Below are 72,089 nucleotides of genomic sequence, written 5' to 3'. Positions count from 1 at the left end.
AAGGGGTATTTTTTAATTGAGGAGTCATTCTAGACTTTTGCAATAAATGTATTTGAACATAATCACATCTATGTGTTTTGGGATGAGAATTTGTATACAATTATCTCAGCCAAATCCTAAAAGAAAAATGGGTTGTGTTACACTTCACTTACTGATAGGCTTTCTTAGTGTTGGTACTCCTTAAATAAGAACACTGTTGATGGTAATACTGTGTGTAATGTGATTGCTTTTCAGTTAAAACAGCATATGGAAGCAGCATATGGAAGCCAGTACTACTGTCAAATAAATCATATCATCTCCTCCATTGAAGCTGAGAAAAAATTGAAATATTGGATCTAGTATAATTTTTAATATAGTTAAAACAACAAAAAAAATAATACTCCTAGAGAGTGCTCTATTGACAGGTTCACGGAATTTACTTTACACTAGAGAAATATTTGAATACTCTAAATATCCCAAAATAGTATAGCATCTGAACTCTGGCATGCTCAATGGATTAGTATACAGACATAAACAAAATGATAACATCCTGTCTGATAATGGAATATAACTGTAGTATGACTGTACTTGTTGAAGAACACATGTATGCGTTAGAAAAATAAAGCAAAGGAAATCAAACTTTAAAATTTTGATTGACCTATTTAATCACCATGGTCTATTAGACTTTATGCTGTGATTACCTGCATTAACACAACCTAGCTATTACTACCATGAATTGGGATGGCCTGTGTCAACATGACTTAGTCATCTGGTCCAGGCAAACTTTTCCTGGGAAGGACAAAAGTGGAAACCAATAAATAACTTTACTGTTTGCCTCAGGAATTTCATGTACATCAGTTATCTGATCTAGCCATCTCCTTGTAGAGTACTGTTCACTTAAGAAGCAACAGTTTAATTTTCATGACTAACTTCAACAACCTTACCTTGCTGTGTGTGCCAATGTGAAACTATCACATCAGCAATTTTGTCCAGTCCCCATTAATTCCTCTCTCTACTTTAAATCACCGAGTCCAGATATCAAATCCTATAATTATTCACTTTGACTCCCTACTTCTTAGATACCACTGAGTGTCTTTCACTCTGCCAAGGTGGTATTCCCCCCTAATAGCAGCAAGTTCTAACAAATTCAGTTCTGCTTTACCAGTATGTTGTATGTTGAGGAGATTAATACAATTGTTTTGTTTGTTTTTGGAGATCAATTAAAAATTTATTCTATTTCAATTTTGAGGTATAATTTACAAAAATTGAACATACTTAACATTTGTAATGTGTTGATTTGAGACATTGTGAAATGTGAAATGATGACCAACATACATGATACATGGCATATATATCATAATACATGATATATACATCATTGTGAAATGATTACCAGCATACGTCATAATACATAGATATACATCACTTCAAATAGTTACTTTTGTGTGTATGAGAGAACATATAATCTATTCTCTTAGCAAATTTTAAATATACAGTATAATGTCGTTAACTGTGGTCACCATGTTGTATAGTAGATCTCCAGAAATAATTTATATTATAACTGAAACTTTGCACCCTTTGACTAATACCCCCATTTTCCCCACTCTCTCAGTCCTTAGCAGTCCCTATTCTACTCTGCTTCTATGAGTTCACCATATTTAGATTCCATATATGAGTGAGATCATACAGTTATTGTCTTTGTGTGTCTGGTTTGTTTCACTTAGCGCGTCTTCCAGATTCATCCATATTGTCACAAACAACAGAATGTCATTCTTTTTTTATGAATGAATATTATATATATAATATATATACACATTTATACATATATGTTTCATATTTTCCTTAACCATTCATTTGTTTTTGGACACTTAGGTTGTTTTTCCATATCTTGGTGCTATGAACAATGCTGCAATGAACATGGGAATGCAGGTGTCTCTTTAAGATACCAATTTCAGGAGCACCTGGGTGGCTCAGCCAGTTAAGCATCTACCTTTGGCTCAGGTCATGATGGAGCTCCTCATCAGGCTTCCTGCTCAGCAGAGTCGGCTTCTCCTTCTCCCTCTGCCTGTGGCTCCCTCATTTGTGCTGTCTCTGTCAAATAAATAAATAAAATCTTTAAAAAAAGGATACCGGTTTCATTTCCTTTTAATATATACTCAAAGATGTGATTACTGGATCATATGAAAGTTCTATTTTTTTATTTTTTGAGGAACTGCTATATCGTTTTTCATAATGACTGTACCAATTTATAATCCCATCAACAGTGTATCAAGATTCCTTTTACTCCATATCCATGTCAATACTTATTATCTCTTATCTTTTTTAATACTAGACATTCTAATATATGTGATGTAATATTTCATTGTGGATTGGGTAGTTTTTTTTGTTGTTGTTGTTGTTGTTTTAGATTTTGTTTATTTATTCATGAGAGACACAGAGAGAGGCAGAGACATAGGCAGAGGGAGAAGCAAGCTCCATGCAGGGAGCCCGATGTGGGACTCCATCCCGGGACTCAGGATCAGGATCCTCAGCTCAGGATCATGCCCTGAGCTGAAGGCAGATACTCAACCGCTGAGTCACCCAGGCCTCTGCTCATTGTGGTTTTGATTTGCATATCTCTGATAACAACTGATGCTGAGTACCTTTTAATTTACCTGTTGGCAATTTATGTGTCTTTTTTTTTTAAATGTCTTTTTTTTAATATGTCTATTCAGACACTTTACTCGTTTTAAATCAGATTTTATTTATTTATTCATACATTCATGCATGTATATGCTATTGAGTTGTTTATTTTGGATAATAACCCATATCTGATATATTGTTTTCACATATTTTCTTGCAGGTTACCTTCTATAGGTTACCTTTTCATTTTGTTGATGGTTTCCATGATATGCAGAGGCATTTTAGTTTGATGTAGTCCCATTTGTTTGTTTGCTTGTTTTTTGCTTTTGGTCTTTCCCAGAAAGTTATTGCCAAGACCAATATCAAACAATTTTTCTCTATTTTCTTCTAGGAATTGTATGATTTCAGTTCTTATGTTTAAGTCTTCAATTCATTTTGAATTAATTTTTGTGCATGATGTAAGATCAAGCTCCAATATCCTTCTATTGCATGTTGATATCCAGTTTTCCCAATACCATTTATTGAAGAGACTGTTCATTTCTCATTTGTAATCTCGGCATTCTTGACATAGATTATATATGTTATTGATTGTATAAGTGTGACTTTATTTCTGGGCTCTCTGCTCTGTGCCACTGCTCTATGTGTTTGTTTTTATGTCACTACTGCTATTTTTTATAGTTTGGTAATATAATTTGAAATCAGGAAGAGTGATGCCTCCAACATTATTTTTCTTGCTCAAGACTGCTTTGACTATTTGTGGTTGCATATGAATCTTACAATTGTTTTTTTTTCTATTTCTTTGAAAAATGCCATTGTAATTTTGATAGGCATTGCATTGAATTGGTAGATAGCTTTGGGTACTTTATACATTTTAAAAGTATTACTTGTTCCAATCCATGAATACAAGATATATTTCTATTTATTTACCTTTTTCAATTTCTTTCATCAATTTCTTAGAGTTTTCTGTGGATGGATTTTTTACTTCCGCGGTTAAGTTTATTGTTGTTTTATTATTTTTAATGCTTTTATCAATGGGATTGGTTTTTTATTTAAATTTTTAAAGGATTTTATTTATTTATTCATGAGAGACCCAGAGAGAGAGAGGCCCATAGGCAGAGAGAGAAGCAGGCTCTCTCCCATTGGGGAGCCTGATGTAGGACTTGATCCCAGGATCATGACCTGAGCCAAAGGCAGATAGATGCTCAACCACTGAGTCACCCAGGTGCCTCCGGGATTTTTTTTTTTTTATTTTATTTCCTTTTCAAATAATTCTTTGTTAGTATGTTGAAACACAACTATTTTTGTAACTTTATTTTGTTTCCTGCAACTTTACTAAGTTCCTTTATTCTAACAGTTTTTTGGTGAAATTTTTGCATATATTTTTATATATAACTTCATGTCACCTGCAAATCAAGATAGTTTCACGTCTTCCTTTCTGATGTGGATGCCTTCTATTTCTTTTTCTTGCAAAATTGTTTTATCTAGGATTTCTAGTACTATACTGAATAGAAGTAGCAGGAGTGGATATCTTTGTCTTGTTCAGATTTAAGAGGAAAGACTTTCATCTTTTCACTGTTGAATATGGTATTAGCTGTGGGCTTGTCATATATGGCAAGGTATTATGTTGAGGTACATTATCTCCATACTTTATTTGTTAAGTTTTTATCATGAAAGGATGTTGAATTTTGTCAAATACTTTTTCTGCCTCTATTGAGATAATGATATGGCGTTTATTCTTCATTCCCTGGTCATGGTGTGTTACATTTACTGATTTGTATGTGTTGAACCAACTTTGAGTCTCAAGGATAAACCCCAGTTGATCACATTATATGATCCTTTTAATATGCTGCTGAATTTGTTTTGTTAGTATTTCGTTTAGGAATTTTTAATATTTTTGTTTAGAATGTTTAAAAAAGATTTTATTTATTTGAGAGAGAGAGAAGAAAGGAGAACGAGCTAGGAGAGAGGCAGAGAGGGAGAGAGAAGCAGGCTTCCTGCTGAGTGGGGAACCTAATGTGGGGCTCGATTCCAGGATTCAGGGACCATAACCTGAGCTGAAGGCAGATGCCTAACTGACTGAGCCACCCTGGCACCCTTAGGAATTTTTAATATTTAGGTATCGGGGATATTGGACTTTCATTTTATTTTCCTATAGTGTCCTTATCTGATTTTAGTAAAAAGGTATTACTGGTCTCATAAAATGAATTTGGAAGTATTGCTTCCTCTTCATTTTTGGAAGATTTTTGAGAAGAGTTGACATTAATTCTTCAGTAAATGGATGTCAGAATTCACCCTCTGGGCCTAGACTTTTCTTTTTTTTTTTTTTTTTTTTTTTTTTTTTGAGGTTTGTGGTTATTGTCTTCTTATTCATTATTCTGTTTACATTTTCTATTTCTTCATCATTTAGTCTTGTTAGGTTGTGTATTTCTAAGAATTTTTCCATTTCCTTAGTTTATCCAATCTGTTGGTGTATGTTGTTCATAGGAATCTCATGATTTTTTTTTTTGTATTTCTGTGGTATCTGTTGTAATGTCTTCTCTTCCACTAATAATTTCAATTATTTTAGCACTCTCATTTTTTCCCAATTAGTCCCAGTAAATTTTTTTTCTCATTGTTTTTCTCTTTTCAAAAATATTGTTATTTTTCTTGATTTTCCTATTTTTTCTATTCTTTAAAAAAAAAACATTTTATTTATTTATTCATGAGAAACACACACACACACACAGAGAGAGAGAGAGAGAGAGGTAGAGACCTAGGTAGAGGGAGAAGCAGGCTCCAGGCAGGGAGCCCGACATGGGACTCGATCCCAGGTCCCCAGGATCATGCCGTGGGCCGAAGGCAGATGCTCAGGTGCTGAGCCACCCAGGAGTTCCTATTTTTTTCTATTCTTGAGTTCATTTACCTTTGCTCTAGTCTTCATTTCTTTCCTTCTACTAACTTTGGGCTTAATTTGCTCTTTTTCTAGTTTCAAGTAATTTAATCTGATTGATTCCAAATTAGTTTGTTATATTTGAGATCCTTCTTTTTCTTATTTTTTTCCTTCTTTTTCTTAACATAGGCATTTGTGCCTATAAAATTCCCAGTTATGACTTATTTGGGTATATCCTATAAGTTTTGGTATCTGTGTTTTCATTTTCATCTGTCTCAAGATACTTTCTGATTTTCCTTTTGATTTATTTTTTGATCCATTGGTTGTTCAGGAATGTGTTGCTAAATTTCCACTTATCTGCAAATTTTTCAATTTTCATTCTTTGTTAATTTCTAGTTTGATACAGTTATGGTCAGAAATGATATTTCAAATGATTTTAATCTCATTTAATTTGTGCACACTTAGTTTGTGGCCTAATACAGATTTATCCTGGCAAATACTATGCATACCCTTGAGAAGAATGTATATTCTATTGCTATCATATGGGATGTTCTATATATGTCTGTTAGGTTCATTTGGTCCATGGGTTTATTCAAGTACAATGTAACTTTGATTTTTTAGGTCTATACCTAAGACCATAGTCAGTGAGCTTGCCACTTGTGCATGGGACTGTCTTCTCAAAAGAGTTATCCTCCAGTTGGGTTCCAACAGGGTATCACAACTTCTTAACTATTTCACAAAGCCACTCTGTGAATGGCTGCCAAATGATTGCTGCCATAGGATATGACAAATAGCAAACTCCTATTCCTCCATCTTGCTGATATAAGCTGAATGTTGAAAATTAATCTGCATCCACTATCTGACTTTTAAAGCGTTTTTGTAAGTAGACTTCATCCGCAGTTGGGGCCTTGAACTCACAACCCCAAGATTAATAATCACATGCTCTATGAAGCAAGCCAACCAGGCACCCTTGGCCTTTAAAGCACTTGATCAAGATATCAACCCAATTCCCTCACACCTTCCAAACTTTCCTGACATGCATTCATTAGATTTTTTTGTGTCCTTGATCCTAACTCTTTGCGCTATATACAAAGTCAATCTCTAATTTTGGTCCCAAATAGATTTAATGTTCAGTTTGATTATTCACCTATCATATATTTTTTCTCTTCCACATATATCTTTTCAAGGCTCATTCCTCTGGTCTCTGCAATTTTCATTGTTTTTGATGAAATCTAATTATAATCACACCTTTGGATCCAAATTCCATTACAACATGATTTTTTTTTTTCTGGTTTGTCCCTGCCACACATTTTGCTTAAGGAAATATTGCATACAGTTTTTACTAAAGTAAATATTGACAAATTAGAAATATATTTCAGATAATTAATTGCATCTCTCAAAATTAATTTCTCCATGGATTAAGTAACTCTCACTTTTTGCATGTTTCAGCCATCACAGTGTCATTATCCTTGTAAACAACACAAATTTCTGCACGGTTTAGATAATGAACTTGATTCTATGATTTGGTGACAAGTTTTTGCATATTATTACTCCATAGTGCCTTAGTTTCATTACTGTTTAAAAGATTGGATTATTCTTCCTTCTTGTCTCTCACCTTCAGTTCTCTTGATTGAACCCTTAAGTTCAATCAAATCTGACTGTTTTTCTGGACAATTTTATTGGGGAAAAGGAAAAAAATAACTGGAATAATTAATGCTTGTCATAACCTTACATTCAAAATAAAAGGTTTTTGAATGATGTCAGAATGATGTTTTATTATGTCCCGACTTTCCCAAAATAAACCACCTGTTAAATCCAATGCCTGATGTATAAGGAACTGAGCAAGCAGCATAACTCATATGCAGTTATAACACAGTGGAAAAATACTGAGAACATTCAGAAGCAGCTTTTTCATGACTGCTTCTAATTTTATTCTTCACTCCACAAGCTTCAAATGGAAGTTCCCTGAATAAAAGAGAATGAAACTCACTGTATCTCTTCAGTGTAGCTGCCTTCCTTCCACCTTGACCTTGTCACAGAAACTTTCATCCAAGTACTTCCAATTTTTCATGGAGATTAATTAGTCCTCAAATCACTGTGGTAGGACTGGTAATACAATGCAGATATGTGTAAAACAGTAAGATGAGACATTAATTCACAATGCTTGACCTAATATAAAAAGAGCCAGAAATCTCACTTTACCCTCCTGATTTTAAGTGATTACCCTCACCCCCTGTTTTTCTGGACAGGTCCTCAATTATTTGTATGCTTAGGAATTAGTATAGTGTTCTCCAGAGAGAAGAATGTTGAAGAAAATTCTTAATGGTTGGCATAAAAGCAAACAGAAACCAGCCGGAACTATTTTTTGTCCATTGATTTCTGTAGTATAATTTTGGAGCTAAACCGTGTTTTAGGTTAGGAAATTGAACAATGTACAAAGCTCTTTGTTTTCAAATTTCATTTAAAACTGAACCCAGTATAGATCACTGGGCAAGTCAGAAAATTTGTCTCCCCTCTAACAAGTTTGAAATAAAACTTGGTAAAATAATTAGTCCTTATTTTAAATTTCAGTGAAATAAGTTTTGGAAAAGGCGTTATTTTTTGTGATTTTATGAACTCATATTTTGTTTTAGTTATAGTTCGAGTTCAGATTTGAGAAAATGCACTGCCAACCGACTATGGAGAAAATGGAAATGAAAAGAAAAATGTAGGGCCATCTCTGGATATTTTGTACAAAGATTATCTGCTTAGTAGAGTTCCACAAGTAGATTTATAGTTTAAAGTCAAGACTACCTGCATGAACAACATTTGTTGTAGGTTCAGAGATTATAAAACATTTTTTAAGACTTTATTTATTTATTCATGAGAGACACAGAGAGAGAAGAAGGCAGAGATAGAGGCAGAGGGAGAAGGAGGCCCCATTCAGGGAGCCCGATGGGGGACTCGATCCTGGGACTGTGGGATCACACCCTAAGTCAAAGGCAGATGCTCAACTGCTGAGCCACCCAGGAGTCCCATAAAACAATTTTAATATTAAACTTCACCAAATAGAAAGATGGAAATGACCTGATAGTTACCAAGAAGAGATAGAATAAAAACAACTTATGTTATGATTTAATACATGCATTTATATGCATTGTAATCCCCATAAAACCTAGTGAGGTGGGTATCCCTTTTACTATGGCTATTGTCTCTAAAATTAATTTACATGATGAGAGAACATTGCTTTCTATATACATAAAATAAAATTTATGTCCAAGTAACTCTATTTCTCTGAAACACCTCTTTTCTTCAGTGCCAGTTGGACCTAAAACAAAATTTCTGTAGATCTGGACTGTACTTAAATATGAGTTACAAAATACAGTAATGTATAACTGTAAACCCTTACACATGGTTTAGCTTTATTCTAGATTTTTAAATGCTGACTGTAGCACTCCTCCATCCTGAGCAGTTAAAGACTGTAATCCTTGTATCTCCAGAAATACCTTCAGGCATATATCTTATATATATATTTGATGTTTCACAGATTTCATGACTGAGATTTGTTAAGTCCTTCACTTTATTTCAGACCTACTAAAACTGGAGTCTGTTCTTCACCATAATCTAATTATCTGAGTTCTTAGATGGGAATATTCATCATTCCAACAAGGGTATATCCAATATTTACTTCTGTCAGTAGAGGTTCATATCTATGATTAAGATGCTGCAGTAGTTCAAACCCCATTCACTTCTACCTTGATTGTTGACTACATAGCAGTTCTAAAGCAATACTACATTGTAATAGTATGTACTGAAGTTTACTTCTTTATTTTAAGATTTTATTTATTCATTCATGAGAGACAGAGAGAGAGAGAGAGAGGCAGAGACACAGGCAGAAACACAAGCAGAGGGAGAAGCAGGCTCCATACAGGGAGCCTGACGAGGGACTCGATCCTGGGTCTCCAGGATCATGCCCTGGGCTGAAGGCGGTGCTAAACCACTGAGCCACTTGGGCTGCCCTACTTCTCCAGAAGAAATAAAAGGTCACCTTGATCTGGTTAAAGTCGATAAACTGATGCAAGTATAGGAATTGCTAGAAATAGACTTTTTTTAAACAAGAAAGGGATACCTCAAAGAAGATGGCATTCTTGGGCAATTCTGTCTGATTATTCTAGCAGGACATTTAGGGCAAATATAGGAATTAAATTCCTGAGTGAGGTGTGGCTGAATTAAATGAAATATTTATTATCCTATGAGTTGCATGACAAGTAAATATGCACACCTTCCAGTGGTTGCTTGATTAAGGATGGGATCCCTCAACCCAACAGGGATGGGACCATACACATGTAATTAAATAATAATTATAGAGCTAAAACTGGCCATTCATAATGACCAGCCAGAGAAAAGTCAGTACCCAGATAAGAAAGCCTGGCATTATGGAATTGTTGACTTTATTCTAAAATCATGTTAAAATCCAAGTGATCTTAATCAGTCCAGAAAAAAACAAACAAACAAACAAACAAACAAAAAAACAAAAAACCTGTGCTAGTAGAAACTAGTTGGGAGAAATATCTGCAACATAGCAGCATAAGATGTCCCTTCTTGTTGTTTTCCATTTTTAATTAATGACTAATTAGACACCCATCAACAAAGGAAAGTGCTTCCTGGGGAGTTGTAGGATCCAGCACCATACCCCAAGGGACACAGGAGGAATCCTTCCCACCTGTGTATGTGGTAATAAGCAGACAGACCAGAAGGAGCTGTGAACATGCCCTAACCCTTCCTGGCTGTGACTGAGGAAAATCTAGAGAGGGTCGACTTGGGAAGATACCACAGATGAAAGAGAGTTTGTAAAAATCTAGCCTTCCTGAGTGGAAGTATGCTGTTGGAGCATGTCATTCATATCTATCTATCTGACTTCCCTGTACCCCTCCCCAGAGCTGGACTAAATAAATAGGAATTTGGTTTCATGCCTGAGGCACTTAGACACTTCAGAAGGTGACATAATCTGTCTCACTTGGACTGCAGGGGCTGGCTCCAGTTCAAAGGGCTCTTTTACCTCATTGTATCCAGGTTCCCTACCAGAGGAGCCACCAGTTCTCTTGGATGGTACTCACTTTCTTCTCTCCAGCTGACTTAACTTTTTTTTTTCTGTACCAGTTAATTTTTCCAACTACTAATAGAATAACAGCAGTTTTCTAAACTTCCTGTAAAAAACACATATATACATTTATACTAATATAAATATAATTCCCAAGATGACACTGCATGGAGCTGAATTAGCAGGTGTCAACCTATCCCGTTGAGTAAGGGGAGAGCAGTAAGTGAGTGCTTGGCTACCCCAGCTGTGTAGGATACTTCTGGAGAAAAATGTTTCTTTCTAGCAGCACCCATAGTACTATCATGGGCCACCATGATTGGCTGGAAGAAGAAAATAAAGAAAGAGGCAGATGGGCAGCCCAGGTGGCTCAGCAGTTTAGGACCGCCTTCAGCCCAGGGCATGATCCTGGAGACCCCAGATCAAGTCCCATGTCAGGCTCCCTGCATGGAGCCTGCTTCTCCCTCTGCCTGTGGCTCTGCCTTTCTCTCTCTCTGTCTGTCTCTCTCTCTCTGTCTCTCATGAATAAATAAATAAAATCTTTAAAAAACGACGCTGATAATAATATCAAAGAGCATCAAAGGAATATGGCTCCTCCTGATTGCACCTAGGATTTCATCAAGAAGTCTACCAGCCTCTGGGAGAATGTCACCCAAGGATTTCCTCACTGGGACCATTCCCAACACCCCAAGTTCTAAACCCACTTCCTCTCACTCTGTAGCTAGCTTCATGTATGCACTCTTGAGTGTGATAACAAGAACAAACTCCAGTAAACAGGGAGTTTCCATAGAAAACAGGCCAGAGTCTTTAGGAAAGGGGGAAATTACAAACTTACGCTGTAATGCCACCTTCTGCAAGACAAAAAAGAGATTTCAAGTAACCAGTAAGAGATTTGTAAGAACCAAAGATTTAATAGCATAAGAATTCTGCTATAAGAGGGAGCAAAAAGTGAGGCGTGAGGAGCAAGTATAATCATAAAAGTTGGGAAAAACCTCAGATATAACAGGACAAATGAATAGTATATCCCACATGAAGGCAACTAGGAAAGATTTGAGGAGGTATCTGCTCCTACAAATGTGAAAGCAGCAATGCAAAATGCCTAAGAGCATGAAAAATCAAAGAAACATGTCATCACTAAAATATAACAATAATCTTCTAATAACCAAACTCAAGGCATGGAGTTTTGTTGCCTAGATGATGCTGAATTCAAAATAGCTGTTTTGAGAAATTCAACAGCGATAAGAAAGAAAGAAAAATCAAGAAAACAATACAGGAATACAATGAAGAATTTAAGAAGGCATAAAAATCATAAAAAAGAACCAAGCAGAACTCTTGAGCTGAAAAATTCAATGAATTAAATTTTTAAAATGTAGTAGAGAACATCTATAATAGAATAGCTCAGTAGAAGAGAGAATAAGTGAGCTAGAAGATAGGAAATTTGAAACAACCTAATCTTAGGAGAATAAATGTTAGTAAATTGAACACCAATAAAAAAATAAATTAAAAAAATAAATTAAAAAAAAAAAAAGAAAAAGGAATGTTCTCCCAATCTTAGGAGAACAAAGAAAAGGAGTGAATAAAGCCTAAATAATTTGTGGAATTCCATCAAACATGCAAATATTGGAATAATTGGGATTCCAGAAGGAAGAAAGAAGGAGAGAAAGTTTAGATAAGGAAATAGCTGGAGATTTCCCAAACCTGGAGAGAGACTCACATCCACTTTGAGGAAGCTAATAGATCACCCTATTACATTAATGCAAAAAGAGTTTTTTTCAAGACATATTATAATGAAACTTATAAAAAATAAAGAGAAATTTAAAAGCAGCCAAGTGAGGGGGAAGATTATAACCTACAAGGGAAGGCTATCACTAGGCTATCACTGATTTCCCAGCAGAAACCCTACTGTAGAAAGTAGAATGACATAATTCAATCTGTCAAAATTAAAAATTACCAACTGATAACACTCTATCCAACACAGTTATCTTTTAGGTAGGTTTCCAAGAAAACAAAAGGTGAAGTGGTTCATCACCACTAGACTGACCTTGCAAGAAATAATGAAAGGAGTTCCTCAAACTGAAATGAAAAAATGCAAATTAGTGACTTGAAAACGTATAAAAATATAAAACACATTGGTATATATAAATATACAACCAGATTTAGAAAACTCTAATTCTGTAATAAGATGGTGTGCCAACTACTTAAACAATAGTATAGTGGTAAAAAAAAAAATAAAAGTTTTAAAAATGACTATAGCTACTATAACTTCTTAATGAATAAACAATAAAAAAGGTAAATTGTGACATCAAAAAACATGAAAAAAGGGAGTAAAAGGTGGAGCATATGTATTTATTAAAGTTAAGTTTATATCAGCCTAAAATTGACTATTTTATTTATAAGATCTTGTATGTAAATCTCATGTTAAGCACAAAGTGAAAACATAGAATAGATACAACAAAGATAAAGAGGAAAAGAGTGTACCATCATGGAAAATGACCAGTTTACAAAAGTAAGCAGAAACAAAGGGAAGAGGAAACAATGGAAATACAAAATGGCCAGAAAAGAATTAATAATTAAGCATAAGTATGTCCTTATATATTAGTAATTATTCTAATTTCTTAAAGTATTTTATTTATTTATTCATGAGAGGCAGAGAGACATAGGCAGAGGGAGAAAAAGGCTCACTGCATGGAGCCTGATGTGGATAGAATTTCATCCCAGGACCCCAAGATAATGATCTAAGCCAAGGATTGAGTGTCTACTCAACCACTGAGCCACCCGGATGCCCGATAATTACTTTAAATTTAAGTGAATTAAATTTAAGTTTTAAATCTAAAGGCAAGAATGGCAAAATAAATTAAAAAACAAAACCAAGACCAACTATACCCTGTTTATAAGATACTTCAGATATCAGCTCGAAGTGATGGAATAGAAAAAAATATTCCATACAAGTAGAAACCAAAAGAAAGTACAGTGGCTATAGTTATATCAGGTAAAGACTAAGCCAAAAATGGGCAAAAGAGAAAAAGAAGGTCATTATATATTAGAAGTCAATTCATCAAGATATGACAATCATATGCTATATACAGAAAATCATAGACTATACCAAAAAAAACTATTAGAACTAATAAATGAATTCAGTAAAGTTTCAGAATATAAAATCAATAAACATAAATCGGTTGCATTTCTATACACTAATAATGAATATTCCATAGGGAAAATTAAGAAACAATACCATTTAAAATTGCATCAAAAAGAATAAAATACCTAGGAATAAATAAAACCAAGGAGGTTGCAGACATATATTCTCAAAAGGAAAATATTTAAGAAATAAATGGAAGATGATACAAATAAATGGAAAAACATACCTTGCTCATGGATTGGAAGAATTAATGTAGTATGGACATTGTTAAAATGTCCATACTACCAAAGGCATGTACAAACTCAATGTAAACCCTATGAAAATATCAACAGCATTTTTCATAGAACTGGAACAAGTAATCCTAAGATTTATATAAAACCATGAAAGTTCCCAAATTGCCAAAACAATCTTGAGAAAGGACAAAGCTGAAGGTATCACACATACTGATTTCAAACTATACCACAAAACTATAATAATCAAAGCACTATGGCACCAATACAAAAAACAGAAAAGTAGAGAAATGGAACACAATAGAGTCCAGAAATTAACCCATGTTTATATCTTTTTTGTTGTTTTGTATTAAACTTTGAAAAAGGAGGCAGAAACATACAATCGAAGAAAAGACAATTGCTTCAATAAATGGTGGTGGGAATAATACATTCAACAGAATGAAACTGGACCACTTATTACATCATATGCAAAAATAAATTCAAAAAGAACTAAAAACATGAACATAAGACTGGAAAACATAAAACTCTGAGAAGAAAACATAGGCAGTAAACTATAGGATATTGGTCTGAGCAATATATATTTTTTTGACTGTCTCCTCAGACAAGGGTAACAAAAGCAAAAATAAACAAATGGGACTACATCAAACTAAAAAAGCTTTTACACAGCGAAAGAAACCATCAACAAGAGGAAAAGACAACCTAGTGAATAGGAAAAGATATACATAAATGTTAAAGTTATAATGTTAATAAATATCCAAAATATATAAATAATTCACACAACTTAATATCAAAAAATCCAATTAAAAAGATGGGCAGAGAACCTGCATGATCATTTCTCTAAAGAAGACACATGGATAGAGACACATGGAAAGATGCGCACATCACTCATCATTAGGGAGACGCAAATCAAAACTGCAGTGAGATATCACTTCACATATGTCAGAATGACTGTTATCAAGAAGACAAGAGATAAGTCTTGGCAAGAATATGGGGAAAAGGGAATCCTGGTATGCTGTTGGTAGAAGGGCAAAGTGGTATGGCCACACACACAAAAAAAGTGGTATGGCCACTAAGGAGAAAACCAGAGATTCCCCACAAAATTAGAAATAGAATACCATATGACCCAGCAAATCTACCTTTGGAAACTTATCTAATTTATCTAAAGAAACAAAAGCACTAATTGAAAAGATACATGCATCCCTATGTTCGCTGTAGCATTATTTACAATAGCCAAGATGTGAAAGCAACGTAAGTGTCCCAACCTCAAATGAATGGATAAAGAATATATATATATGAATGTTCATATATATATATATATATATTCATATGTGTATACACACACACACACATATATATATTCTTATGTGTATACACACACATACAAACACACACAAACACACTGGAATGAAATAATACTCACCATAAAAAAAAAAAGGAATGAAATCTTGTCATTTGCAACAACAAGGGTGAAACTAGAGGGTATTATACAAAGTGAAATAAGTCAGAGACAGGTAAATACTGAATGATTTCACTTATGTGTGGAATCTGGAAACAAAACTAGTCAAACAAACCAAAACAGAAATAAGCCATAGATACAGAGAACAATCTAGCAGTTGCCAGAAGGGAGGGAAGTGAGGGTAGAGCAAAATAAGGGAAGGGGATTAAAAGGTACAAACTTTCAGTTATAAAATAAATAAGACATGGGGATGCAATGCACAGCATAGCAAATATAGTTAATAGTACATAACAATCTTGAATGGTGACAAATGGAATCTGAGGAGGAGAGGAAGCTAGGTCACATAGCCCATCCCCAAATATTTTCAGTCCTAATTTAATCTCTTCTGCCTAACTGGAAATTTCAAAAAAGCAATGGAATAACATTATTTTCAATTGTAACACAGTTTTTCCCCTTCTCTTATTAAATTTTACCTAAAGTTTGGGTATAAATATATACAGAATTGTGTATTTGATGAAGGTGCCATCTTAAATTATTTTTTTTAAATGTGGATTATTCAAGAAATAGTGTTGGGACAACTGGCTAGCCATATGGAAAAAAAATTGGCTCTCCACTTCATATTTCTAATAAAAGAAGTTCACATGGAACAAAGATTTGAACATTTTTTGGAACCTATAAAATTTTAGAATAAAATGAAACAGTAGTTAGCCTAAGCAAACCCATGAAGGTATCACACATACTGATTTCAAACTATACCACAAAACTATAATAATCAAAGCACTATGGCACCAATACAAAAAAAAAACAGAAATATAGATAAATGGAACACAATAGAGTCCAGAAATTAACCCATGTTTATATCTTTTTTGTTGTTTGTTCTTTTAGCAGGTACACATTACTTTATGAGTTTCAGGAAATAATCAGTTTTTAATGAACCTGGGGTAGGAGCTGAGTGGCAATTTCCAGTATGAGAGGAAAAGATTGGAAAAGTGAACAATCCAGTGGAACTGACCTTGGTGTTTAATAAACAGCAAGATACATACATGAGTGTCATTATAGACACAAAGAGAAGGGCATAGTGTACATTGTTACATTGTCAGGATGGAGGGGTGGGGCTGATTTTTACCCCATTGCTGAATGTATAAATGTGATTCATGACCCTCCTTGCTGGTAGGAGGAACCTCTCAGGAAACCTAGCTTCAGTTTTCAAAAGTTTAGGGCCTTGAGGTTGGCCTCTCGCTTTAGTGAATATGAACACAAAACAAGTTTCAGTGTCTAACACATATGTTTTTAACTTTTATTCTGTTGCTTTTTTCTGTCTACCTTGGTCAAATTATCCTCTAAAACTGTTTTTTTTAATTTTTAAATCCAAACTCATTGCATTGCTTTAAGGATTCAATAACACAATTTATGTAAAATGCTTAGCAAAGTTCTAAAGCAAAATTTTAATAAATAATGAGAAGTCATTATCATACGAATAATAGTGAGGATCATTATCATTTTATTTTGTTGAAAGCTTCCTTTCATTTATTATATAGATTATTCCCATACTTAGAAATTTCCACCATTAGTAAGTTTATGGCTTTTTCCTTCTCTATAGCCATGGTTAATTTGATATTCAATCATAAACATTTAAAACATATCTGTCTTCTTCATACAGAATTGCCAAAGTAAATCATACAGGATGGAATTAAATTTGTTACTTTGTTAAAATGCTACCTTATAGTAAAGTATATGGATTATTTCTTTGCTTCTATTAACACATTACATCTACTTTATTTCTCTGACATCAGTGTGCACCTATACTGAGATATTGTTAAATCTGTGCTTCATCACAAAAGGGCAAAGCTATCATCACTGACTTGTTTCAAGGTTAACTTTCCTGTCAAAGTAGAAAATGGGTGAGTTTATGGTAACAAATCTATGTGACCCACAATTTAAAAATTTTATGATCTTTAATGTGTGGTGAAGTGCTTTGAGAAATATAAAGCAATATATAAATGTTGGCATTTATTGCTGCTCTTTGCATCACTTTGGCTTTGCAATTATTTTCACTATTTGAAAATGGAATTTTTTGTGAATCATTTCAAAATCTTGAGGAAGCTAGAATAGAAAAAAAAACAAAAAGTAAATTTCACAAGCTCCACATTTTGATGTTTCTTTCTGAAAAATGAGCATAATAATTCTGCTTTGTTTAAGTTACAGGATTGTGGTGACTATCCAAATATGCTAATAAATGTGGATGACTCCTGAGTAATTAAGTTGTGTTAAAAATGTATGTCAAACATGAGTTTCCTTGCTGAGTTTCCTAGTCTTCAGACAATTAGTCTATAGGCCAAAGCAGCATCACCCTCTGTTTCTGCTTTGTGTGAGTGTGTTGTGTGTGTTAGTGTGTGTGTGTGTGTGTGCACGCACATGCACACAAAGGCTCATACACATATAATGAAATGACCTGTGTCAAAATGGGAACAGTATGCGTGGCTTATGGGTGATATATCTGCAATGTGTGTAAATAAATATGTCTCTACACATGCTATTTTGGGTTTTTCCAAGTTTTCTTCTCTTACTGTGCATTATCTCGCTAAAACAGTAGAGTTGAATAAGACATACTCTGGTTCCTGTCATGTGAAAAGTAAAGGCTCTTTGAAAATGTGCTTCAAATTACTTTTCTATCTTACCGTCTCCACCTACATTCAACATATAATCTCTATGCAAATTAGTGTACTCAATGTCTTTAGGCAGTACCTTGTAATTTTTTCCTCTCCTGTATTATTTCGGGTTTTCATTTTTCCTACAAAATTTTCTCCTTTAGGTCTGTCTAAATCCTATTCAGTTTTTTTTCCTTTCTTTTCTCTTTTCTCTCTTTCTTTCTTTCTTTCTTTCTTTCTTTCTTTCTTTCTTTCTTTCTTTATGTCACTTTATCTCCTTTTTTTTCTTGGCTTAAACAACAGTTCTGGAGATGGAAAGTTGGCAAAGTTAATTCTTTCTGGGCACTCTTTAAGAGAATCTGTTCTGTACCTTTCTCCCACTGTTGTTATTTGCTGGCATTCCTGGGCTTGTAGAAAGATCAGATAGAAAATTTTATGATGCACTTATTATGATTATATATATAACAAATTAAATCTTGTCCTGTAGACCAGATAATTTTTACAATAGGGAACTTCACATTTTATGCATTTACACTTCCCTTATTGTTTACGTAGAGATTGTCCTTAATTTGCATTCAATGAAATATTCCTTGATTTTCTTTCGTCCAACTTATTATTTCCTAAACAAAACTATCCTAACTGGACTTAAATAAATCTTATTTTAGCTGCTGTTTAACTACTTTTTCTCATCCATGAAACAAATGCAAAAACAAAAATCCCACCATTTGCCACATATTTCCATTTCTATAATCACAGCAATCAAAGGAATTTGTTTCTTAAGACAATGGTCTTAAATTATTATAATGTACTTACAACCATAAAGCATTTGAGACCATGATTTGTAGTAATTGATGCAGATTTGGTGAGGCTCTTGAGAAAAATAGAGTCAAAAACTAGTGAACAGAGGAAAAAATATCAATCACCAACATCACTGATTTTCAAACTGTTAATTTTTAACAAGATTTTTTAATAGTTACAAATGTTACATGCTTTAAACAAAATTTTAACTACACACCTGGTTTGAAAGAATAATTGAAATCCTCCTAGTTCAAGTGACATAAGGTGAGATCCAAAAGTTTTAAAACAGTGGACACTTCCCTTTTAATCCCGTACTGGCGGCCTCAGCAGTATTTTAGATTTCAGGAGGTTCACACTATTTACACTAATGAAGTAATAGGTGTTAGTTTTAAGCACTGGTTAAATTTAACTCTGAGCTACCTGGTTCAGAAGGCAAATATTGTGCTGTCAGTATGCAATGAAAAAAGCGCATCAAACATTTCCAAGAGAAGCACCAGTTTTCCTAATAAAAAAATGAATTGACTGTGTGTGATTATAAATCATCACTGAGAAACATATTCAACAATGTCTTCAAAATAGGTCTTTCAGACTATAAAACATCATGCTTCATATAGCTGTTTCTTCTTTACTCAATAAAAATCTGGGAGAATTGTCGAGCTGAAGGAATTTCTGCATAGGCTTAAACTGCTTAAGTTACAAAAGCAGGGTTTAGGTAATCGAATGTGGTATGTAAATAACATGAGGAGCAGGAATGTGAATATAGAGTCTATATATCTTCTTTAAATATAATATATTTCTGCAGATTATTTTTTTTAAATAGAAGCAGGATAGCACTTCATTTTAAGTTAAAATTTTAAGTGAAAGTTTATATGATGATTTTTGCAATATGAGTGGGGGAACATTTTTTCTAATACCTGATTTGCAAATTGTGGTTTAGGCTGTACTTTCTTTTCAGCCCTTTCCTCTCTGTAGAGAATTGTAAAATATACTACATTTGAGGAACACCTATCAACAAATTATGTACAGCTAGATAATCTTCAATTGCACATATTTCTTTTTTTTAAGATTTTTTATTTATTCATGAGAGAGGCAGAGAGAGAGGCAGAGACACAGGCAGAGGGAGAAGCAGGCTCCATTGCAGGGAGCCCGATGTGGGACTGGATCGCTAGACTGGGATCACGCCCTGAGCCAAAGGCAGATGCTCAACTGTTGAGCTACCCAGGTGTCCCCAATTGCCCATATTTCATAGAGTATTCAATGTTTTAGTTTAATGCTGAAGTTTTTATTTTATTTTATGTATTTCAGGCAGCCTGATTACAACTCCGTGTTAGCCAGCCTTCTATGTCAATCCAGAAATGAATAGAGAAAATATTCCTTTCTGGATAATCTTTGGAATGGAGTCACAGTACCACCTATTTTGCACACTAAACAACATCTGAAGATATTTAGGCTCTTTGATGTCTTTACTAAGCATCTCTTGAAACAGGCTTAATTTAACCTGTCTCCTCAAAGTTAGTTCTTAGAAGTTATTTTCTCACTTTTTTTCACATCTTGTTCTCTGCAGTCTCTCTATCCACATGTTCTTTCTTTTCTCTCTCTCCTTTCCCCCTTCCTTCCTTCCTACTCTTCCCCCTCCCTCCCTTCTATCCTTCCTTTCTCATGCAGCTATTCATTTCATCATGTATTTAACAAATAATTAAATTATTTACTGTTTTTATCTGCCAAGTAGATTTCTTTAAAAAGTGAAAAATTCCTTACTCACAGACACACAGCAATGGTGAAAAAGGATGTTTTACTCAGAGGGTAGTTCATATGCAATGTTAGAAGCTTGTATATTCATAGATCTTTGTAGCCAAAAGCTTATAGATAACTTTATTCTCACATTTGGCAAGAACAAAATTACTCCTGGGATATTGGAAGGGATAATAGTGAAAAAGGAACTAAACTATGGCTTTATTATTCATCATTTTACAAAGTCACTGGCAGATAATGCAGGTAAGATGTGCATTTGTGATCATGCCCTTCGTAAGAGTAGGAAGACTTGAATGAGCAGATGAGTTTAGAGATTAGAAGATCATCCAGAAACCTATTATGAACATTCAGCAAGAGAAGATGGGGACCTGATTTAAGTCTTGGGACAGTAGAAAAATTCAGATATAAAATCTGCAGAAATCAGAGACAATGATTGACTATAAGAAGTGGCTAAGGGGAGAAATACATAGTATCTCAGGATTTCTGATAATAGTGGTTAAATGGATGGCATTACCAATTAAAAGTAAAGAAAAGGCAGGAAAGTTAAGAAGAAGATAGATTTAGGTTCATAGTTGATGTGCTCAGGTTTGTTAATCACTGTGAGAGATACAGCCAAATGAACATACAATTTGCTTTTGCTTTTTTCATTATCTTATGTAATTTGATTTATTCATTTCTCTTTTACATAATTCTGTTTATATTTGTCTGAGCATAACAGGGTAATGTAGGTATGAGGACTGAGATTCTGAAGCCAGAATACCTGGGTTTAAATCTTGGCCCAAAGTTTATAGCTTGTGTGAATGGGTGCAAATCACACTTCCATTATGTGCCTTGGTTTACTAAGCTGTAAAAATGGATCAAAAAATAAAATTAGCAATGTCTATTTCTGCGGTTGTTGTAAGAAATAAATATCCAATGTAAATAAATTATTTATATAAATGTAAATTATTATCATCCTTACTATTGAACATCTACTTTATATCTTCTTAAAATATTCTACTGAAATATTCATTTACATGGCTTACATTGTATCAAATATAATTATGCTTGCCAGCCCCACTCCCCCCAAAAAATTAGCTACCATGAACAGTATTGTCTGCCTCCTTATTTTATGTCCAGCAGTATAACTGGTAAACAAATCCCACAAAAAAAATTGTCACTTGCATATAATAGGCCATATGACTGATGGGATCCATGGAAGTCAGAAAAAGTATTGTGTTAAATATTGAGTATAGACTGAATTCATCATACTTGGGCAAATGGGAACCTGAAATTATCCATGTTATAGTGAGGTTGAGTACCTCAGATGCAGGGTCTTGAAAGCACAAAAATAATTGTTGATTGGAAGATGGAGGCAAGGGACACCCGGGTGGCTCAGTGCTTGAGTGTCTGCCTTCAGCTCAGGTTGTGATCCTGAGTCCAGGGATCAAGTGCTACATTGGGCTTTTTGAGGGGAGCCTGCTTCTCCCTCTGCCTATGTCTCCGCCTCTCTCTGTTTCCCTCATGAGTAAGTAAATAAAATCTTTAAAAAAAAAAAGGAAGAGGGAGGCCAGTACCTAATACAAACTAAATTCTAAATACAGAGCTTTATAAGATGTGGACACATAAGGGAAATAAAACTGTGGTATGGACAATGGTCTGCTGTGTCAGACAGAATAGAGATATAAAGTAAAGAGAAAGCAAATAAGGACCAGATCTGTAGACTTCCATTGCTAGAAAAAGAAAGACTTGAGTACTGGTGGAGAGGGAGAGGGGTGGGATTCCCTGCTGACAAATACATAGACATGCTAGATACTATATATCTTGTAATCACTAAAAAAAAGAAAATTAAACAAAAAGAAAAAGTAAAATAACTTCCAGGTGAAAAAAAAGAAAAAAATGAATAAATTAAAAGAGAAAATGAAAACTAAGGAGTAAACCTAAAGGCATTTGCCATATCAAAGAAGAGAAACTTGTTTTTTAACTACCACTCCAGGAATGTAAATAATTCCTTGGACTCTTCAAAAGTTCAAAGCTGAAAGAGAAAACTCCACATAAAGATAGATGTTGAAAAGCTCATTATTCTAAGAAAGAGTAGGAAAGGACTCCCCAAGCTCAGCCCACCTCCACAGCCTTCAGTGGCAAAGTAAGGCAATAAGAAACTCTTCTTGTCCTACAATTCAAATGGAAAATATATTGAAATCAGTCCCTGGAATTAAAAACACAGCTATTCCCTCATCTGGATTTAGTGTTTCAATTTATAGCACTTGAATGATTAGGAAAATTCCAAGCCCATAAATTAATTTCAAGATTGCTGAGCTTGGTGTAAACACACATACACATAAAGAAAGTTACTTACCATCATTATTGAAACTTAAAAGAAATAAACTTCAGACTTAAATCTTCAAAACTATGCAAATTTTAAAAATATAAAATAATTACAGTAAAATACATTTGAAGAGAACAAATATACAGGATTGAACATGTGTTCAAGAAATAGGAAATCATCAAAAATGGCCAAACCTCTTAAAAGCAAAATCATTAATAGGCTTTCCAGAAAGAAAAAATAGAATCAGTGAATTAGAAAACTCAATGAACAAATCAAATGGTATTAAACAAAAGCAAAGAACACATTGAAAAATAGACTTGATGAGTAATGCAAATTACAAGATAAGTATGTAAGATCGTGTAATTTTAAGAAGCACAAAGTGTAGAATGAAATGGCCCCCAAAATGGCATATGATTGAAAAAAAAAAAAAAAACCATGCAAAATAGAGAGGTGATTTTCAAAGAGATAATCTGGATGTACCAGAAATAATGGAAGGTGTCAAACTTCAAACTCAGGAAGTCTAGTGAATATCAACAAAGAAATATCCACAGAAACTCCCGTCTAAACATATTGTTATTGAAAATCCAGGAAAGCTAGGAAGGAGAAAAAAAAAAACAAGTGACTGGCAAATGATCATTAAGAGGATGTCATTACAGTACAGGTATGTGTCAGAACACATTGGGAAAATAACTTCAAAGTTTTGAGATAAGATTGTGAACTTTTATTTATATTCATTACCATTTAATATAAAAATTGAGAATTTACCACCAGTAGACCATCAATAGAGAAAACTCTAAATATTTATTCAGGAAGAAGGTAAAATATTCCAAAAGAAAAGCCTTAATTACAAGAAGGGTCAGTGTAAAAAAGTGTGAAGATTTATACATCAATATGTGTTTATCCATGATAATACAAAACAAAACAAAAAAGGCTAAATATATAGAGAGAGCAATGATACCACATAATACATGAAAAGGATGGTAGAATGTTAGCAATTCTGAAGTTCTTGAAAATTTTGAAAGTTGTATGATGCAATGGATAAATTTAGATTTTTAAAGTGGCATCTTAATTTAAGATAATCAATAGAAGGATAAAATATACAGGCAAACAAGGGTCAATGGTCAATGTAGGAAAGGAACAAAAAAAAAGAAGTGAAAAAAAAACTAAATCAAAATCAAAATAGAAAAAGTAATACAAAATGCAAATCTATAAAATAAATGTATAGATGTTGATCTAAATACATAATAGAAAATTGAGTGTAGAAAAAAAAACTGACCTTAATGTGATAATGTATATTATCACATATACGTATGTGATATGAAAAAGAAAAAAATAAAGCAAATAGCATCCAAAGTAGTAAGACAGTAGGAATATTTCTTTAAAATAAAATATGAGGGGCACCTGGGTGGCTCAGCTGGTTAAGTGTCTGACTCTTGATTTGGGCTCTGATCATGATCTCAGGGTTATAAGATTGAGTCCTGCGTTGGACTCTGTACTGGGCACAGGGCCTGCTTAAGACTGTCTCTCTCTCTGCCCCTCTGCCCATATAAAAACTAATATACATCTGTTATCATTAATCCTATTTATTGTACAGGTGGTCTCAAGTAATAGAAAAAAAATACTCATTTATTTCATTGTTCTTGTGGAGATTCAGTTGTCTGCAAAGAAAAAATTGACAATTTAAAGACAGTTTATTTGATGTAGTAGGTATGGTAATAATATCCAGGTACATAAGTGTAAAAACAATATCAATTATAATTCTTACACATAACTTGCCTTACCTGGTATTGACCAGTGGAATCAATAAAGTTAGGCGTTGGTGCAGTGATAAATGCATAATATAAGCAGAATGAGGGTGCCCAATAAATCCTATACATGTTCAGATCTTGACACATGCCAATCATGCACTAAAATATTTTGAAGGAAAGGAAGAGATGTAAGAAAACTGTGCTGTGGACAGATTTTCTCTGTGATAAAGACTAATTCAAACTCAAACTACATGGAAAAATCAATTCATTTGGGTTAAACTAAATAAAAATGCTAAATTTGTAAGAGAAGATGATAATGTGAGCGTTTATCTTTATGACAAGAAAACGAATGAGAATTACATAATTAGTGCACAGATAGTCATATGTAGCATAAATGTTAATATGTTTGGTGTTTAATCCACACTTCAAAGCACAAAAAAGATGAAAAAAGGTGAAAAATGGTCTCAAACTTAGGGAATATATTCGTAGCATATAAAAATAGTAAAAAGCTAGTCTATGGACATACCACCTTGAATATACCCGATCTCGCATAAAAATAGTAAAGGCTATATATATAGGATGTGTGTGTGCGTGCGTGTAAATCCCTCCTTGTAATTAATAGATAAACAGTAAACAACTCATTAGAAAATTAGCACATATATTAAAAAAGCAAGAAACCAAAATGACCAATTACATGTAAAAGTATTTCTCTATATATTTAGCAAAGAACTGCAAACTAAACAAGATACACATTTTTAAATTTTTACCTAATTTATTGACCAAAACATTCTGACATTAACAAATATCAATGAGAGTATAGAGCAATAGAAACTTTTATGCACTGCTGTAAGATGTGAAATTTGAGATAACAGTAATAGTGAACAATTTGGCAAAGTCTGTTACTATTATGTTTTTGTACATTTTAAATATAATACATTTTAAGATAAAAAGGATTGAATTCAGGTAGGCGGATGTTGAGTATGTGATTGCTTAGTACAGGCAGATGCTGAGATTTTTCTTTGTATTTAAGGAGACAAATGGTATTAGATAGATTTAGGGGATTTAAGAGCTGGAGTAAGCCAACATGGATGTGCTTTACATAATCAGTATATTTAAAATGAATATAATTGAATATAAAAGCTCATTACTGAAAATAACTCTGCTTAGGATAAATCACTTTCTGGAATGAAGACTCATAATCTCTCATCTGCTTTTCCTGCCTCCCATTCTTCCTCTCTTGTGATCACTTTCAACCATTGACATGTCTGATGTTCTTAAGGACTTACTTATACTGGTTAATCTCTTGGGTTCTGGAACTCCCGTTGTGTGATATGTCCCCTTAAGAATTGTTTAAACCAATTCTGGAGATGTAATAAGTACCCTGAATAAAGGCAGAATTTAGCTGTGTGCTGTGATGTGAGCTTTGATTCAACTGCAGAAATGTTCCCTTTGTTCTCACTGATTAATTTCACTATGTACTCACTTCTGAAGCTTTTATAATAAATTATTTGCATCAAAAGCAAGACAAGATTATATTAACACCTATAGATTTTCTTTTGCATTTCAAGAGTGTGCACAACAAATAGTTTTGCTCAGGAAACAGAGAAAATTAGAGTCATAAAATGTTAGAACCAGGTCTTTCAAATCCAAGTATGACAATCTAATTGTAATAATTGCAGGAAGACTCATTTATAAATGAGATGACTTAGACCAGCACAGTCAATTGTGTAGCAGATAACAAGCAAGAAGGATAGCTAGATAGCAAGCACTGCTTCCTTCACTGGAATCTTCCCATTGCACATCAACTCTCTCAAATTAATTTTCATTTCAGAATTTTATTGGACTCAATATTTTTTTCTGGACATAATTGGAAAATTCAATAAAGAGAATACTGACAAAAAAAGTATTATTTTAAGATCGGGCCACCACTTTTAAATTTTGATGAAGTATTTGTGTGGGAAGTGCAGGTGAAAGGCATCATAGACTGTAGGATGATTTGTACTCTTCTTCATGGGGCTTGATAATAATAATATACGTGACCATAACATTAGAGCTTTCTCCACTGTAAACAAGTGTGCTTATCCATAGAACCTGTTCAGTGTCCAGCAGGCATGTGATTTGTGTGGCTCCTCAGCCCTCTTCTTTGTCTCTTGGCAGAGCTCCACACTCACTGATGGAGCACTCTTTGGTTCTCATCAGCTTCTTAGCCTCAAAATCAACTCCTCCTCTCAGGGAGTGCAGATGCTGAATTCACAGACTTCCTTATATTAGGGTGTACTTGCTTCTTAAGAGATTGCCACTTTCAATGTCATAAAGTCACTTTCAGGGGAATTTTTCACTTTAGTTGTGAATAAAATTTTAAGCTAAGAAATAAACTAACAGTATTTGAGCTACTAAGGAAATTTGAGAGGGAATACAGTAATATAATAAATAAAAATAATCAATAAAGAAACTTCCTGTCCCAAATATACCAAATATAACAAAATAGTGCATATAATCATCCAAGCTTATAAACTCCTTAGCCAGATGAATAATAAAATTTTCAAAATCTAACTAAATGTCAAGGTTTTATAGATTGTCTCATCCAAGAAGGGCAAGGAGTAGGAATTACATAGATCAGAGTTTTAAGGAAACAGTTTCTAGGGTTATTTGTGATCTATGTTCAAGAATCATAAGACTGGAAGGCTCCTCAATGTGAGGATAATGACTGAGCAGATTCAGGCATAGAGTAAAGGCAACAGTAAAATAGGTGGAAGAACACAAAATAAACATTTTCAAGTGGGAGAACCTAAACTGGAGTCTGATTCTAATAATTTCTGTGTGTGATTTTGGGCAATTTTTAACCCTTCTGAGTAATGCTAATTGACAAGCAGAAGACCACAAGCCTGTGATGATATAATAGAGTCAGAGACGTGTGGATTGAAATCCAAATTGACATATTACTAGTTTAATGCTCTTAGAAAATTAAACCCTTTGCCCTCAATGTCTTCATCTATGAAATTGAGATAATATTTTTCTAAACGTTGAGATTTGAGGAAGAATGTAGTTTATGTACTAAACACATCCTGGTTACTTTAAGAATGTTAGATAAATGATTATCACTCTGTGAAGGTGGAATTTTGTAAATGTAAATTAACATGGGATTCTCAACTGGAAAGATTGTCCCATTAAAATCTTCAAAAAATTGAGTGACAGTTAAAATACTTTTGTCCTCTATTGCCCCAAAATAGTAAAATTAATCAATAATTCTTAGGGGGAAAATGTTACTTTTTCCTTTTAAACTTTCATAGGCCTCTGGTTTAATGACACATTAAGTCCCTAGGGTGTTTATATAAATGAGACTATAGTATATTTTTCCTTCTTTCAATTGAGATTAAACAGAGAAAAGGAGAATGGAGAGTTTATGAAGAGCAAATATTGTAAAGATCCCAAAACAGAGTATGCACATTTTGGCATGATAGAAATTGAGCTGTATCTTATATAGCTTATAAATGCTGACATCTAGGAAGCAATCCTGCAATAGTTGTCATGAACTTAGTTGATATTCCTGATGGTAAGACAGGACAACTCCATCCTGTCAATGCTTCAGTCAACGAACCATTTAAGGTCCATTTGGGAATGTGATATGAGTGTTAATTTTTGTCTGCAACCTTCTGATGCCAACATCAAAACTCACAGAGATATTAGCAACTTGGATGCAATATGATGCAAGGAGCAGGCTATATTGAAATTCCTTTGGAAGATTGGCTCACTCTGGTGATTTGGATAATTAATTAGCTGGGACTCAGGGCTCTCTGTTATCCCAATACAATGAGCTCCATCCATGGTAAGTTTTCTGTGGTTTTGGTGTCTTATTCACCCAAAGTGACATCCCAAAAAATCTAAAATCCCCAGATTTTGCATAGCTGGCACTCCCACACAAAAATTTGCACTCACACCCAAATCCAGACTGCCTGGTCTTAAAGTGGTCTGTTCATGTTACCAATAACAAAGTTATTTACCACCATTGTTCTATAAGTGGGAATAATGGGATGGAGCAGTTTCCCTCCACTAGATCACAATCTCTACTGCATGTCTAGCAAAGCAACATGTTCCCAGTACTCCTCAGTAGGACAACAGGGCAGTGAAGATTTGTGATTCATATTTCTAGATGACTGGGCTTGCAAGTTTCCCCAGTGAGATCTTTTCCTTAAGACCTAATGCATGGTAGAGGGGATTGTTTAGAGCTCTGAATGAGTACGAATGAACCTATCTCATAAAAACCTCAAAGGAAATAGTCTTAACAAAGGCTGCAGCACCAATGGTACTCCTGGAACAGAGGCTGATAAGAACCGCTTTATCTTATCAGCTAGATAAGAACAATAAAGATTCCATGTCAGAAGATTTGGATTTTGACTGTGAGGAGATTTTACAAATATCTAAATAAATTTTTTTTGCTGAAAATTTGTTTTTGTGCATTCACAGAAGTGGTATATGATTTTATTTATGCCTAAATAACTAAAAATGTCTACTCAATACATGGAAATGAAAGATTTTTAAATGGCATTTGATCATGTTTTAACATGAAGTCTTTATTATTTTTTAGTGACTCAGGAGATTCAAAACATTCTTAGTTTGTGGCATCATGAATTTCATGAAATATACACACACAAAAAAAAAACCTCTCATAAAGAGCAGCAGCTTCCAACAAAATGACAACCCCAACTTGTAAGTACTTCAGATCAATTATAGTAATTGCGATGTCATAACACTCATTTGCACTCTATGCTATGTCTTGGCTACTGACAGTGACAGGCTTTTGACACCAAAAGTGGAGGGAAAAAATATGGGGAAAAGATTTTGATGTTAACATACATGAAACATTTTTGTGTATGGTGTTAGAAAGTGGTGCAGTTTCATTCTTTTACATGTAGCTGTCTAGTTTTCCTAGCACCATTTATTGAAAAGATTATCTTTTCCCCATCGTATATTCTTGCCTCCTTTGTCATAGATGAACTGATCGTTTTAAGTGTGGGTTTATACCTGGGGTCTCTTATGTCCCATTGATCTATGTGTCTATTTCTAGTATCATACTGTTTTGATTACTATAGCTTCATAGTATAGTTTGAAATTTTGACTTGTGATACATCTAGCTTTGTTCCTCTTTCTAAAGATTGCTTTGAATAGTCGAATTCAATGGTTCTCTACAAATTTAAATATTATTTGCTTTAGTTTTGTGAAAAATGCTGTTGGTATTTTGATAGATATAACACTGAATCTACAGATTGCTTTGGGTGGTACTGGATATTAAGGTAAATGAAATGAGGTTAGACTGAGAAAGACAAATACCATATGATTTCACTCATATGTAAAATCTAAAAAATGAATAAACAAACAAAAGCAAAATCAGACCTATAAATACAGAGAACGAACTGTTGGTTGCCAGAGAGGGATGACGAGAGGAAAGGCAAAATGGGTGGAAGAGTGCAAGATGCAGGCTTCCAGTTAAGGAATGAGTACATTTTGGGAATAAAAATGCAATAGAAGGAATATAATCAGTGATATTGTAATAATATATGGGGACGGATGGGAGCTATACTTATGATGAGTATAGCAGAACGTACAAGCCTGTCAAATCACTATATTGTACAACTAAAACTAACATAATATTGTCAACTATACTCAAAAAAAGAAGATACATAAAATAATTGTTATTTTAAAAAATCAGAATTGGTAGATGTCTTAGAAATTTAAGGACTTATACTGAGTTATGTCTACACGTGGAGTTTGAGGAAGTAAAACACATTAATAGTTTTTATGGCCATATATAGTGTTACAGCTCTTTAATGTGTGGTTTCTACCCTTTCTAGAAACCATTTGATTTTTTTTTTTTGCTTGTCTAATGAGTGAGAGGAGAGAAGGGTTATCAAAAGCTGACCTGCTAAAATTACAAAAGTATGAATTAGATAGAGCCACAAGGTAATAATTTTCCTCCAGACTACCATGCCTTTGACTCACATAATGAGATTGCACTTTATTACTCAAATACTTTGTTTCCACAAAGTGTTCTATATCTATATCAGTATACAAAGTGTTCTATGTCTGTATCAGTGGTTAAATATTAGGAGGAGAAAAGTAGAGGCATTGCAAAAAGAACAATTCCTAGCTATAACTATAGCCTTCAACCCAACAAAGTTAAAAAAAAAAAAGGTTATCTTTTTACTTATTATTGTACTGCCTATTCACAATTCCACAGCTTCCTATGGCTTTCTTATTTAGGCTATAGTTCCTTTTGGATAATTCTTATTTTTCTTACTGATGTTCTTTGACTCACTGACCTTTTTGTTGTTGTTGTTTTTAATTTTTCACCCTTTAGACAATTCAGAGTTCTTTCTGCTTAATCAACTTCTCACCTCCATAATGGATATTTCTCAGAACATTGCTAAATGTACTTACTAGTGTTTCTCATGAAATTTGTATTTCCATAGGCAGAGTAGGAAAGACAAATGATGTTGTGGAACCCAAATGTATATCAGTATTTTTGTCTAAGATCGTCTAAGAGTTCAAATCACAACTTCACTACTGTCTGACGTGGGGCAATTTTAAAATTACTTGCCAGCTTTATTTGCCTAATCTGTAAAATGGAAAATCAGGTAATATTTATCTCATTATGTTCTGGTTTATAAATGGTAAGAGATTTTAAAAGTGCCTAGAAACTTTTCTTCTTTTAGCCAAGTTTATCCGTGTATATTTCCAGATCTCCTGCCTATCATAGTAATTATGAACCCAAAACAATTAGTCAGTACTTCATATTGTAATAATAATTAAAGTCAGATAAAGTCATCTAGCCTGATCTGTATTAGACAGTCTAAGGGGCTGTCCCTCGTTAATTTGGCACCAAATAATACCGATGAAACATGATTTTTTAGCTTTACTGTACATCCCCATGATAGAGAAGATTGAAAGAAGACACCAAATCTACTGCTATCAGATTTTTGTCTTCCAGAAATGGAAAGTGGTAATCCAGAAGGATCCTACTTCCTGATGATTACCATAGCATATTTTGTGGTACTATTGGTTGTAAGAGATAATGGAACATCTCCGAAACCAAGAATCTTAATCTTCCTACAAAGTTAAGGCTCCTTGTGATCAAGGTCTTCCTGAGAACAATTCAGCACTGGTGAATACACATCCTGGAGCTCTGTGATGCAAGGCCTGGTTCATGAGCAATAGTTACCAAGGAGCCCCAATGGGCGCATGCATGTGAGTTTATTACATAAGTACGTAGAGAAGTACTGAGAGAAGGACATATGATCACCAAAATGAACATAGTTTGGCCAAGGATTCTGTCTGTTATTCCATCCCTTCCACATCTCCTCATGACATCCATAAGAGTTCTCTTTAAGGCGAGGGACAGCCCCTTAGACTGTCTAATACAGATCAGGCTAGATGACTTTATCTGACTTTAATTATTATTACCGATAGAACTAGATTTGGTGTCTTCTTTCAATCTTCTATATCATGGGGATGAACAGTAAAGCTAAAAAATCATGTTTCATTGGTATTATTTGGTGCCAAATTAAACAAATTTAGCACGTGTGTGTGTGTGTGCATGTGTGTGTGTGTGTGTGTTGTGCTTATTCCAGCAATGATTATTATGGAGATTCCTAGGCCAAGTATCTATTATTTTCAAAATACAGTAGCAAGTTGTAAGGAATGAGTTTTATACCTCCTCTCAGTATGATTGAAGATATTTGTTTCACATTATCACCATTACAAAGAGTTGTCAAGCTGTTTTCAGCTTAGCAGATAGAGCCTAATGTCTTTCTGTATTATATATTTGAAAGTATCCAGGAGCAGAACATGGTCTATGATATTAAATTTCAGATATGGTGGCTCATGTCATCACATGAGACCCATTTATAAGAGCAGTTTCCTTTTTTATAAGACCTGTGAAAATGTGAGTAATCTGGACTAATGAGAACTTTTTCTTTTTTCTTCTTCTTTTTTTTTTTTTTTTTTTTTTTTTAGAGAGGGGTAGGTAAAGGCAGAGAGAGAGGGAGAGAGAAAATCTTAAGCAGGATCCATGCCCAGCACAGAGCCTGACGTGGGGCTCAATCTCACAATACTGAGATCATGACCTGAGGCAAAACCAAGAGTCTGACACTTAACCAACTGAGCCACCCCAGGCATCTGAGAACTAATTCTTAAAATAAACAAGACCACTATTTTCCAAGGGAGAATTTTGTAAAGTATGTTTATTATTAAACAGTAAATCTTGAACTATGTATCAATACCAGAAAACAGTCCTATGTAACATGTTGACCAGTTATTCATGCTTTCTAATAGTTTATGACTAAAGGCAAATGTGAAAAAAGGGCATTTTTCTATTCATTTGTAGTATGCATAGCTATTAAAATTATTTATGCAAATTTTTAAAAAACCCACAGGCTTGATCAAAATAACACATGTAAAATTATAAAACAGATTCTCCAAGTGTCCAAAGGATACTGAGTTTTGAGACACATGTGTAATCTGTACAAAGCCAACTAAAGGAATTTTGTTTATTTATTTTTATATGTATATATTTATTGGAGCTCGATTTGCCAACATATATTATAACACCCAGTGCTCATCCCATCAAGTGCCCCCCTCAGTGCCCATCACCCAGTCATCCTATCCCCCACCCACCTCTCCTTCCATTACCCCTTGTTCGTTTCCCAGAATTAGGAGTCTCATATTTTGTCACCCTCTCTGATTTTTCCTATTTTCTCTCCTTTCCCCTATAATCTCTTTCACTATTTTTTATATCCCCCATATGAGTGAAACCATATGATAGTGATTTTAATGTTCTAAATTTATAAAGCTTATCCTTAAAATGCTAGTCTTATATAAAGTTTGAGGATCAATTTCTATTGTTCATAGAAATTTCACTTGGCTTACCACACTTACTCCTCAAAGTGTTGAGTAGAGTTGGTGGTGTCTATAGTTTATATAGGCCAGAGGGCTACTGTATTCAAGGGTCGGGGCTCAACCCCTGATCTACCACCAGGCAGCTACATTTTCCACTGGATTCTTTCTTCATTTATGACTCTTCTGAAAACCTTGCTGACCAGAGGAATAGTTTTGAAGACACTGAGGAGGAAAAATCCCCTTCCCTCCGCTGAGATAAAGGTCATGGAGTATTTTCCCCAGGACTACAGCACTGTATTATAGAGAAGATGGAGTATATTTTGCAGCGATTACTCTTCCCTTCCCCCTGCCAGAATCATTACTACATTTTTCTAAGATTTTCACTGTGAGAACTTGTTAAGGCTCTTAGAGATAAACTCTATGAACGTATTAGGACCCCTCTCAGACTGTAGCCCCTACTCGCATCCAAAACTCAACATCCAAACTCAACATCCAGCTGTTTATCAGAATTACCATCTAAGTTTGCCACTATATACTAGTTGATTACTTAAAGGGTGAAAGTAGCTAATATGTCATCCTCATTGGCCAAGGAGCATAAAGTTATCATGGTTATACCATTCTTCTTGACATGAAGCCATCATGTGTACCTCTGAGAGTGGCAAATGTTAATAAAATTCCCAAGAAGTTGCTAATTCATAATCAGAACAGTGTTCAGAATCAAGTGATTAAATCTAAACACGTTATGAGTAGCTAGAGATCAGAAGGGAGTAATTTGTGCAGAGAATTGGAATGAAGGTGATCCTAGAGATATTACCTATAAAATGCTAAAATTAATTTCACAGACCAATTAGGAATGACAAAGAATGGAAGATATATAAACATATGACACCTCAAAGATTAAGAAGACTTGAAAACCCATGTGAGCAGAGCTTGACCATGGAATTTCAAGATGATAAGAGGTACTGTTTTCTTGTGTAAAAGTAGCTATACAAATAATATATAATCTTTTAAATCATTATTTTTATGCTTGTAGGAAGGAAATTTCTATGTACACATGAACTTTTTGGCTTTATTTTGTGCAAATTCTGTGAGTTTGTTATATCTACAAAATATCATATGTTTATGTATATTTAGAGAAACCAAGCATTGTTTTTCATGAATAAGGGAAAAAAAAAGGAAAATTAGCTTCAGTAATGTTTATGTGTGTATGTGTGTGTGTGTTTAATTTTGGATTTAGAATTTAAATGGTGTACAAATAAAAGTAAGTTTTAAAATTCTGCCTTCACATTTATTACAGCTTGGGGGGATTCAGTAGACTTCTCACTGGCTCATTAGTGGTGCTTATAAAACAAGAGCAATTGAAAAAGGGAAGGAACAGCTGTTGGGAAATGCAAGGAAAGAAATTAGAGCAGAAATGCAGGTAAAATATGGGCACTTTGAAAATAATTGTAGTGACATCAAAGAGGTACAATTTAAACATTATTTAAAAATACCTTGCAAACCGCTTTAAAACTCAAGATCCTGAGTCAATAATGAGTTTATGCATCAGCTACTCCAAATGTAATTGAAACGTGGAGAATGCTGTATAAGTTATTCATTAAAAACTCTATCCATTTGCTGAGTAGGAAAGTAACTCCTCCTCTAGAGTCAGCACTTTAAAAATACTGGAGAGAGTCACTAGGGCCATCAATATTTTGATTCATGACTGAAAGAATGTTTTGCATGAGGGGACACCTATCTAATGCTGCTGTTACCTTTAATTGTGGAAGAAAGGAAAATAGGGATGATAAAGTGTTTTGTAAAAAAATTTCAGGGTAGTGATATTCATTTGCATGTTTTTCTCATAAGAGGAAATGATTTAAATATTGTAATCACATTCAAATTTGACAGAAAATACATTTTCAATTTTACTGTCTTACACCATTCAGATTTCTTTTTCTTTCTTTCTTTCTTTTTTTTTTTAAATTAAAGCCCAACCCAAACTCCACATTTCTGGAACCCCGATTCTGCTGTCTCTAACTTTAATTTAATTTTCTAAGCTGTTTCTCTTCTAAACGTCTAGTATCTTCACTCTCCCCATGGCAGAGTGCACTGGCTTTAATACATGATAGGCAACCAAAAAAGTAATCAAGCTGACTTTGCTTTGTGACATTTGGACCAAAAAGAGTTCTGTTATTATAAGAGAAAATATATCAATATATTTTAACATTAAATGAAACAGACTCATAATTTAGACAAGTACATGTCAGTAAAACTGGAATATGGAAAACTTTCTTCAAACATAATTTACTTTCTACGATATTTTGTTTGAAGATTCATGTCTATATATCTTTTCAGCAAGGGAAGCATTTCAGATTATTTCCATGCAGATGGAGAATCACTCATTTCTTCATTAATTGAGTTTCAAAATGTGAAAGGTGCTGAATAATCTACTTGGGAAAGCAAAACAGAAAGAAAAACCCTTCTTAATGCTTATATTATTTGTGTAGCAAGAAGTCTGAGTTTAATTTAAGCAGTGCCCTTAATAAAAGCATCCTCCCCCTTTTAAAAACGGAAAATCTATACTCTTCAAGGACTTGCACGTTGGTAGAAAGTCAAGCACATTTATAGAAAAATCAAGAAAATCAGAGTGATGTCTGGGAGAAATAGCAGTAAAGCTTGCCCTTCTAAGCCTGATATCTCCAATTCAGCTCTCCAAGGTTAGGTTTCCACATTGGGTTTGCATTCAAGCCTCATCTAGTAATAATTGTCCCTTTTCAGGCCATTATTGTCATCTATTTTCTTCAGTGACTTGAAGAATAATATGTGATTAAGGAGAATATTTAAGGATTTTAGAGTTTCTATGACCAAATATCATCTCAAAGTCACTTTTGGTAAAGGAAGATTTGGTAGGTGCAGGGCTTAAAGCAGCAAAAGATGATATTTAAATAAGGTACCTGAAATCACATAGAGGGCAACAGAAAGATTTCCTAAGTCTTATAGTACATACACGGTACAAAATCAGAGGTCAAAGACTCAGAAGATGCTTGTCATCAGAAATGGTTATTGAAATCCAGTTCTGGAAAAGATGGAATAAGTACCCTCTATCATTTCCATCCATGTGAATATATCCAATGCATCAAGAAGCATTTTAGGACTCTGAAATATAAATAGTAGCAGAGGATTATAGAAGAATACCAGAAACACTTTTGAAATGGCAATTAGTTTACCACTTTTTTCTTGAGAATCCCTTGATCAGAATGCAGCCTGAAACCCAAAAGTAGACACAAAGGAACAAAAAGAGATTCAGGAAACTACCTCCCACCTTTTTTCCTATCTTTTCTCTCACACTCCAACTTTCAAGTAAATGTCAGGTAGTGGTGAAAAAGCTATATGGAGAGCCCACAAAAAAAAAAAAAAAAAAAATCTGAGAACAGGGAGCTTCCTCTACAGTCAGCAATCCCACTCCAATCTGTTGCTTTGCTTTGTTTTGTTTTCTTTATCATCCTATAGTTGGAAAAAGGAGCTTCAGGGAGTCAAAAAGTACCTGGGAGGTCGTACAGAAGAAGGAGTCCAAGAAAGTAAACTTATAAAGAATGAAATGCTTGGCTCTTCCCAACTTTTGCATGCATGGATATAATCTTAAGAATCATAACCAACACTTTGATAACTGGCAACCATCAAGGACTCAGATTGAGCAACAAATGGTGCAAACCCAGGAGAAATCTGAAAAGCAATGTAGTGGATTTGAAAAGTGAACTCACATTGATACCACAACCCACAGAAGGGTGGTTGGACCTTGTGACTTGAAAGCAAATAGATTCATTGTCTGTTAAAAAAAAAAAAAAGTAAAAATCCTTCTTAGAATCTAGATAAAACCTAGAGTCTCATAGCATAATGTGTCCAGAATATAATCCAAAATTATTCAATAACAAAAAAAAAAAAAAAGAACCAGGAAAATTTCAACTAAGATGGGAACAGACAGTCAGCTAACACCAACAATAAAATGACACGGATGTTGTAATTTTCTAACAAAGTATTTAGATTAACTGTTATACAGTGCAAGTTCACTTTGGCAGCACATATACTAAAATTGGAATGATAACTATTACACAGTGCTCCAACAAGCAGTCATGAACACTTAAGAAAGATAGACAAGTTCAGGGTATAAACAAAGAAATAGAGAATGTAAAAAAGGACAAAATGGGAATTTTAGAACTAAGAATGAATAATAGATATAAAATCTGTACTGATTGGGCTATGTGGTAAAATAAAGAAGACAGAAGATAGAGTGAGCTTGAATGTGTGCCAATAAAAATCATTCTGTCTGAACAATAAAGAGAACTTTTAAGAAATAAACAGCCTCAGGGACCTACAAGACAAACACAGAAGTTCTTTTTTTTTTTTTTAATTTTTATTTATTTATGATAGTCACAGAGGGAGAAGGAGAGAGAGGCAGAGACACAGGCAGAGGGAGAAGCAGGCTCCATGCACCGGAAGCCCGACGTGGGATTCGATCCCAGGTCTCCAGGATCGCGCCCTGGGCCAAAGGCAGGCGCCAAACCGCTGCGCCACCCAGGGATCCCCAACACAGAAGTTCTAACATTTGTGTCATCAGTCTGAGAACAAAGGAGAAAGGGAGTTATGATGAAAAAGTATCTAAGGAAATAATGGCTGAAAACTTCAAAAGTTTAGCAGAAGACATAAATCTGTAGGTTCAACCAAAAAGCCCAGAGAACTCCAAACAGGTTAAACCCAAATAATTTCACACTAGGATACATCATAAACAAATTGCTAGAAATTAACCCCCTAAAATATATATATATATATATATATATATATTGAAAGCTCCCAGAGAAAAATGACATGTTACCTATGAGGAAAGACAATTTGAATGATTGGCTGATTTGAATGATTTACTTCAGAAAAACTACAGAGTACAGAGAGAAGTGGTACAACAATATTAAAGTGTTAAAAGAAAAGAGTTAGCTATTATCCTATATCTGAGAAAAAAACATCTATCAAAAATGATAAAATACAGACATTATTAAATAAAGAAAAACTAAGAGAATTTGTTTTATCCATTTTAAAATAATTGCTACAGAAAATTCTTCAGACAGAAATGATATCAGAAAGAAACTTGGAACATAAGAAATTATCTAGGATAAGAGAAACAGTATATAATGATAAAAGTTTTAATTTACTAAAAAGACATAACAATTCTTAATGTGCTGCCCTGAACAAGAAAACTTGAAATATACAAGGCAAAAACTGGCAGAACCAAAATGAGAAATAGACAAATCCACAACTATAAATCAAGATTTTAACACTCCTTTCTAAGTAATAAAAGTAGAAGGAAAAAACAATCAAGAATATAGAAGTTCAGAATAATACCATGAGAGAAAGTTCTCAGTTTATATTGAAATTAGATTAGAAATGAATAACTGGATGACATCACCAGACATTTGGAAATTTTTTACAAAATTAACAAAATCTATACTTCTGTATAGATTTCTATACTTCTGTATAACCTATGGGTCCAAAGGAAGCCTGGAAGAATATTAGAAAATATTTTGAACTTAATCACACAAATCATTGACACAGGATAGAATACTAGAATCTCACAAAAGTGGCCAATTGAAGTTTTACAAAAGTGTGAAAGAAATTCAATGGAGAATGAATGTTCTTTTTAGCATTTGATGTTAGAACAATTAGACATCCATACTGAGGGAGATAAACATTGACTCATACTGACTCCTCCAACAAAATGATAGACATATATGTGAAACATAAACACAAAAACGTTTAGAACAAAATGCAGGTGAAACCATTGTGAACAAAGATTAGGCAAGAAATATTCAGACTTTTTAGACACCAAAAGTACAGTCAATAAAACCAAAAAATAATGACAAATTGGATCTCATTTTAAAAAGATATGTGTCACTTGGCAGCAGGGAAATACAAATCAAAACCACAATGAGATACCACCTCACACTAGTCAGAAAGGTAAAATTAACAAGTCAGAAAATGGCAGTTGTTGGCAAGGACGGGGACAAAGGGGAACCTTCATACACTGTCGGTGGGAATGCAAGCTGGTGCAGCCATTCTAGAAGACAGTATGAAGGTCCATCAAAAAGTTGAAAATAGAGCTGCCCCATAATGCAGCAATTGGAATACTAGATATTTACCCAAAAGATACAAATGTTGTGATCTGAAAGAGTGCTTGCACCCTGATGTTTGTAGCAGCAATGTCCACAATAGCCAGACTATAGAAAGAGCCCAGATGTCCATCGACAATGAATGGATAAAGAAGATATAGTGTGTGTGTGTGTGTGTGTGTGTGTGTGTGTGTGTGTATTATTCAGCCATAAAAAATGAAATCTTACTATTTGCAACAACATGGATGGAACTAGAGGATATTATGCTAAGTGAAATAAATCAGTCAGAGAAAGACAATTGTCATATGATCTCACTTAGATGTGGAATTTAAGAAACAAAACAGGATCTTAGGAGAAGAGAGGAAAAAGCAAGATGAAATCAGAGAGAAATATATACCATAAGAGACTCTTAATCATAGAAAACAAATTGAGGGACGCTGGAGGGAAGGAAGGTGGAGGAAGATGGGGTAATGTCCATCACATTAAGGAGGGCACACGATATAATGAGCACTGGGTCTTATATAAGACTAATGAATCACTGACTTCTACTTCTGAAATCAGTAATGCATTATATGTTAATTAATTGAATTTAAAATTTTTTAAGTATAAAAAGAAAGGATTAAAAAACAGAGAAAGCTTCATTATATACTGTTTCTCTTATCCTAGATAATTTCTTATGTTCCAAGTTTCTTTCTGATATCATTTCTGTCTTTTCTGGGAAAAGAGAAACTAAGGAAAATATTTGCAAATCACATACTCAGGAAAGGACTTGGATTTGGAATATATAAATAATTCTGATCATAATTCTTATCTGAACATCTGTGTGAACATTTTTACATGAGCATAAGTTTTATTTCTCTAGTGTAAATATGCCAGAGTAGAATTTCTAGGTCATATAGTAAGTGTTTGTTTAACTTAATAAAAAATTACGTGTTCATAAAGCTGTAGAAACAAATGTAGTTTATCCATACAATGTAATGTTATTCAAGAATTAAAATCAAGAAATTATTAACATATGAAGCAACTTAGATAAATTTCAGAAACATTATCCTGAATGAAAAAAGACCAAATCTAAAGGTCATATATTATATGATTCCTTTTACATGTCATTTTGAAAAAGACAAAATGAAAGTGATGGAGAATAGATCAGTTTTCTAAGTGTTAGAGACTGGATTAGTGTGTGACTATAAAGGGATAGCCTCAAGGATTTTGGTGGTGATGTTATAGTTCTGAATATTAGTTGCAGTAGCATTTACAGATTTTAAAAATCTGTTAAAATTCTAGCACTCCACATTAAAAACTAGGTATTTAGTTAAAAACTAAAAATGTAAAAGAAAACATTGCTGATTTAAGATTCAAAGGAAGAAATTGTTTCCTTCCTGATTCATATTCAACCTGAAGAGTATGTAGAAACATAACTAGATAAGAGGTTTTTTTTTTAAGATTTTATTTATTTATTCATGAGAGACACACAGAGAGAGAGAGAGGCAGAGACACAGGCAGAGGGAGAAACAGGCTCCATGCAGGGAGCCCGACGTGGGACTCCATCCCCCGTCTCCAGGATCAGGCCCTGGGCTGAAGGCAGGCTCTAAACCACTGAGCCACCGGGGCTGCCCTAGATAAGAGATTTTTGTGTGAACCTTACTAATTTTGGAATATTGGACACAAATTTAACTATTACATTAAAAATATCAGTTTCATTGGCTCAGTTGGTTAAGGTCCTGCCTCAATTCAGGTCACAATTCCAGAGTCCTGAGATCAAGCCCCATCAACGGGGAGCCTGTTTCTTCCTCTGCTTCTCCCTCCTGCTCATTCTCTCTCTCTCTCAAATAAATAAATAAAATCTTTAAAAAACATATCAGTTTCATATTTGGTTTTCAAAAATAATTTCACCATGCATATTTTTGTGTTTTTTTTTTATCTTTGTTTTTGTTTGATCCAGGTGAAAAATTTTAAGCAAATAAAAGGTAGTACATAATTTGATTTTGCCATTTCTTCCTATATTATAAAAAAGTAGTCAATAAATACAATTCAATAAACATAAATATAGATGCCTATAATTATGCTACATACAGGCTTTGGAGGAAGCAGGTTTGGATTAGGATATTGAAAAGGAAAAATGAATTATTGGGAACTTACTCAAGAGAAAGCAGCATGGCAATGTAAGGGAAAATAAAATATGGATAGTTCTTTTAAGTACTTTACATATTTAACAAGAAAAAGAATTCTTAAGCTCATGAAACAATTAATGATTTAAATAGCTCTTATTTCTAACGAGTTTCTGTCTCATTTTGTACCATTAAATTTTACCTATCTACTATTGATTCATGCTATTACCTAAAAAAAAAGACTTTATTATTTACTCATGAGAGACACAGAGGGAGAGAGAGGCAGAGATACAGGCAGAGGAAGAAGCAGGCTCCATGCAGGGAGCCCGATATGGGGCTCGATCCCAGGTCTCTAGGATCAGGCCCTAGGCTGAAGGCGGCACTAAACCACTGAGCCACCTGTGCTGCCCCATGCTGCTATTACTTTAATTCAAGTTCTTATTGCTCTGAACTGTTCTGATAATCTGTGTCTCAATAACGCTTATTTACCTCTTAATGCTGTGAGAATTGATTTTCTATTATACACACAAATTTGTTTACAAACAAACCAAAGTTCAAGATCTAACATCTTTGGGGAGAAAAGTCATATATATATATAAAAGTTATATATATATATATATATATATATATATATATATATAGAGAGAGAGAGAGAGAGAGTAATATATATATATTACACTAATCCAGTCTCTAACACTTAGAAAAGTTATATAAAAAAGTTATATATATTATATATATACAGGAAAAATGGCCAATGTTTATAATTTTATTTTGTATGATAATACTTTGACAAAACAATCTTTTATGCTGGTATTTTATTTATTTGTTTGTTTGTGAGAGAGAATGGGTATGAGCAGGGGGAGGGACAGAACGAGAGGGAGAGGGGCATGTAGACTCCTTGCTGAGCTCAGAGCCCAACAACAGGCTTGATCCCAGGACCCTGAGATCATAATCTGAGCCAAAGTCAGATGCTCAATTGGCTGAGCCACCCAGGCACCTGTTTTATGCTGGTATTTGAGAATAGCAATCAATCTGGTGTATTAATTGTGTTTGCCCTGATTCTCTATCTCATGCAAAGCTTTCTTACTTTTGATATATTTGTTTTACTGGGGTACAGAATAAAGTCATATAGTTATTTGCAATTTCTTATTTTGAATTGTTGAAATTCTCTTTTTTCAATATGTATTAAAGAGTACAATTGTATAGTGTAATATCAGTAGACTAGTTTCATTTTCCATAAGGAACAGATGTCATGGCAAAATCCTCCCTGCTTTTGAGTAGCCCTGGGCATTATGAAAAGAAGTACTTTCTGCAAAAGGCAGCTTCATAGATAAGGAGAAAAATGGGCAATTTTTTTAAATTTAGGTAATCCTACTCTGCATTTTTGTGTCTAATTACACACCTTCTTAACTTCCTGTTATGTCCTCTCTGTTATGTCTTTCATTATGTGCATAAATATACACATCCATCACCTTATGAGGATATAATTTATAGTCATCTATTGGCAGATACTTTGGGAGGTCATCAAATTTGATCAAATTTAAAGAAAATTTGTCATGTTTTTTCATAGAAGCACATAGAGACATTTCATTTTCATTTGTCTATATTTCTTTATATCATCCTATTCAAAATATGCTATACCTCAGATGTTTGGTTGGACAACGTAGACTTTTCTTGGTCACCACAACTTGAAGCTGGGATGGTCTTGAGCCAGGACTACTACAGCTATCTGGTGAACACAAAATAAAAAATAAAATGAAAATGGAGCTAAAAAATAAAAGGGGTGAGAAAAATCATAAAACAAGAAACAAAGTCCACATGAGAATGTTTGAACCTCAGAATAAAATGAACCCTGCATCCAGACACTCCTCTGATGTTTTTTAGTTATCTGAAACTTGTTTTTCCCTGAAAGATGGTTTTGCTGGGTTTTCTGGCACTTACCACAAATAGGTAATAAATAATGCAACTTGCTTATCAGTTTCTCCCTACACAAATATTATGATTTATTTTTCTTCAGTGTCTTGTTTCTATTCTGTAAAGAAAGTAAATGGATGAACAAAATCATAACTTGCGACTGTACTGAAGATAAAGGATTGTGAGGTTTAACACTCATTAAAGATAATGTGCTTCTCTTGCAAATGATTTTGTAAAGGAAGTCTGAAGCATTAAAAACAAAATTCAAGTTATTTCTTGAACTAAGAGTTGAGCCTTTAATATGGCTATGGTTAGAATCTATTAGAATTCACCACAGATTTACCAGCAGTCCAGTTAGCACTATTTTATGCACTATTGCTAAGTAAAAAGAGATTAGTAAAATAAAAGATGATTAAGAACATTTTATGAAATATTTTATTGACTTTCTTTTTATGCCAGTTTATGAATAAGGAGAAAATTGGATTCTCTTGAATTTGTGTTTTTTTTCCTTATAAAAATGAGGGAGATATTTTTCCCAACCTAATTCTTAAACAGAACACCAACTTTTTTCTTAAGTGACTATATTTTTTTAATGGGAGTACTATGGCCTCAACATGTTTAGCAAATTTTTCTTAACTCTGTTTCTTTCTTAGTAAATGGCTTATAACCGACTGAATTAGTATATTTAACATATATTTATGATTAATATATAGAGTAATTAAGAAACTGAAAGAATCTCATTGTATATGTTATTCAATTTCTTCAAACGATAAAGTTAGACAAATTAGCTAAAATAATTTTCTGTGTCATTTACAGTATTTTATTCAACTATTTCTTTTGTCAATTTTTTCCTTTCCTTTCCCTAGTTTTTTTTTTTTTTTAACAATGGGAGTAGAGGATTTGATGTGATAGAATACAAAATATATATTTGCAGAAAATATCAAGAAATGATATTTACTGTATACCAGATTATCAACACTACTGCCTCAGTTATTTTCCTACTGTTTTGTTAATCCACATACCACTTTGTTGTACATTTTTTAAGGAACCATTTTTCTGAACAGTGTTACCAAATGTTAGATTCTGTTGTATATATCTCAGCCCTTCCCTAATGGTTAACTTTTTTTTTTTTTTTTTTTTTTTTTTTTTTTTTTTATCAAGAACAAATCAAGGGAATCCCTGGGTGGCTCAGCGGTTTAGCGCCTGCCTTCGACTCAGGGCGTGATCCTGGGATCCCGGGATCAAGTCCCACGTCGGGCTCCCTGCATGCAGCCTGCTTCTCACTCTGCCTCTCTCTCTCTGTGTGTCTCTCATGAATAAATAAATAAAACCTTTAGAAAAAAAAAGAACAAATCAATTCAATGATATCCTGATACAGAAAAAATAATAAATAATAATCAATTATTATATTTTTCTGTATCAGGATATCCAATGAAATCATCATATGGTAGTGATGAAAAACAGGGGTATGAGAGAGAGAGATTGGAATTTGAAAGCATTTATTTCTTGACTCTACATTTCCACTGTAAATCAGCCAAAGTGTTCTGATAATCAGTTAATAATGTTCCTCAGCTGATGGAACATATATTACTTGCATCCCCCAAATCCTGTTCTGGGGATAAAGAACTCTAGGATTTCAAGTGTGTAGTTAAATCACTTCCATGCAGAATGTATTAACCACAGTATTGACAGTTGGCCCTTTGTACCTACTAGGAGCTGGAGTATAGTTACTGAGTACTATAAATGAGCACTTTGCCATTTCAGGTACATTTATAAGTAGTGGCAACCTAAAATGAAAGGTTTATCTTAAAATTTTGAGTGTAAATAAATTGGTTAAGATAACTTTCCTAGCAATGTGTGTGGGTTTTTTTACTATTAAATTTTATTTTTAATATTTAATATTTTGAATATTGTATTGTAGTATTATAGCAAATTATTATAGTTCAATTGTTTCCTCACAGCCTGGTGAAGTGAAATTATGCATTCCTACCTTGATTTCAAGGATCATAAAGTGCAAAAAGATAAAGGAAAATCAAATACAGTGCCACTTAAACTTAGATGAACTTTATTTAGAAAGGTCTGTATATCACACGCACCCACAAAAAAGACATCAACTTCTTAAAAGACACATGGAGCCTATACCTTTGGTCTGGCCCTTAGGAATGGGAGGGTGTGATTTGTGTCATTCAAAGCCCACATTCATGAGCAATATCCTCTCACTCCAGAGAATGCTTTTCCTCCACTGGAGCTCACTATCCTCTGACAACTGTGTCCTGATAGCATCAGGATGTGACTGGTGCCAATATCTCTGGAATGACACTACTTCCAACTATAAGAAACATTTGAGTGATGAAGGTCTTTGGAAAGAGCAGACAAATTACCTTTTTTTATCGTTTTAATGTGGTCCTGGAAGTACTCCTAGTTTAGTTCAGTATTCACAGCAGTTGTACGTATAGTATGAGGAGCATTTTGTAGTGTTAAACAGTCATTCATCTTAAATTTGTATATGTGTGTGTGTGAGCATAACACACATGGAGCCAAACACTTTTTTTGTGTGTTGTTATGTGGAGCTATATATTGGTTTAAGGATAGTAAAATTGTGATGTAAGTGACAGTTATCTGTATGACGAGGTTAAATTATTTGTAGTATTTACTGACTCCTTTCTAGTGTTTGAAGATAATGTGTAAAGTACATTATTTTTAAATCTAAAGATTGATTATTTCCCTTTAAGAGTAGTTTATCGACACTAATTCAGAAGGTCATCTTATTTGCCATTGTTTTCAATTAAATAACTTATGTAAAATATTGGCTATAACAATAAAATTTGTACTTTTGCCAAAATTAATATAAGAAAAATAATTTACATGGAATAAGCATATACTAATTTATGATATATGTCATTTATTTGATTATTTATCCAAATATTACCAATGTTCAGGGAAAGCACACAATATGCTCAAAAATTTCATTTCATTGCCTTAGAGACTGCTTTTTTAGTCATAAAACTGAAACTTTGTACATTCCTTTCAATTGTGTCAATGTGAAAATAGTTTTAAACTAAGAAGATAAAATACAGTAGACTTAATGTTTTTTTTTGGCTAGATTTGTGTCTTTAAATATTTAGACATTTAGTCTAAATTTAGACCTTTGTCTTCATTTGTACTTCTGCCTGGGCCCACAAAAGTTAGTGATGACCTGAAAGAAGTGTAATATTTTATTTGTATTATTTTTTGGAGAAAGAAGAGTTCATTGTATACTAAAATGATGGTCATGTAGAAGAAATGTGACTTAAAAGGAATTTTATGAGACTTAGAGAGCAGTTGAGATGACAGAAGATAATTCAAGAGGAAGATATAACAAAACCATGGGAGTGGAAGCAAGCAGGCATAGCCACAGGAATTAAAGGAGCCTCCTGGTTTAGGAGCTCCTCACTGATGTACAATGGCACAGAAAGTTGAAGCCTTTGAAAGGAGACTTTTAAAAGGCTGGCAGTAGAGCTCAGGACTGAGGCAGTAGTATCATCTGCAGAAATTAGAATTAAAATCACAATTTGGAAACTTGAAACTATTCATTTACATACAGAGCCCATAATCAGTTTCTTGAGAAAATCAATTTCACTTTTTCTTCTTAAAAAAAGAACTATCTGATCTAGTGTCTTTTAAGCTCCGTTGACATCAAGGTTTTTTCCCTTATTTAGATTTTATCCTTTTAACTCTCATAATGCTTTGCACTCAGTAACAATTAATAAATTGTTGTTAAATAACAAACTAATTAGTCATACTGCTAGCTTGTTGAAAGATGACTTTTAATTATTCTCATATTGATGCTGCAGTGAGACTTTATTTCTAACAAAATTGTGAATTTCTCAGAGACGGAAAGCAATTCTCTCAGTTTGCCAAGCAGATTTATTCATTTGCCAACTGAAGGATATTTGGGTTGTTTCCAATTTTGAGTGATTATGAATAGAGCTTTCCTGGGTTGAATAGTATCTTCCAAAAAATCATATTCACTCAGAACCTATAAATGTGACCTTATTTGGAAATAGAGTCTTTGCAGATGTGAGCAAGTTAAATGAGGTCATGCTGCATATAATAGATTAAATCCTATGACTGGTGTCCTTGTCAGGAAAGGGACATTTGGATAAACAGAGACACAAGGGACATGCAGGAGAGAAAAGTCTATTTGAAAATGAAGGCAAAATTTGGAGTGATGCAGCCTAGGAAGCCAAGAATTGCTGCCAACCCCCAGAAACTAGGATGAGGCAAGGAAGGATTGGATTCTTTCCTAGAGCCCAGAGGAGGACTTCTAGCTCCAGAACTATGAGAGAATAAATTTCAGTTGTTTTAAGCCATCTGGTTTATAGAAATTTGTTAGAGCAGAACTATGAATCTAATACAGACCTGCTTTATAGGTCATATGATTATTTGTTTAGCTTCCTAAGAAATTGTCAAATTGTTTCCTGTCTAGCCTTCCCACCAGAAATATATGAAAGTTCTGTTTGTTCTATATCCCATCCAGCACTTAGTATTGTCAGTCTTTTAATTTTAGCCATCTCTATAGATGTGCAACAGCAATATACCTGTGGTTTCAAAATTTGCATTTCCTCAGTGACTAATGTTGTTATTTTTGATGTGTTTATTTGTTATCTGCATCTCTGAATTAGGTCTTTTAATGCTATTTATCTTTTACCCCACTTCCAAAAATGTGTTTCTTCTCTCTTCTTGAATTCTCTTTCTCTTAACTGAATCTATGTCAATTAAAAAAATTTTTTTTCACATCACGATAATGGAGTTTCAGAAAGGATCAGAGATTAATGCATGCATTCAACCTACCATCTCTCCCAGAACTCTAGGTCTGCTTCTTATTCAAAAATTACTTACAGATATGAAGGTGGAAATTAATGAAATGGTGTGATAAAATATAAAAAATACATATTAACAAAATTGCATTGTCTTTGAAATTAACTTTTTATTTTTATAACAGTGTGGACAATGTATACATTGATTGCATACCCATAAATAGTCAGATATAAGCCTAAAGTGTATGCGTAAGAATGCATACAGTTTCATTTCCTGACTCCTGATAGATTTGACCATTCTCAGTCAGCACTCTTAAAGCACTAACCTCTGTGATGATATCAAAACATCTTCAAAACTTTTGTTTTTTCTTCCTCCTTTCAAGAGATGAAGCTAAACTTCTCTTCCCTTGAGTGTGAGCTGGGCACAGTGACTTTCTACTAATTAAAATAATGAAAGATAAATGACAGCATGTGACTGTCTTTTAGCTTTTCTTTTTAGCTAGCTGAAAAGCACTGTGATTCAGCTCTCAAGATTTTATTTCACTGTCTATTATACTTGACTCATACAGTATTTTGGCACATCCATGGGATATAAGGAGAACATGAAGAACATGAAGCACCAAATAAAATAAAGCTATTTTCTGCTTGCTCTATTTCATTTCCTCTTATCCTGTCCAACATACTCTGGAGCTTTTTGTTTGGTTTTTGGTTTGGGGGTTTTATTTTGTTTTTTTTTTAATCTTATCTTGAGTTCTCTATCACTGAATTATAGTAACTACAGTAACAGAGTCCTCAGATCTGGCAATTGACATGTAAAAGAGAAAATAGAGAATTCATATGTATTTTTTTCTCTCTCAGGAAAGTCTTGTGAGAACTGAAATCAACATACTTTCCTGTGTTCATGTTAAAGAATTCTGGGGGAAAAAAAAGAATTCTGGGACTGGGCATCCTTTCTTTTCCCTATATTAAATAAGAGTGAGGATAAGAAAAAAATAAGCTATATGCTTGCTACAGTTAAATAAGTTCAGTACTTGCTCCTGGAAGATGAGACTATGAGGTATCTGAACAGCTTGCATGGCAGGATGAACTACTTGATCATTCATCTGGCTTCAAGTTACCAGCCTCTCTGGGCTCACAATCCAAAGTTACTACATTATAAACTCTGCTTATTCCCAACTAAAATCCTAATAATATCTTCTCTTGACTTTTTTTCCTTCTAAGAAGGTTACTACTAATTCTCTCTTAAGGTATCGTTCTTTATTGCAGTTAGCTTTGCTTCATTAATAGATTTCCTGCTTGTCTTTTGAGGATCTACCCTTGTCAAGATTATTGTCCTTCTAGGATTAGGAACTTAAAAAAATAATAATATAATGTGACAAAGCTAAGTGATGATTTGATTCTACCTTGTATCTGTCCTTCCAATGAAGGTATATATCCTGTATTTTAATAAGTTGAGAAACATAATGGAGGAAAGAAAATATAAAAATACAACTGTAAGTAATCTAAAAAAATGTTACATTAAAATCACCTTAGTTTATCTCTAAATCCAATGATTTAGATTTCTAAAGAGTTCAGACATTTTATTTTCCTATTAAATACCTTATACAATGCATGTAGTGAGTAACAAAACAACAGTAAATGGTAACCAGCCATTTCTACATGGAATGGGTATTATTTAGCCCTTCTTCATTTATTGTAAGTGTGAGTTAACTTCAGATTCTTTCCTGAAAGCATATTCTGACAATTTTGGTGGTGCTAAGTGGAATAGGATGGTACTAAGTAATGTGAATAACAGAAAGAGAAGTTACTTATAAGCAAACAGTGTATAGAATAGTATTCAATCTCTACTTATTCAGGAATATTCCCACTTATTTTTCAACAAATTTGAAAGATTCACTTTGTGTTCTTACCTGCTTCCGGAGCTAACTACTTGGCCGCATTTGAACAGTTCTTGAGTCACTCAGTTATATTTCCACACATGTGGAGGAACTTACAGCATCATAGAAAGTACTCTCACAGTTAAATGAGATTTCAAAGGCCCTCTAGTCAATTAATGTAAACTTAGATTCTACTCTATTTTAATTTTTATTCTTAATCCCCTTTATTTTGTTTGAATGTCAGTATCATCCACATAGCAATCTCTTAGACATTTTAAGACAATCATGCCTTACTCTCCTACTCCTAGTTCTACCATTCATCAAAAATAAAATATTTAGTTCCTTGGCTATTTTTTTTTAGTTTCTGCAATCTTTTAATTATTACAAGTATTGCATACTTTAGGCTAACATTTTTTAAAACTTTTATCTTGAAACTATTATGGAGTAACAGGTAGTTGAAAAGAAAGTACAGAGAGGTCCCAAGTATCTTTTACACAGCTTTCCTCATTGGTTACTTCTTCTATATCATAGTACAGTATCAAAACCAGAATAGCACATTGATATAAAATGTGTTTGAGGTTCTACATCATTTTATCACTCGTGTGGGTTTGCATAAGCACCACCACAATCAAGATGCAGAGCTATGTCATTACCACAAAGACTCCCTCTTACAGTTTCTTTAAGGTCATGCCCATCCATTCCCCACTACCATCCCCAACCCTAGACAACTACTAATCTGTTCTCCATATATATAGTTTTGTCGCTTATATAATGATATGTAAATGGAGTCATACAATACGTGAGCTTTTGAGATTGGATTCCTCTACTCAGCACAGTGCCCTTGAGGTTCAACCAGCTAGCTGTGCTCATCCAGTTTGTTCTATTTTATTGCTGGGAATGTGGCATAGTTTGTTAACTATTAATCTATTCAGGGACGCTTTGATTGTTTTCAGCTTTTGGCTATTATGAATAAAGCTGCTGTGGACATTCACACACAAGCTTTGCGTGAACCTAGTTATTTTATTTTCCTGGATATATGTCCAGGTTTGCAATCGTTGGAATATATGGTAACTATACATTTAGTTTGCTAAAAATTTGACAGTTTTCCATAGTGGCTGTACCATTTGACATTCCTAAGAGTAATTGATCTCATCTCTTTGCATCCTTGCTGGCATATGGTGTTGTCATTGTTTTTATTTGGCTTTTTTAATATATGTACAGTGATATTTCATTGTGGTCTTAATTTGAATTTTCCTAATGGCAACTGATGTTGAACAATATACTTATTTGTCATCAATATATTAAATCTATTTTCACATTTATAATGTATATCATACTGCCCATTATGTGCTAGTGTGTAGTGTGTGTGTGTGTGTGTGTGTGTATAAAACAAATTTTCATCAACTGATATCTTAGCACACCACTAGGGCAATTTCACTATTCTATTAATTTAATACCCTCTGATCATTAAAATTTAGCTCATTTCTACTTGTATTATAGGCCTGTTTTTCTGATAATTTACCAAGGAATGTGAAAACCATGAATAAATATATATCAAAATTATAGTTATCAGATAATAAACCCATCCCTCTAACTAATCCAATCCTTTAAAAGCTTATCCAAGCCAGAAGACACAAAGATTTATTTATTAAGTGAACGGGAATTCACAGTCTGCAAGAATGTGAGGCAGAGACAATTCAGGTTAAAATCTTTTTTAGCAATCCAACTGACATTGTGAATAACACACAGATCTTGTGGCTACATCTCTGATGACAATTCACTACTTCTAGTTTCCCTGGAAGTGGCAACATCAAATTTTCAGTCTTACAAGATGCAAAATATTTTTCCTTTGACACTATATTTTGAAAAAAGTCCATATAATTATATATTTATCCAGAAAAACACATTTCCATAAAAATAACTGGCAATCAACCCAAATATTAAAGTGAAGGCTCAAGTCTGATAAGACAGCAAAAGCTATGATTAGTTTCTATGTCCTTGCTCTAATTAATGCACCACTTTATAAACCCTTAAACCTCTTTGAAATACAGTGTAGACATTTAAGTCAAAATTTAAAGTTGATTAGAATGTAAAGTTTGGCAGATAATATTCCCAAAAGAAAAACTCCTATCATGAGTTTCTTTCCACTTGCAAATTCTTCCCTTATAGCAGTGCAATCCTAACATACTGTGTAGTTTAATAGTCTTATAACTGCACTTATAAAGGATTGTAGTCATTTTAGAGCCAGATCTCCTCAGTTCAAAACTTGTCTCTGTCACTTACTAGCAGAATGAAATAGGGCAAGTTATTTTGGCTTTTACATTTTATAATGTCCTCATCTGTAAAATAACAAAGTGAGGGTACAAAGCTCCTTGAGTTTAGAGGAGTGTACATTGAAATAGCACATGTGAAGTGTTCAAAATAGTGTTTAGCACATAGCAAAATATTCAATAAATTTCAACTATTCTTATTTTCAATGAGCAATGAGTGATTCGAATTTTTAAACATAATATCATTTACATTAGTACCCAGAGGGGGAAAAAAAGCAATACTTAGGTACTTAGGTATACATCTAACAAAATACATACAAAATCTATAAAAGGAAAAACTACAAGTCTTATGAAAGAAAGCTAGAAATTGCTGAATAAAAATAGAGATATTCTATGTTCATGGATAGGATTACTTGATATTGTCAAGATGTCAGTTCTTCCCAACTAGACTTGCATATTCAACACAATTCAAATAAAAATCCCAGCAAATTATTTTGTGGATATTGGCAAACTGATTCTAAAATTTTTATGAGAGGTAAAAGATTCAGAATCACCAATATTGGTGAAGAAGAACAAATTTGGAAGACAAATGTTACCTGACTTCAAGATTTGCTATAAAGCTACAGTAATAAAGACAGTGGCTATGACAAAAGAATAAATAAAAAAAGAATAATAAAAAAGGATAATAAAAATAATAGAAGAGTAAGTACATTAATGTAACAGAATAAAGAACCTAATAATAGACCGCACAAATAGAATCAACTAATTATTGACAAAGGAGCAAAGGAATACAGTAGAGAAAAAAAAGTTTTTTCAGCAAATAGTGCTGGAACACTAGACATGCAAAAAAGTAAAAGTAAAAAAAAAAATTCTTGACACAGACTTTACACCCCTGACAAAAATTAACTCAAAAGCATCACAGACCTTAATGTAAAAAAGCAAAACTATAAGATTTCTGGAAGATAATATAGGAAAAAATCTAGATGAACATGGAATTACTGATGACTTGTTAGATATAGCACCAGTATATTATCCATGAAAAAAATTGATAAGCTGGATTTCATTAAAATTAAAAATTACTGCTCTGTAAAAGACACCATCAAGAGAATGAGAAGTCAGAAACTAGGATAAAATAGTTGTAAGAGACACATATGATAAAAGATTGTTATCCAAAATATACAAAGACCTCTTAAAATAAGAATATAGACAATATATTGAAATATATATATATTGAATATATGAAAAAATAAGTATATAGACAACCTGATAAATATGAAAAACCTGATTAAAAATGGGCAAAAGAGGGATGCCTGAGTGGCTCAGTGGTTGAGATTCTGCCTTCAGCTCAAGTCATGATCCTGGAGTCCTGGGATCAAGTCTTGCATCAGGACTTCCTGCATGGAGCTTGCTTCTCCATCTGCCTCTAGCTCTGTCTCTCTCTCTCTCTGTCTCTCATGAATAAATAAATAAGATCTTTTTAAAAAAAAATGGGCAAAAGATATCAACAAATACCTTGCCAAAGAAGATACATGGATCACAAATAAGCATATTAAAAGATGTTACAAATCAAAACAATGATAAGATACCACTACATGTGAATGATCAAAGTTCTAAACACTGACAATTCCAAATTCTAGCAAGAATGTGAACAACAGGATCTCTCATTAATTTTTGACAGAAATGCAGAATGTTGCAGCCACTTTGGAAGACAGTTTGGCAGTTTCTTACAAAATTAAACACTCTCCTACCATATAATCCAGAGTCATGCTTCTTAGTATCAACCCAAGGATATGTAGACAGCAAAAATTGCACATGCATTTTTAAAACAGCTTTATTTATACTTGCCAGAACTTGGAAGCAACAAAAATGCCCTTCAGTAAGTGAATGAGTAAGTAAACTATGGTATATCCAGATGATGGAATATTATTCAGGACTAAAAAGTAGTGAACCACCAAGCTATGAATACATATGAAGGAGCCTTAAGTGCACATTAATAAATAAAAGAGACCAATCTGAATAGACACATAGTGTATGATTCCAACTGTATAATATCCTGAAAAAAGGCAAGAAGTATGGAGATAGTAAAATGATCCATGGCTAGCTAAGATTAAGGAGTAGGGAGAAATCAATAGATGGAGCACTAAGGATTTTTAGGGCAGTGAAACTATGGTGTATGAAATTGTAATAGTAGATACATTTGTCAAGACCTACGGAACGTACAACACCAAGAGTGAGTGTAAACCATGGGCTTTGTGAGATGATGATGTATGAATGCAGTTCCATTGCCAATAGTGTACCCTTCTGGTGGGGGATGTTTTAGTGGGAGAGGTTGTGAGGGGACAGGAGTTATTTGGGTACTGTCTCCACTTTTCATTCAATTTTTCTGTGACCCTAAACTTCTCTTAGAAATAAAGTCTATTAAAGAAATACACACGTGTGTGTGTATACATATATATATATATATGTATAAAACCAATATATATATAACTAGATATATATATGGCTACATAAATAGACAGATATATCTCATACCAAGAGATACATCTCACATTACAAGATACATACACAATTCCTGACAAGAGCCTAATACAGAATCACTATGCTAATTCTTGAGTTTGTTTCTTCTAACTCTTACAATCTCACACATCTGTAATACCCATCTTTGGCCAGTCTCTTTCAGTAATAAGCTATGATAAACTTTTGTTTGATACCTTTTCATTTAATAATAATAAATTATATTGTCCTGTATAGCTAGCTATATTTCAGTGAGGATTGGGGATACAGGGAACGTGTGCTGTCATTCTAGTTTCATTTCAAGAATCTTGCTCTAATCCTTTCAATTCAAGCCCAACTATATGGTTTCATTATATTTAGTAGTTGTGGTGGTGGTGTTTCTGAGAGAGAACTTTTATTTATTTATTTATTTATTTATTTATTTATTTATTTATTTATTAAGACAGCATGCAAGCAGCAGGAGGAGGGGACAGAGAGAGGAAGAGAGAAAGAGAGAATCTTAGGCAAGCTCCATGCTCAGCAGGGCCTGTTTCAGGGCTCAGTCTCAGGACCCTGAGATCATGACCTGAGTGGAAATCAATGGTCAGATACTTAACTTATGGAGCCATTCATGTACCCCTGAAAGAGAACATTTAAATGTTTATTTGGGAAAGCACCTTGATTTCAGTAGAAATTAAACTAATACAATGAATGTAATGTTTCATGATTTTTGGAAGAAAGATCCCTTGTAGAATGTAAACTTGCGCTTACTTATTTTTAAAATCTCAATTTTATACTTTTAATTCTTTCTCTATCTTGTAAAATTATATTTATTTACATACAGTAAAATACATTCCTTTTGATGTACAAGTCTATGAGTTTTTTTAAATGTATGGAGTTGTTGACTCCCACAACAATTAAAATTCAGAGCAGTTCCATCACCTCCAAAATTTTCCATCATGATGTCCTCTTGTAATCATACTCTCCTTACAAGGTAAACTCCTGAAGAACACTGATGTCTTCTCCATTCAGACAGTCTTTTTATAAAATGGAATGCTATAATATAGAGAGCTTTTTCACTCTGGCTTCTTTTGCTCACATTACTGCATTTAGGATCCAACCAAGATGTTGCTTATATGAATACTTTGTTCTTCTTTTTTTTAAGATTTTATTTATTTATCTATGAAAGACATACACAGAGAGAGGCAGAGACATAGGCAGAGAGAGAACCTGCTTGTAGGCTCCATGCAGGGAGCCTGATGTGGGACTTGATCCTGGGACTCCAGGATCAGGCCCTGGGCCAAAGGCAGGTGCTCAACCGCTGCTGAGCCACCCAGGCGTCCCATGAATGCTTTGTTCTTATTAGTGAGTAGCATTTCAGTGTATAAATGCACCATAGTTTTCTTCTCTGTTCTATATTGAAGGATTATTTGTGTTTTCTCCTTTTTTATGTTTATAAATTAAGTTTCTATGAGCATTTATAACAGATTTTTGTATAAACCATTCTATCTCTGTATTATTTTAGTTAAAATGAGTTTCTTATAAAATACATATAGCTTTGTCTTGCTTTTTTAAATATCGTCATAAATCTCTGTTTTAATTAGTGTGTTTAGACAAATGAATGCAGTTAATTTCCATTTAAGTCTACCATTTATTGTTTTCTTATTTGACTCATCTGATTTTTGTTCCTCTATTTTCAATTTTAATTTCCTACTTTCATTTGGATTATTTGAACTATATTAGTATTTTATTATAATTTAACTATTGGACTTTTTTCTGTATCCCAATATATTATCTCTTCTGTGGTTATTCTAGCTTTTCTCATTCTACTTAAAGTATATATTTCACCAATTCAAATAAAATATTAAAACATTATACCTATACAGATTTCTTAATTTCCCTTTTATTTATTTTTTATTTTAATTCTGATATAGTTAACATATAGTGTTATATTAGATTCAGATGTACCAACTCCCCTTTATATTTTAGTTGTCTTATAGTTACATATGTATGTTTTATATATATAAATAATATATATGTATAAAATAAGACCTAAATATTTGCATACGTGTTTTAAAAATAACTATAATTTTGGTGTAGAAAATCAGTCTATTCCACGTAACTAAATAGTTTTTACTTCTCTGCTGAGAACTTCTATTTTTCCTTTTATTTCAAGCATATTTACTTTTATCTCATGGAGGATGGTAACAGTAACTGTTTCAAAGTCTTTGATAATTCTAACATCTGAGTCATCTCTGACTGACTTGTCTCATCCCCTTTGAATTGGTCAGATTTCCTGGTTTGGGGGGTTGTTATTTGAATATTATGCTTTGAAATTCTCCTTCTGTTACTGTTTTCTGGAATATGTTGATTTTGTTCGTTGGTTTGCTTATTTTAAGAAACAGTAAATCTGTTAAATTTTGTGCTATAAATTCTGTCTCATTTACCATGGGTGACAGATTACAATGTCAGTTCAGTTTTCAAATCCTTTGCTATGATCTTTGCATCTGCCCCCTCCCACTTTGTGCCATTTTTACATTCATTCTTGGGCTTGGATAGAGTCTTATACTGTAACTCAATTATCAGAGGCTTTAGTAAGGGTATATGCTGCTCATGCAAAGCTTAGAGGGATTATGTTGTTTCCTACACGGAGTTAGGAGATTGATTTCATCAGCTATTTCCTCTCTGTTCCCATAGTTCCTGTCCTGATTCCTCAGTTTCAGCCAAATACAGAACTGTGCAATGGCTAGGCTCTCAGGCTAAGATGAATAGAACAAAGAAAAACAGAAAAAAAAGATGGGAATGCTCTTCACAACGTTTCATGTAACAGCTGCTCTCTTTGTTGCTTTTCTTCTATTCACAGAGATAGGTGTTTTCTCAGACTTTTAGGTATCCTGCTTACCATGACAGCAGTGACTTCGTGTTTTGTGCAACTGGGGTAGAGGCATGAGAGAAAAAAAAATAGAAAGAGAAAAACACCAAGATAAAATGAGAACTCCACATTCTGAGGCTACAGATGTTCCTTTCCCAGTTCTCTCTCCAGAAAGTTAGACTATTCTTGGAAATGTTAACGTCCATGCTTGCTACATAGTTCCCTAATTCTACCCACTGGAGTCCAAGTTGGAGGAAAGGAGGAAGAAAAGAAAATCTCACCAATATTGCATTGGTGGTTTAAGTTTGACTTCCCTCACTTATACCAGGTGATTGGTGGATCACTTGTTGCTACTTAGTTTTTATTCTTCTGACAGTTTTTTTTTTTTTAGATTTATTTATTTATTTATTTTAGAGGGAGAGGGAGAAAGAGAGTGCATATGGAGGAGGAGCAGGAAGAGAGGGAGAGAGGGTCTCAGTGCAGAGAGAGAGACTCCCCACTGAGTGCAGAGCTCCATGCAGGGCTCAATCTCACAACCCTGAGATCATAACCTGAGCTGAAACCAAGAATTGGTGGCTTAACTAACTGTGCCACCCAGGCCCCCCTAGAGGTTTATTTTTAAATCTGTTCACAGATTTTAATTGCAATTAGAAAAAAAAAAAAAAAAAACTTGAAGGAATTACTCTGTCTTGACTGGTTCTTAAATTCTCTTTAATTTTTTATACATTTTCCTTATTCAAGGCAAATGACACTTTTATAAAACACACATTAGCAAATAGCAAACATGCATTTTATTTACTTCTGATTGATAAGATTGGTGGTAGTATTGGAAAACTGTAGTGCTATGTTAAGGAGGAAGCAAGGACTTTATAAAATTGGATAGCATTTATTATATTTCAAAGTATTTTTCATCTCCTATGCAATTTAATACTTGAATTCTTGAAACTTTGTCCAAAATGAGCAGAGAAATAAAAGACATTAAGATGAGCCATGCTGGTAAAATATAAAATTTTGCAAATATTCTGCTTTCCTATATTTTGTCCAACTCACTGCTGTTTTTCTCTGGGATGCATTTTTTTTCAAATTTGGCATTCCTTTTAGCTGAGGCTCATTATAGTATCCTTTATTAATAGAATATAGACAGAGATGAATATCTATGCCTTTCTCATATTTCCTCTGACAGATGTATGTTATATCTAGAATATTTTATCAATATTATTTTATAACATCAAGTAATGACACCATTGAGATGTGAAAAGTAAAATTGTTTTCCCAGCATGGGCACAAACTGCTCTGGTGACTGGAGTGGTGGCTCAATGTATTTCCTACTTATAAGGTATTTTGTAATTTACAAAATCGAATTCAAAAAGATATCTGTTGTTTGCTTGATAAGTGAGAGGGCTATGTATTTCAAATTTGGTCATCCCCAACACTCTTTGTTTTCCTTAAGATGCTCAAGAGAAATCCAAGGGAACACATATTATTTGCCCTGAATATAAACACGGAAATTGGAGGAGTATAGTTACCCTTCAGGGTAACTTCCTTTTCATAGCTTAGACATCTTTAATTGACCACCTTCCCCAGAGGACTAAATCCATTTCACAGATTTTACCAATGTATTTTTAGGGATAACCAAGCCAGACAAACCTCACAGGTAGAGAACTTAATAATGTCCAATAAATAATTTATCTCAGTGTTTGAAAAGAAGGTTCCAAAGACTTCAGTTGTGAGAAGTCAGTCACTAAGCAGTTAGAAGAGTATTGAAAATGGGATTGTGCTCCAATGTGTCTTGATGTGTGCCACACTCAACTGTTTACCGACCATGGTAACAGGTCCATGGCTTGATCAGTGTCCTCATATGTGACCAACCTGGATGAATTCTACTATTAGGGTAGAAGTGGGGTGTGAAGAAAGGGCTATCTCTCTAGGCAAGATAGAAAAATACGCACACATACTCATTCCAGGGAAGAAACACAATAAGAAAGTGCAAAGAAAGAACTGTCCAATTATGAAGCTAGTTAAAATATGATAATATGTGAGCAATTGATTAAATATGAAAATAAAGTATGTTAGACTTTGATGTTTTGGACACTCTCCTTTAGTAGCTACAAGTTTAATAATTCAGAATCCTATATCTTCTCCACAGAACCAATTGTCTTAACAATGACTAAAATTTTATAGTAATATATTTTTAATGATATTTATAAATATTTTATATACATAATATAGAAAGAAAAAGAAAAATATATTAAATCACATTAAATTTCTTATTTTACATCCCAGAAAGTGTATATTAGTTTTAAGTTGATAAATCAAGAAATAGGCATGTAAGCATAATATTTGTTGTAATATGGTATCTTAAGTGAATAACTGCAAATGAAAGAAAAATGGAAATGTATTTCTGTCTCTTCGTCAACCTCAGATTGTGTGACTAAAATTTGGAGAAAGGAAACTGTGCTATTTCACTTCATTTTCTTTTACTTACTTAAAATGTCTTGTCATGTTTATGTATTCTTTTTCTTATAATGAACAAAACAAATATACATGCATGTTTCCAAAAAGAAAGTAGTAATAAAGATAAGAAGCTCTGTAACAGAAGGATAAAAATATTTTCCTTTTTTGATATTTTTCCTTGGGGCCTATGAGAAAGATTGGCAAAACATCTTTTAACAAAAAGCAGTCATTGTTTAATCATGTTTTGAATAATTAAACTACTTTTTCAAGTTTTATACGTTTTGAGGGAAACAGCTTTTATGAAACTTTCATAAGAGTACTTAAGTATGTGAACCTTTAAGATTAATCGACTCAAGATTTATTAAATACCTATTAAAAGCCAATCATTATACCAGTTAATAGAAACACAATGACAGAAGAAGCCACAGTCTTTGCACTTGATAAGTATTCAAATAGCAAGAGGAGAATAATAGCTGACTTTTTTAAATGTGAAATTTATCCTAGAGAAAAAAATAATATGCTATGTTACCACAAGAGGAACCATTATCAGAGCAGGGTTATGCAATGACTTGAAAAGGAGGACCTTGAAGGATAAGTAGGATCTCAAAATAGGAATGATGGTCTAAGGGATGGGTAACAAAGTTCAAATATTGGAGTTGTATGTGAACTATTGGATGAGATGTGTTAATGGCCAGAGATAAAAACAGTGAAGTAAGCAGAGGTTGGGCAGTTCATGAAAAATTATTGTAATCCAAAAAAGAGGTTTGATTTTATCCTATTAATGCTAAGTATTTGTTAAATTATCTTAGTTCTAGAATTCATATACTCCAAATAGCATTTTAGAAGGATTATTTGCAAAACCATATTGAGGATGCTTAAGGAAGACACCAGAGGCAAAGGAGCAAGTTATCAAAGCTATTGCATCACTGTGGGGCCTGCAGTTTGTGATTTACTGGGGAGGTGAAGAAAAATGGATGGAATCTTAGAAAACAAAGAAGTTAAAGTCAGCAATTTTGCTTGCTTAGTTGCTTACTTTGTTTTTGTTTTTATCTTTCTACCTTTTATAGGGAACAAAATGACCTTGTTCTTTTCATAAATAAAAACTAATGGGTATATCATGTCTATTGCTTATTTTGACCAACATTACTGATAGTCAAATCCCCACCAATATCTACAAAATTATTTTTAACAGTAATTTAAAATACGATATTTAGGATTCTGTGATTTTTTCCCAAATACTATATCATAAACATTACAAAAGGTAGCTCTACTTTTCTAAATAAATCATATTAACAAAAACTGGGTTGGTTTATAGCAGCCAAACATCCAAGTAACTCAATTTCATAGATCTTTCATTAATAAAAATAATTGGGATAAGAAAACCAATAGAACATGTGTTTGTTGTATATTATTTAAAAAATAAATAACAGTGTTATCTTTAACATACATACAGTGTGTGCTATAAAACTTCGTGCTGTTTATGGCAGGCAATATGTCAGCCTCTGCCTTTCTTCCACTAGTTGAGAAACTTCAAAATCAGGCACAAAAGACAGATTTTATACATTTCCAAGTAAAAGATCATTTCACTGATATTGCATCTTGGCTGAAGATGCCATCATCTTATTTTTGATATTGTTTTCTGAAATCCAAAAATATGCCAATTTCATACATATTTGTGTATGTATATGTATACATTTGGTTCTCCCAAATGTATATATATTAAAAAACTTGAAATAAAAAATGAGCCATATGTAGATTTTGATTCTTCATTTACTATATTAATTGTCTACTTCAAATGTCTCTAAAATTAGAAAAGACACTGAATATGAACCCCCAAAAGCCTCATTTAAAAACAATTTGAATTGCCATAATTATCATAAATCACTCTAATAGGGTAATTTTCTATCAGTTTTGACACCATTCACATTTGAGTTCATTGGGGCGTTTTCTAAATAAAACATAACCTTTCATTCTGAGATAATGCCATGTGCCTCTTCTGCATTTTGACTCAAATGGGTGTCAACTTATAATCCTAAACTGAATGAATAAAACAGTTCATAATTATTTCCTAATTAAATTCATAGTTAGCTATCAAAATAATCTTCAGCATATTATTAAAAAATTCTATCACTATATTATGACTAATCAGATGCTGTAGCCATGTTACGGTGAGAACTTTAGGGTACCTCTGAGCCTGTTTATCTCTAGGTTACTTAACTCAGATGGTTACTGAAGCAAATGCAAAATTCAAATTTCTGGATCTCAGATAGTTTTGTTTCATTTTGCAAGTTAATCACTAAATTCATCTTTAAAAGTATCTGCCACTATTTTAAGCCCTGTCTTTATTAATTCAAACTCTTAAACTCATAAAGGAAGACCATCCCTAACTGAAGGTCCATAATCTAGTTAAAATGATAATACATTATGAACATAAAAACCACCTTCCCATGCTTTACTGTAAATGGAAAATTAATTCCTTTTAGTTGTAAGCAAAGTGCCAGATAACCTTAGTAGTTTCAGAGACCTTGTAGTTTATCTAGATTCAGAGGTTTCTCAAGTCCCATGTATACATCTTCCTCAAGCAGTAAGCTCTTATATTTGAAACACTTCTGGAAACTTCACTTTTACCTCATTCATACCCCAGACTGCTTATTATCAATAAATAGGAATTGAAGGCAATGCCAGGTAAATGAAAATGAGACAGATCAAAGTAAAACCATGGGTGCAGGGTAGAAAATATAAACTCTCGTTGAAACAATGAGATCCAAGCAAGACAAAGTATTGGTATTAGCTTGGAAATAGGTATTTTGGCAAAAATTTCTATTGCAGTCTCCTATTTCTCTCATTAGCAGGAACAACCCAGAAGTTTCCCCATCACTGTAAATAACATGTTTCAAATGAACCCTATTAGGATTATGTCCTATTTCACCTCCCTGTTGAGTGATTTGGTGACTTGTTACTTTATCCTTACCATAGGTTTTCTTTGCTAACTTGTGAGGTTACTTAGAGGCATGTAAACTTTGAAAGAAAGGAATTAATAATGAAATTTAGAAACAATAACATAATCCTCTTTATACTCCTGTATTTTGAGTTTGGATCTGAATGAGATCCCCAAAGAGTCCTGACACTCAGGCCATTGCTGGAATACTCATGAATGGCTTATCCTTACAGGAAGATGATAGAATATTCCAGTATCATCTGAAGGTCTCCAAAATGACCCTGAATCCAAAAGCAATCTGAGCATAATTGTGTGGGGTGATGATTCTAACAAAGTTCAAAATCTGGCTCAACCACTCCATAATTTTGCTACATAGGATACATAATATTCTCTTGGAGCCTCAATTTTCCATCTATAAAATAATTGTTAATAATAATAATATAAATTTTGTATACAGCAAATGATAGAAAATGTGTGAAATTACTAACTATAAAAAGAACTATAATATCAGTAGTAGTAGTAGTAGTAAAAAAGGAAAAAAGAAAGAAAGAAGAAAGAAAGAAAGAAAGAAAGAAAGAAAGAAAGAAAGAAAGAAAGAAAAGAAATTCAAGATTTTTGTTCTGAAAGGAGGCTATTCAAAGCTAAGCTTTGTTTAACCTTGTATTGACAGTCCAGTGCCTCTTGCTCTAATTTCACCTACGATTTACAGCATTTTAATTACTTCTGCTCTTCCCATGGACAACCTCTGGAGACAATCATTCTAACTGTAGCTTCTTTGACCGGTGACTCCATCTTTGCACTGGTGCCTTTCTGTTCTAATATCACTTCTGGGAGGTTTGCCTCTTCTCCATAGTCCTGATAGGACTACCCTAAATCCTGCATTTTGCAGATTACTAAATAGCTCTCTTTGTCTTTCTATCTAAAATTGCAAAAGTCATTTTAGTATTTTCTTTTGTATCATTCTTTGTATCCAGTCTTTTGACAGCTTTCCTTTCTAATTCAGGAAGTCCATTTCCTTTATCTCTTACCAGTGCTTGGGTGCCTTCTCCTGTCACCCCTGGATTACTAGGCCAGGTTTTTAAGTAATGTTGTTATTGCTGCCTTCTTACCTTTCGACTTCATATTCAATTCCAAAATATTTGTTTTTAAAATGCGAATTTAATGACAGCCTCTGTTTGACTTTTTTTTGTTTTGTTTTGTTTTGGTTTGGTTTGTTTTTTTTGGGGGGGGGGGTGAGTATACACTTGCTTCAAAATACATTGTTCATTGGCTTTGGTTTCACTGTTATTGTTATGATTGTTGCAATTTCAACTCTTTTTTTTAATTTTTATTTTTTTATTTATGATAGTCACAGAGAGAGAGAGAGAGGCAGAGACACAGGCAGAGGGAGAAGCAGGCTCCATGCACCGGGCGCCCGATGGGACTCGATCCCAGGTCTCCAGGATCGCGCCCTGGGCCAAAGGCAGGCACCAAACCACTGCGCCACCCAGGGATCCCGATTGTTGCAATTTCAAATCAAGCCCACTTAAAAACATAAAACACTAAAGTAGAGGCCAAAGAAAATCTCCCCACAATTTGTATTACTGTCAAACTCTTTAAAGGTAATCACTCTTAAGAGTTTTCCATGAATCTCTCTAAAGAGATTCTAAGGATTAGATTATCAAGTGAAACTCGGTAGAATCAGAGATCCTATCCAGTATAAAGCTTTTTAAATAATGTCAAAATGCTCATAATTCTGAGCTGAGGCACAAGTGAATCTTGAAGAAACTAGGACAGCAGAAGTTGCCCCCAAATTGGGTTTTTATACCATATTTTTGTGGTCTGGCCCATTTATAATATATTTAGACAAATTATTTACCCAAAAGGCAATGGCTATAGTTATGAAGCATCACCAGTTTATTCTCTGACAGTAATATAACGTGTTGCATTTTTCAGTATTAATACAAAATACATGCCATTTTTCAGTTTGCATTGTTATTAAAATTACTATACATGTTTTATTTATATCTAATTATTATGAGTGGATTCCCAATACTTTTTAAAGAACATACTCTAATTTGTTTCTCTTATGCTGATGGATTTTTAGTTTTATTTTGATATTACAATAATACTAAGATTTGTTGGATTTTGACATACTTTTCAGATTTATAAAAATATATCTGAAAAAATAGTCTTTTTGAAGGAATATTAAGAGGATTGTACACTTAAGTTTTGACAGATATAGTAAAATTAAAATTGAAAACATATTTCAAATTAATCTGTCATTGTGTGAGTACATATTTCACTTTAACAGTTGACATTATTCTTAATATTTTTAATCTTTGTTAATTTTGAGTAAAGAGTACTGTTTTTTTTTCACCAGGTGTGTGGTGACATCTCATCGTGATTTTAATTTGTATTTCCCTGATGATGAGTGATGTAGAGCATCTTTTCCTGTGTCTATTAGCTATCTGTATGTTTTCTTTGGAAAAATGACTGCTTAGGTTGTCTGCTCATTTTCTAATCAGATTATTTGTCTTAAAGTACTATTTCATAATTTCCATATGTGTTTTATTCATTTAACAGACATTTTTTGGAGTGCTTATAAGTTGCTAGGCACCTTTTTTTGTGGTTGTGGTACAGTGGCGATCAAAATATCAAATCCCAATGAAGCGTCAGGGGATAGAAAGACAATAAACAAATATAATGAAATAGAATGGAAACTACTGATAAGTTCTGTATAAATGCTCCACAGGGAAAAATAAAGCAATTTAGATGGAAAGAAGATTGTGTCATGCTCCTTTAAATGGATTGAGAAGAACCTCTCTGAGCAGGTAATATTTAAGCAAAAACCTTAAAATTTTTAATCTTAAGGTATATTTCAATGACCACTAAGAATTCACATTGCTTTAGTTATGTTTAAAATTTAATGCCTTTCAACATGTTTCTTCATGTTTGATTCTCTGTGAAATGCTTGTTTAGAACATTGATTATTCTTCTGTTGGGTGATGTATTTTATTATAAATTTTATTACTTCCTCTTTTATCAGAAATCAGGATGCCATTTTATATAGTCTAAAAAGTATATAAGGGTCTTTGATTCCCCAGATTTTGTCTCATTCCTGCCAAACTCTGTCATGTGTATTATACAAAAATTACATGGAACTTCTAACTCTCTACCTCTGTCATTTTTTCTACATATAGACATCCCTTAACACATAGTCTATTATCTCCTCAGCAATGAAGCCATCCTTAAATTACCATGAAGGAGATGGCTCCCTTCCCCTCTAACCTCCCAATATCTTATCCTTATTTCTATTGTATTTATCACACTTTATTGTAATCCTATCTTCATTTCTAAATAAACACTCTCTTGTGACTTTTTATTCATTTTCTTACCAACATCTATTACAGTGTCTGATGCTTAGTAGGTTTTCAATAAACTTGTTCTAATAGATAGGTAACTGAATAAATGCATCATTCATGTATAGAAGACAGAGTAATCATAGCTAAAATATTCACTTGCAGCATGTGAATTCATCACTTTGTGTCTTCCACGTATGAGAAACATACTGTAGTCAGATATAAGGAGCTGCTTTTTAGTCTTCTTCAATTAGTATTGGACTCTTAGCTACTAAATAAGATCATTCACGTTTATCTGATGGTGTTGATTTGAGACATTTATTACTATGTCAATTTTGTTCCTTGTTCCAGGTTCCTTATTCCAGGTTCCTTCTTTTCTCTCTTGTTCTGCTCTTTGATGGAAATTTAATTAACCATTTCTACTATCTTTTTTACTTTGTTTCCGAATGCAGTAAGAGAAAGAGAAGTTGGAAGAAGTCCCTGAAGGTCATTGGTATGTTCTCAACCCAGGACCATAGACTTGCAGCATCAGCATAATGAGAGCTGCTGCTTTCAAATACACTTTGAGGTGATCATTTTCCATTGATGTATGCCCTAGATTTAGAATCTGATTTGAATCTCAACCAAAGTCTTTAAGTTTGGACATGAAAGCATCAGAAGGCCTCCAGCCATGCATGATCAGGAAAGTTGGGTCTTTAAGTACTCAGGAAGTGTCCAGGATTTCAGTCACAGAAGGAAACTTGTCATACAAATGCTAGTTTGCAGAAAGTTCGTCAGGCAATCACCATATACTTTGTGCATCATGTGTAATGATAGGCAATAGCCTATCACAAATACACTTTTGGTTCATAGAGATTTTTTCCAGAGATATTTGTTTAGTAAAAAAATAACTGGATACGTGGGGAATAGAAGCAAATTAAGGTATCCAACAGATTGAAGCAGTTAGAACACATGAAGTAGACAAGCTACTAATCATAGGGAGCCTTCAGTGAAATGGAGATTACAAAGCCAGGTAAGTGACTGGGATATTCAAAAGTCCAATTAAAAAGAAATTAGTATGTATGTAACTGCTATGACACTTACAGTCCACAACCTACAGTTATAACCCACCAGATGTCTCACCTTTACATGAGAAAACAAATGTGTAGCCATCAAAAAAATCAGCAAAGATTTTACTGAGGAAAGGAAAAAACAATCTTTAGCTGGCAGGGTATCCTGGTAGAAATGGACAAATAGTTTATATAAAGCAGTAAGAGTGTCAATAGGAGGATAATACCTAAGACTAGTACAAGGTCTCCAACACACATTCCTCCTAATATACTCTTCTGCACAGGAAAAATACTTTGAGATATTTTCTGCTTTCAGAAATGTAGAAACTGAGCCAAAGTATGTTATTAAATATTCAAACTTCAAACTACTTAAGAGTACATTGCAATTTATATAAATCAGTATATCTCTCAGGCAGATGAAAAGTGACTTATTTGTTGAAGTTTTTCAGACTTTTTTGTGACTCGTGACCATTCACTTATTTCAGATCACCTCCAACTCCCGTTTTTGGAATGAATAATATATACAGGAGAATTTATTCAAATTATCAGTTTTCCACATAGAAAGATACAATTAATTAAGATAATGTGAAGTAAGATGCAGATAATGACTGTGGATATAAGTCAGTTGTTCATGTAAAAAGTTATTGCTAATAAAGGTTAATGGTAATTGCTATATAATTTAACCCAGTGGTTTGGCATAGTATTTAAGGCCAGAAATAAGGAAATAAAATATAATTTTTTAAAGGAAAGTTTTTACAATTTGTCTTGAGAGTTAGATCAATTCCTAAATGTATTGCATGCCAAATCATAAATTTGTACACCATTCTGCTTTAAATAATCTTGTCTGGAATGATAAAAGAAGGAAAAGGATCAATCTGTAGAGTCGAATTCATTTTATAGAAGATTCTTCAGTGTATTACTACACTCAGCTTGAATTCTAGAGAGTGGGAGAGGCTGGTCATTATCAAGTTCTTTCGGTGGGAGAAAATATGGAGAGAAGTATATTTTTGCACCAAAGAAAGGGATCCAACCCATAAAATACAGGAAAATTTAACGAAATGGGAAAATTTAACAATGTTATATTCTAAGGCAAGACATTTTGGATTTTATTATTCTGGAATATGAAAATTAGTACAGTCTAAGACTTATATCCCTATGTTTTAAAGTATTATTTTAAAATCTAAGATTTTTCTTAAGTATTCAGATTAGTAGAGGTAGGCTTTTAAGGGTTGAAAGATCTGTGTTGTTTTTTTCCTCTCTTTTTCTCTTTCTCTATCATTTGATTTATGTTATGGTTTTTACATTTAAAAATAATAAACCACTGAAGTGTTTCAGAGATCAGAATGAGGTCAAGTTGTGGACATAGAGAATATGTTCCATTATAGCTGGCTCTAAGGTCTGAATTTAGGAGAGAGGTGGATAAGGAGAACATACATTTTTTACTTCCATAGATTTTTTTTCCTGAAGCCTAGCAAAGGAACAAAGAAAAATATTTATGGCAAATTCTCAAAGAATAAAGACGTTACTTTGGGCTACATTTCCCTTTAGACACAGATCTAGTTAAAAAAAAAAAAGTTAGGTATAATGCAAATGGTGAGGGAATCCAAAATTTAAAATATTTATTTAAAAATATTGGCCCCCAAATCTATTTTCAATATGATTTATTGTTTTCAGCTTTATTTTAAATATAGCTTCTGGTATGTCTGAAATTAATTACCAGTGTCATTGGCATGTCTTTGCTCCTTAATATCAAAGGAATCACAAGTTCATACCACCAAATTGCAATTATTTTGTCATCGTGATATTTGGAAAAGGGAATGGATTAAGGCACCTGAGTGGCACAGTCAGTTAAGAGTCCACTTTTGATCTCAGCTTCAGTCATGATCTCAGGGTCCTGAGATTGAGCCCTATCTTGGGCTCCACACTGGGCATGGAGCCTGCTTGAGATTGTCTTTCCCTCTCCCTCTGTGCCCTTTAGCTCTTGCTCTTTAGCTCTTGGGCTCTTTAGCTCTCGCTCTCTCCTTCTCTTGCTCTCCCTCTCATTCTGTCTAAAATAAATATCTTTTTAAAAAAGGAAAGGTAATGGATTTAAAAAGTGAGAACACATGTAGAGATATACATTCACCTTTGATTCTGGGTGACTCTCTATCCCTCATTATATTCTTTTCACCTGTGAAAGAAACATACTTTTTAAGAAATTTTGAAAAAATTTTAGAAAATAAGTTGTTTGTAATTAGTGTGTGTATTTGAATGACTTTCCTCCCATATAATCAAGGGATGAATTATTCTTCCCCTTAAAACCCAGACTACAATTTTTAAAAAATCCTAAATCTATAGCTTCAAATCCTCTTGGACACTTTCCCTGTGATAAAATATCTGATGCTTCTGGAAAACAATGTTTCACAAAGCACATTTTTACAGGGACCTTACTTGAAGAATCACAAATTCTAAAATAAAGCTATTTAAAAAATGTAGGTTTTACAACAACAGCTGCTACATACCACAGACATTTAAAGCAGGAGTGCATAGAAAATGAGTCAGACAAGGCTTGACAATTGGAGCCCATATAAAAATAGTTTTAGAGAGCAACAGTTTTTGTTTTACCCTGATTGCCAGAGGCAGTGAGTATTTGAGACACTGCAATAGAGATATTAGTCCTGTTTGCTTTTACTATTTGAAATTTCTCCAATTATATTTTCAAAAATAACATTGAAAGCATTGAGCAAGCATGTTCAATAAAACATTTGTTGCTTTATCCTAATTTTGTCTTTCATTTTCTGTTGCAATTACTCTGAGAGAAATTAATGCACTTAAGATGTAGAAGAATAAAGATTACTGACAAATTATCAAGCAAACATCAAAAGTCATATCACAAGATTGATTTTAACTCTTTAAAAATATTCATTCATCATCCAATGACAAAAGTTATCTAGGTCAGAAATTAGAATAATTAAAATATTGTTTTGTTGATAAGTTAATAAATATACATTAACTATCCAAAACTCATTTTTGATAATGTTTAATAATTTAATATAGCATTTTATAATTAGATATTGATATGAGGGAGATTTTTCTTGTGCCCAGATAGTTTTTAAAGATTTTATTTACTTACTTACTTTAGAGAAAGAGAATGCTAGCAGATGGAAGAGCAGAAAGAGAGGGAGGGAATCTCAAGCAGACTCCTTGTGGAGTGCAGAGCTCAAAGTGGGCCTGCATCTCACAACCCTGAGATCATGACCTGAGCCAAAAGCGAGATCTAGACTCTAAATTAACTGAGCCATCCAGGTTCTCCTAGATCAAGAAATGTTTAAGATCAGTATTAAATTCATATTTTTTCATGAATTCAAGAGAATTTCCTCATATAGAGCAAGCCCAGAACTTCTACTTCTGGCACTGTGTCTAAGTAGGTAATATTATTTATACTTTGGCAGTATGAAACTTTGATTCTATTGAGATAATTTTCAGAAAATTAAGACATGGTTTTCATCAAATATAGACTGAATATGCATTGATGATGTTATTCAATACATTAATTAATGAGAGAACTAGTAAGTTAATACAACTGGCTTAAGGAAACATTTGAAGAATAGAATTTTATATAGTTAGTTAAGTAAAGAAATGCTGAAGTGAAATTGCTAATAGCAAAAATATTTACCGTTTCATCGGACCAAAACTCTGTAACCTTTGTGGTTATCTTTTTCATCAGATAGAAACTTACAAATTAACATGTAACCTTTTACTTTAGGATTCTAACAGAAAAATTGAAATGCAGGATCAAATTCACATGTATTATCCTGAATGATTAAGTATGCCTGAGTGATAATGTTAAAAAACGACATTAAAAAGACATGCAGGTATCCTTATGCTTCTGTTCCAACTTTTAGATTGCATAAATATCTAATGTAGTTAAATGGTCATATAGAGAAATGAACACGCTTCTGCCCACTTTTAAAATCATTATTTGGACCACACAAAAGACTAGAAAGTGGAATGGTGCTTTAGAGACAGATGTAACCTTTGTAGGCAATGGAATGTCATCAGATACTCCCAAGCTGGGGAAGGAGAGTGACATTTCTAAGTCTCTTAAAGATTTTTGGTAGAATCAAGGGATTTAAAAGGATTAGAAGAAAATTTCATGTATATTCTCCGGTAGTTCAGGAAATTAATGATTGAAACAGAGACCAAAGACAATAGTTCTCAAAAGTTTTGTCTTCATGACATGCTCCAAACCTTGTTATACAAATTACTTGGTTAAACACTTTTTTAAAAATGTACACATAATGAGTTGTCCAAAAAAATCTCTTATTAAATATTCTTAT

This window comes from Canis lupus, chromosome 17 (assembly GCF_011100685.1).
Source record: "Canis lupus familiaris isolate Mischka breed German Shepherd chromosome 17, alternate assembly UU_Cfam_GSD_1.0, whole genome shotgun sequence".
Taxonomy (NCBI): Eukaryota; Metazoa; Chordata; class Mammalia; order Carnivora; family Canidae; genus Canis; species Canis lupus.
Note: the sequence above shows the minus strand (reverse complement) of the source record.